General features: G+C 42.5%; 6 protein-coding genes across 9 annotated transcripts in view; 4 read left to right on the plus strand and 2 right to left on the minus strand.

The window, feature by feature from the left end:
• Positions 1 to 8640, plus strand: part of LOC120034310 — a 12971-nt gene extending 4331 nt beyond the window's left edge. The window contains exons 2-9 of the mRNA XM_038980815.1: positions 600 to 798; positions 1004 to 1039; positions 1133 to 1186; positions 1389 to 1622; positions 2808 to 2914; positions 3037 to 3202; positions 3302 to 3380; positions 7995 to 8640. Coding sequence (XP_038836743.1) covers positions 600 to 798; positions 1004 to 1039; positions 1133 to 1186; positions 1389 to 1622; positions 2808 to 2914; positions 3037 to 3202; positions 3302 to 3380; positions 7995 to 8227 — 1108 coding nt within the window. The 3' untranslated portion in view covers positions 8228 to 8640. The remainder of the gene's footprint in view (positions 1 to 599; positions 799 to 1003; positions 1040 to 1132; positions 1187 to 1388; positions 1623 to 2807; positions 2915 to 3036; positions 3203 to 3301; positions 3381 to 7994) is intronic.
• Positions 8641 to 23248: 14608 nt separating this feature from the next.
• Positions 23249 to 27908, plus strand: LOC120033894 (circumsporozoite protein-like). 2 transcript variants are annotated; one of them, XM_038980267.1, is made up of 12 exons: positions 23249 to 23411; positions 23807 to 24008; positions 24144 to 24176; positions 24394 to 24512; positions 24641 to 24749; positions 24869 to 24907; positions 25001 to 25054; positions 25224 to 25457; positions 25609 to 25715; positions 25838 to 26003; positions 26103 to 26181; positions 26740 to 27908. In XM_038980267.1, the coding sequence occupies exons 1-12, from the start codon at positions 23344 to 23346 to the stop codon at positions 27618 to 27620; spliced, it is 2091 nt and encodes a 696-aa protein (XP_038836195.1). In that variant the 5' UTR covers positions 23249 to 23343; the 3' UTR covers positions 27621 to 27908. The 2 variants fall into 2 exon arrangements, with proteins under 2 accessions (XP_038836195.1, XP_038836196.1); XM_038980268.1 differs by lacking the exon at positions 23249 to 23411 and having other exon boundaries at positions 23917 to 24008; positions 24144 to 24288.
• Positions 27909 to 29577: 1669 nt separating this feature from the next.
• Positions 29578 to 33131, plus strand: LOC120033895 (elongin-B-like). 3 transcript variants are annotated; one of them, XM_038980269.1, is made up of 4 exons: positions 29578 to 29682; positions 31119 to 31253; positions 31374 to 31521; positions 31769 to 33131. In XM_038980269.1, the coding sequence occupies exons 1-4, from the start codon at positions 29611 to 29613 to the stop codon at positions 31879 to 31881; spliced, it is 468 nt and encodes a 155-aa protein (XP_038836197.1). In that variant the 5' UTR covers positions 29578 to 29610; the 3' UTR covers positions 31882 to 33131. The 3 variants fall into 3 exon arrangements, with proteins under 3 accessions (XP_038836197.1, XP_038836198.1, XP_038836199.1); XM_038980270.1 differs by having other exon boundaries at positions 29579 to 29682; positions 31413 to 31521; XM_038980271.1 differs by lacking the exon at positions 29578 to 29682 and adding an exon at positions 29695 to 29751.
• Positions 33132 to 36973: 3842 nt separating this feature from the next.
• Positions 36974 to 38435, minus strand: si:dkey-66i24.7. Its single transcript, XM_038980772.1, has 2 exons — positions 38193 to 38435; positions 36974 to 37939 (listed from the first exon to the last, which is right to left on the minus strand). The coding sequence occupies exons 1-2, from the start codon at positions 38281 to 38283 to the stop codon at positions 37338 to 37340; spliced, it is 693 nt and encodes a 230-aa protein (XP_038836700.1). The 5' UTR covers positions 38284 to 38435; the 3' UTR covers positions 36974 to 37337.
• A 279-nt stretch (positions 38436 to 38714) lies between these two features.
• armc5 (armadillo repeat containing 5) lies at positions 38715 to 45990 on the plus strand. Its single transcript, XM_038980795.1, has 8 exons — positions 38715 to 39010; positions 39205 to 39710; positions 39842 to 39877; positions 39932 to 40070; positions 41562 to 42456; positions 42563 to 43533; positions 43635 to 43767; positions 43861 to 45990. Exons 2-8 carry the CDS (start codon positions 39303 to 39305, stop codon positions 45350 to 45352), a joined length of 4074 nt encoding a protein of 1357 aa, XP_038836723.1. The 5' UTR covers positions 38715 to 39010; positions 39205 to 39302; the 3' UTR covers positions 45353 to 45990.
• Positions 45991 to 46347: 357 nt separating this feature from the next.
• On the minus strand, positions 46348 to 48058 carry LOC120034123 (cytochrome c oxidase subunit 6A, mitochondrial). The gene is made up of 4 exons (XM_038980564.1): positions 47939 to 48058; positions 47285 to 47362; positions 46749 to 46891; positions 46348 to 46622 (listed from the first exon to the last, which is right to left on the minus strand). The coding sequence occupies exons 2-4, from the start codon at positions 47358 to 47360 to the stop codon at positions 46533 to 46535; spliced, it is 309 nt and encodes a 102-aa protein (XP_038836492.1). The 5' UTR covers positions 47361 to 47362; positions 47939 to 48058; the 3' UTR covers positions 46348 to 46532.
• Between the last annotated feature and the right edge of the window lie 22165 nt (positions 48059 to 70223).

Here is a 70223-nt window from a genome sequence, read left to right on the forward strand (position 1 = left end):
CACATTTTTAGTCACTTTGAAAACGGAATGGGGGGGGGGGGGGGGGGGAGGCTGTACCTTGGCCTCTATCATCATCTGATTCTAAATGTCATCCTAGGACCTTCCGTCGAATAGGTACTGACGAGAGAACTCTGAATATATTAACCAATATCCAAAGGGAAAACAAATGGACTTGTTGTAGACTTTCGACCTGTGCGTGCCGGTAAGGAGTGATTGGAGGTGCTTTTTTGGTTGCTTGTACATTTTTATTTAGAACTTTTTTGGAAGTACACACTGTACTGCACACAACTGGATTAAATGAAGAAAGTTGCTCAGCAAAACTCTATTTGGTGATCAACTAATGTATATTGACATTACGCTTGTAGAGTTTGAATCTGAGCTTTCTGAGTGTTAGAGGTCTGGTTCAGCTAGCTCTTTCAAATGGTTTGCAGGAGAATTTAGCTAGCTGACGTCAGCTAGTTTGATAATTGTACTTAAACTCTGCACTGTGACAATGCTGTTCTCTTAGAAGTCTGTTGCATAAACCATTCATGGATTTACTCTTCATTTGATAGCTGTAATTGTGATGCCAATTTGACGTATGAATGTTATGGTAACAGATTCCCCAAAAATGATCCTGAAAGACGCAAACAATGGATTATTAATATGAAGTGTAAAGGGTGGAATCCGCAACAAAACCACCGTGTGTGCTCTGTTCACTTTGAAGACAAGTATATTTGCGGGAGGGACATACGTCAACGCCTCACGCCAGACGCAGTCCCAACTATATTCGACTATCCAAAAAACTTTCAAAATAAGGTACTTTTTAATACAACCTCTGACTTTTTCCTCATTCGTTGCTCAACTCGGCCTTGATGTACGACGTAAACTGAGGTTCAATTGGCACATGCTCATTGGTGCTTAGTTGAGCAACACTATTTCTTTGCCAGATGAACAGCGATTATTTACTGGAGTTTTGCTCCAAGTAGGCTTTTTCATATTTTCACCATATTGATCTTTGCAGAGTATTACCTGGGCAGTCAAAGATGTTTCCCCGAAGGTAAGTTATTTACTCACAAGAACACCCAATAGCTTATGCTATATGCCAGTAACTTATGCAAAAAAAATGATAAACGATGCACTTTATTTTCAGGTGGCATGTGAGAACATGGAGTTCGAACTTCTACCCCTCAAGCACATAATAGAGGTAATGAAGGATGTGTAAACATTCAGTCTCTAATACAGGTTTAGGGATATAGCCTCCAAGTTGATCATTGATTCATTGGCCTGTCTTTTTCTAATGCGATTGTGACAGGCAACCTCTGGATTGAAAACCAAGAAAGGTCTGGGGAACATGTTTATACGTGTCATTAAAACAGTACTATACATTGTCTCCCATTCTTACCCAGATCAAAGAAGCATGGGAGTGGCTGGTTATAGACATCAGAGGGCCGCTACCCTTGACATTAAACGGACACCAGTACGTTCTGACCTTGACAGACTTCTACTCCAAATGGGTGGAGGCCTTCCCCCTGAGAGGTTGTAGCTCTACTGAGGTAGCACAGCATGTAGCTGAAGTCATCTCTCACTTTGGCTTCCCTTTTGGAATCCTTGTTCGACTGAAGAAGAACTTTACCAGTAAGGTGAGGTATATTTTGTCACATCATGCTTTTGTAAATATAGTGTATGTGTAACAGGTATGTGGACACCTCTTCAAATTAGTGGATTAGGCTATTTCAGCCACTCCCATTGCTGACAGGTGTATAAAATCGAACACACAGCCATGGCCTTACTGAAGAGGTCAGTGACTTTCAATGTGGCACTGTCATAAGATGCCACCTTTCCAACAAGTCAGTTCGTCAAATTTCTGCCCCGCTAGAGCTGCCCCGGTCAACTGCTAGTGCTGTTATTGTGGAATTACTGTCTTTGGAAGCAACATCCGCACAAGAACTGTTTGTCAGGAGCTTCATGAAATGGGTTGCCATGGCCAAGCAGCCGCAATGCCAAGCGTCGGCTGGAGTGGTGTAAAGCTTGCCGCCATTGGACCCTGAAGCAGTTGAAATGCGCTCTCTGGAGTGACGAGTCACGGTACACCGTCTGAAGAACAAATCTGGTTTTGGCAGATGCTAGGAGAATGCTACCTGCCCCAATGCATAGTGCCAACTGAAGTTTGGTGATGGAGGAGGAATAATGGTCTTGGCCTGTTTTTTATTATCATTTATTTATTATGGTTCTGGCTAGGTCCCTTACTTTCCGAAGGGAAATCTTAATGCTACAGCATACAATGACGTTCTGTACGATTCTGTGCTTCCAACTTCGTGGCAACAGTTTGGGGAAGGCCCTTTCCTGTTTCAGCATGACAATGCCCCCATGCACAAAGCGAGGTCCATGGTTCATACAGAAATGGTTTGTTGAGATCAGTGCGGAAGAACTTGACTGGCCTGCACAGAGCCCTGACCTCAACCCCATCAAACACCTTTGGAACGCAGATTGCGATCCAGGCATAATCGCCCAACATCAGTCCCTGACTTCGATAATGTTCTTGTGGCTGAATGGAAGCAAGTCCCTGCAGAGATGTTCCAACATTAGTCCGAAGCCTTCCCAGGAGAGTGGAAGCTGTTAAAGGAGCAAAGGGGGACCAACTCCATATTAATGCCCATGATTTCGGAAGGAAATGTTCGACGAGCCGGTGTCCACATACTGTTGGTCATGTAGTGTACCTTGCAAAAGTACAACTTTGATGTTGGTTCATATATACAGTAGAGGTCAATAGGTCAGAAGTGGTTCATTAGACAACCATGAGCTGTTTCCATTTATTCATGTTCCAGATCAACGTTGCTTTGAAGAGTCGTCTGAAGCTGAGTGGGTTCTCTCTCTTATACCGTCATCGGCAAGTTGGATCACTGGATCTGACCACACAGACCCTGATCAGCAGGTTTGTGTTTTAGACACATTCCTTTCTATGACTTAACTAGTTAAAAAAGGTGAAATTATATATATATTTTTAAATATGGAGTTTAATTTCATATTTGACCATGGTGGCCTTCACCCCAACAGGATGGTGTCTGATCTTGTGAATGACCATCCGTACAACTGGGATGTCTGCCTCCCTGCAAAGGTGTTCAGCCTGTGTTTCAAGGAGCACCCCAAGACCAAGCAGAGACCTTTCTCTCTGCTGTGCTGCAAAGGACCACAGCCGGTCACCACCCCCAGGGATCTGTCTGTAAGTTTACTCTGTAGTTATAGCTTAACTCTTATCATAATGGATTGCATTTCAATTGAATGGGTGTGTTTCTGCCTGTCCTTTTTATATTTCCTACAGTTCAGTCCTGCAGAGCTCAGAGAGAGTTCCTTTGCAATCCAGTCAAATCAAGAGGGTGGGCATGACACTGATCCGCAAGGTGAGTGCAATTCCTGTACCATAGCAGGGATTTTTCTTCCATTGTAATCCTTTATCGGGTCACCTAAGTCCAAACCGTAAGAAATGTATTTATACAGTACCAGTCAAAAGTTTGGAGACCTACTCATTCAAGGGTTTTTATTTATTTTTATTTCCTACATTGTAGAATAATAGTGAAGACATTAAAATGATATAACACCTATAGAATCATGTAGTAACCAAAGGAGTGTTAAACAAATCAAAATATATGTTCTATTTTAGATTCTTCAAAGTAGCTACACTTTGCCTTTGACAGCTTTGCAGATTTCTGGAATTCTCTCAATCAGCTTTACGAGGAATGCCTTTCCAACTGTCTTGAAGGAGTTACCAGCAAAGCACCCCACAACTTCACACCTCCTCCATGCTTCACAGTGGGAACCACACATGCAGATATCATCCATTCACCTACTCTGCGTCTCACAAAGACACGGCGGTTGGGAAATATAATCTAAAATTTGGACACGTCAGACCAAAGGACAGATTTCCACCGGTCTAATGTCCATTGCTCGTGTTTCTTGGCCCAAGCAAGTCTCTTCTTCTTATTGGTGTCCTTTAGTAGTGGTTTCTTCTAGAGGTCGACCGATTATCATTTTTCAACACCGATACCGATTATTGGAGGACAAAAAAAGCCGATGCCGATTTTATAAAAACATTTTTTTGTATTAAAAAAAAAATATATATATATCATACACACACATGTTTGTAATAATGACAATTGCAATAATACTGAATGAACAATGAACACTTTTATTTTTAACTTAATATTATACATAAATAAAATCAATTTAGTCTCAAATAACATGAGCAGAGCTTGTCTGCATGGTCCCCTGTCAGTCTGCGAAACACAGACCTTATTTGAAGTAGATCAAGACATTCTCTATGGAAGACATGAACGGTCAAATAACGAAGGAACCCCTTTCAAGTTCAGCCGCAAGTTATTACAGGAATTATAACGCGTCGACTATTTCTCTCTAAACCATATACCTTTGACTAATCCGGAAACTATCACCTCGAAAACAAAACGTTTATTCCGTTCCGTATTTTATCTAACGGGTGGCATCCATGAGTCTAAATATTCCTGTTACATTGCACAACCTTCAATGTTATGTCATAATTACGTAAAATTCTGGCAAATTAGTTCGCAAAGAGCCAGGCGGCCCAAACTGTTGCATATACCCTGACTCTGCGTGCAATGAACGCAAGAGAAATGACACAATTTCACCTGGTTAATATTGCCTGCTAACCTGGATTTCTTTTAGCTAAATATGCAGGTTTAAAAATATATACTTGTGTATTGATTTTAAGAAAGGCATTGATGTTTATGGTTAAGTACACATTGGAGCAATGACAGTCATTGATTGATAGTTTTTTATACGATAAGTTTGATGCTAGCTAGCAACTTACCTTAGCTTACTGCATTCGCGTAACAGGCAGGCTCCTCGTGGAGTGCAATGTAATCAGGTGTTAGAGCATTGGACTAGTTAACTGTAAGGTTGCAAGATTGGATCCCCCGAGCTGACAAAGTTAAAAATCTGTCGTTCTGCCTCGTTGAAAATAAGAATGTGTTCTTAATTAACTGACTTGCCTAGTTAAATAAAGATTAAATAAAGGCGCTAAAAAATATATATATAAAAAAATTCTGAATCGGCGCCCAAAAATACTGATTTCCGATTGTTATGAAAACTTGAAATCGGCCCTAATTAATCAGCTGACCTGTAGTTTCTTCACAGCAATTCGACCTTGAAGGCCTGCTTCACGCAGTCTCCTCTGAACAGTTGATGTTGAGATGTGTCTGTTACTTGAACACTGAAGCATTTATTTGGGCTGCAATTTCTGAGGCTGGGAACTCTTAATGAACTTATCCTCTGCAGCAGAGGTAACTCTGGGTCGTCCTTTCCTGTGGCGGTCCTCATGAGAGCCAGTTTCATCATAGAGCTTGATGGTTTTTGCGACTGCACTTGAAGAAACATCCAAAGTACTTGACATTTTCTAGATTGACTGACCATGTCTCAAAGTAATGATGGACTGTCATTTCTCTTTGCTTATTTGAGCTGTTCTTGCCATAATATGGACTTGGTATTTTACAGAATCTTCTGTTTACCACCCCTACAACTGATTGTCTCAAATGCATTAAGAAGGAAATTCCACAAATTTAATGTTAACAAGGCACACCTGTTAATTGAAATGCAATCCAGGTGACTACCTCATGAAGCTGGTTGAGAAAATGCCAAGAGTGCAGAGCTGTCATCAAGGCAAAGGGTGGCTACTTTGAAGAATCTCAAATCTAAAATATATTTTGATTTGTTTAACACTTTTTTTTCGCACTTATTTCATAGTTTTGATGTCTACACTATTACTCTAGAAAGTAGTAAAAATAAAAAAAAACTTGAATGAGTAGGTGTCCAAACTTTTGACTGGTACAATGTGTATATATAATACATTCTAAAGAAATATCTACATTGCCAAGATGGGGCCTTAAAAACATTTTAGTAATAATTTTTTTTAACAGATTTTTTTTGTGATTGAAAAACGCTTTCTGTGTTAACTTAAACGACTCTAAAACCAGATTCAAAGAATGTAGAATATATAATCAATCTATATAAACTCAGCAAATAAAGAAACATCCCTTTTTCAGGACCCTGTCTTTCAAAAAATTTGTAAAATTCTGAAACTTCACAGATATTAAGTGTAAAGGGTTTAAACACTGTTTCCCATGCTTGTTCAGTGAAACATAAACAATTAACAACCCTTCCACAGGTGCATGGTCATTAAGACACAAACAGCTTACAGACAGTAGGCAATTAAGGTCGCAGTTCTGAAATCTTAGGACACTAAAGATGCCTTTCTACTGACTGAAAGACACAAATAAATATGCCCAGGGTCCCTGTTCATCTGCGTGAATTTGCCTTAGGCATGCTGCAAGGAGGCATGAGGACTGTAGATGTGGCCAGGGCAATAAATTGCAATGTCCGTACTGTGAGACGCATAAGACAGCGCTACAGGGAGACAGGACGGACAGCTGATCGTCCTCGCAGTGGCAGGCCACGTGTAACACCTGCACAGGACCGGTACATCCGAACATCACACCTGTGGGATAGGTACAGGATGGCAACAACAACTGCCCGAGTTACACCGGGAACGCACAATCCCTCCATCAGTGCTCAGACTGTCTGCAATAGGTCGAGAGAGGCTGGACTGAGGGCTTGTAGGCCTGTTGTAAGGCAGGTCCTCACCAGACATCACCGGCAACAACGTCGCCTATGGGCACAAACCCACCGTTGCTGGACCAGAAAGGACTGGCTAAAAGTGCTCTTCACTGACAAGTCACTGTTTTGTCTCACCAGGGGCGATGGTCGGATTTGCGTTTATCGTCGAAGGAATGAGCGTTATACCGAGGCCTGTACTCTGGAGCGGGATCGATTTGGAGGTGGAGGGTCCGTCATGGTCTGGGGTCGGTGTGTCACAGCATCATCTGCCTGCAATGAAAACAAGTTCAGTCCATCTCAGCACTGTGCGTTACAGGGAAGACATCTTCCTCCCTTATGTGGTACCCTTCCTGCAGGCTCATCCTGACATGACCCTCCGGCATGACAATGCCACCAGCCATACTGCTCGTTCTGTGTGTGATTTCCTGCAAGACAGGAATGTCAGTGTTCATCCATGGCCAGCGACGAGCCCGGATCTCAATCCCATTGAGCATGTCTGGGACCTGTTGGATTGGAGGGTGAGGGCTGGGGCCGTTCCCCCCAGAAATGTCCGGGAACTTGCAGGTGCCTTGGTGGAAGAGTGGGGTAACATCTCACAGTAAGAACTGGCAAATCTGGTGCAGTCCATGAGGAGGAGATGCACTGCAGTACTTAATGTAGCTGGTGGCCGCACCAGATGCTGACTGTTACTTTTGATTTTTGACCCCCCCCCCCCCCCCCTCCTTATTCAGGGACACATTCCATTTCTGTAAATCACATGTCTGTGGAACTTGTTCAGTTTCTCAGTTGAATCTTATGTTTATACAAATATTTACACATGTTAAGTTTGCTGAAAATAAACTCAGTTGATAGTGAGGACATTTATTTTTTATATTTTTTGAACTACCGGGAGATTTAAAAAATGCCAAAAACAATTAATTTAGCACTGCATTAGCCATGGCTAAATTCTTAGGATTGCAGGAAATTGGTTTATATGCAATAATGTATCTACACTGCCAAGATGTGGTCTTTAAAAATGCCACTAAGCACCTTTTGATCCAGAAAAACCCTGCTATAGTATATGTCACACACTGAGTTGATGATTGAGGGACCAAATTCTTGCTTTGGCAGAATAGGTAGACTGGTATGGTTCCCAGCCAAGGTCGAGTCTGTGCCATTCCCAGCTATCCCTTCAGTTCGCTAGCTACAGTTTTACCTCTTCAGACTTTTCGAAAGATGTTTGATAATAACTTGGTCTCAACATATCTTTTGAATTAAGTGAATACTTAGTGTATTACATAGCGTGTTAACTGTTCTACATTTTATTGTAATTACCTTATGTTATGTTGCAATTTGTTGGTCATATTGTGTTTATGCATTTGTTATTACAGGCATGGTTGGCATTGAATCTGGGAAGGAAACGGCTGGAAAGAGCACAGTTACAAGGGTCTCCTTTTTTAGGAGCAACACCATCAGTAACACTGACTGTAGCACCATCAGTAACACTGACTGTAGCACCATCAGTAACACTGACTGTAGCACCATCAGTAACCCCATCAGTAACACGGACGGTAACCCCAACAGTGAACCATCCTCTGAAGATCAGCATGCCATGGAAACCTGAATAATTTATTGGATGAGCGCTCTATCAGTCATGCTGCCATATTTTTGGGGAGTAGGTTATTTTGGTTTTCTAAGGTGTGATCATTTTGTTGAAAAACACTTTGGTTCAATGTTTGGCTGGTGTACTGTTTCAAGATTGTTAACAAATTGCTTTATTTTGAAATCAAATTGTATTTGTCAAGTGCTGAATTCAACAGCTGTAGGGTGTACTGCGAAATGCTTACTTACGAGCCCTTAACCAACAATGCAGTTAAAAAGTAAGAAAATAAGAAAGGAAACGGTAACAATAAAATAACAACAACCAGGCTCTATACAAGGTGTAACAGTACCGAGTCAATGTGTAGGGTACGAGGTAGTTGAGGTAATATGTAGGGGTAAAAATGACTAGGCAATAAAGGTAGATCATAAACAGTGGCAGCAGTGTGTGTGTGTGTGTGTGTGTTTGAGTGTCAGTGTAGTATGTGTCAATGTGTGGGAAGAGTCCAGTGAGTGCGTAGAGCCAGTGCAAAAAAGGGGGGTCAATGTAAATAGTCGGGGTAGCCATTTGATTAACTGTTCAGCAGTCTTATGGTTTGGGGGTAGAAGCTGTTAAGGAGCTTTTTGGTCCCAGACTAGTCGCTCCGTTCACGCTTGCTGCGTAGTAGCAGAGAGAAGTCTATGACTTGGGTGGCTGAAGTCTTTGACCATTTTTAAGGCCTTCCTCTTACACCGTCTGGTGTAGAGGTCCTGTATAGCAGGGAGCTTGTCCCCAGTGATGTACTGGGCTGTACACACTACCCTCTGTAGCGCCTTGTGGTCGGATGCCATGCAGTTGCCATACCAAGAGCTTATGCAGCCAGTCAAGATGCTCTCAATGGTGCAGCTGTAGAACTTTTTAAAGATCTGAGCACCCATGCCAAGCCTCCTGAGGGGGGAGAGGCGTTATGATGCCATCTTCACAACTGTGAGGTGTTTGGACTGTGATAGGTCCTTAGTGATGTGTACAACGAAGAACTTGAAGCTCTTGACCTGCTCCACTTGATGTGAATGGGGGTGTGCTCAGCCCTCTGTTTCCTGTAGTCCACTATCATCTAATTTTGTCTTGTTGAGGGAGAGGTTGTCCTGGCACCACACTGCCAGGTCTCTGACCTTCCTGAAGGCTGTCTCATCATTGGTGATCAGACCTTACTTGATCTTGATTACAAAGGACATGAAGACAAATGCATTTCTAGCTATTTTAATCATATGTACCATATTAAGGGCTGTTGAGGCCATACTATAATTCCAGTTGGGAGCATGGGTGCTGCCATGCTGGTGGGAGCACAGTCTCTGATGTGTAAATCCATTTGAATTTAATAACTTTTTAACAGCAACCCTTTTTATTTGAACAAAACCTTACATTCGCATACTGAACCATAATATAAACGCAACATACAACAATTTCAAAGATTTTACTGAGTTATAGTTAATATAAGGAAATCAATTTGATTATTTAGGCCCTAATCTATAGATTTCACTTGACTGGGCAGGGGTGCAGCCATGGGTCAGAATGAGTTTTTACCCACAAAAGGCCTTTATTACAGACATACTGTTTACACGTGGTCTCAGTTGTAAAGTTGTAAGGCCGTTGGAAGCAGCTTATGGTAGAGTAATGTACATTCAATTATCTGGCGACCACTCTGGTGGACATTCCTGCAGTCAAGCATGCCAATTGCACGCTCCCTCAACTTGAGACATCTGTGGCATTGTGTTGTATGAGACAATTGCATACAATTCTAGGATCTTTTCAGCTCATGAAAAATGGTACCAACACTTTACATGTTGCGTTTTATATTTTTGTTCAGTATATTTTATAATTTCGTGAAAGAAAAAAATGAAATGGGGTATCTAGTGCAAGCAACTTGTGCTTGTCTTTGACTTTCAGTTTATCCACCAGCTTCAAACAGCTGAAAATACTTTATTTTTTAGTTTATTGAGAAGCTATTTAATGGTACAATGATTCTGTCACAAATGAAAAAAATAAAACTTAGTGTTTCACAATCATTCAACTACTTCTGCAGCTATATTTAAAGGACATTTTCTGAATTACAATGCAAAAATATTACATATAGCTGTGATTACCTTTTAATGTAAATTATTTAACATGTAAACTTCGGGTCGACTTTGATCTCCTTGGCATTCAGGTCCAAAAAGTAACTTTCTTACTACTTATTCCATGATCAAACATGTAGGAAAGTTTTTGTTTAAATCAAAAGGGATGCTTTAAAAAAGTGATCAATTTCAAATAGATTTACCCACTTGCAAATATTTCTCCCATGGCTCTCATCAAAGACTGGAATACGAACCACAGGGAATTTAGTTATTTGTTAAATGCAAAGATACTTGTATGCTTTATAATGTATTTATTATGGGTGTCTCTTGTTATTGTGGAGCATGCAGGTGATTTGAGTTTTAACCAAATGTACAATTTAAGAAATATTCTCAAAACAAAGTTGTCACTACAATTTGTGGACCTATGAAGGCAAGTGCTGTGTGCCCCATTCTGACATATTGCACACACACACACTTCTTTTGGACAGCTGTTAGATGAGGGGTTTTACTAGGATGTATACAGCTACTACCTGAAGTGACTTTTTCGTAGCAGGTTAGGAGAATTGGGTTAAGGTTAGGGTTAGCTAAAATGCTGTCCTAAACTGCTACGAAAAGTCACTTCCGGTTCTAGCTGTACTCCATAAAGTCACAACCGGCTGAGTGTTTTGTGATTCTCGCAGTGCAGCATGGGATAACGGCGGCGTTAGTTCAAACCACTGAGTTATAATGAGAAGCGACCGAGAGAAATAGTGAGTGAAGAAGATAAAAATATATTTATTTAAAACTAGCTTTAGCTTGAGGGGGGGGGGGAAGAAAGGGGGAGATGGAAAAGAGAAGACAAAAGGTAGAAAAGAGGAAGAGAATGGTATTTCAAGGAGAAAGATAGTGAAATTCCACTTAAGAAAACAAATGTTTTTGATAGACAAAATACATCTAAGGCTTAAATTTACTGGGATTGATTCCCCATCTGTATTATGCTTTAATTTTCTTTTTAAACACTTAACAGCTTGATGTGAACAAAATATAGACCAACAATTTAAGCAACATTGAAGTTTATTACCAAAATAAATATAAAACATAACAGAAGGGCAAAGTAAACAATATGCAATGTACAAAATAACACTGTGTATAATGTAAGTGTTTGAGGGGAAACGGATGGTGATGCAGCTAGAGTGTAGGTGGAAAGAGGGTTGAGTTGGTGGATAGATGGGAAGAGAACGTTATGCAATTATTGACGATTTGAAATACATTTCCATTTTTTTCTATTTAATCATTCTTTGTCCGAGGGAAGTTTAAAAACCCTGCAAAAAGCTACAATAAACAAACCCATGCCATGGCCAACACAATAGTTAAAACATGCATGGAATTGTTGAGAGTACTATATTTTTGAGAGTACTTTATAAAGGCAGTGCCTGTCTGCTTGTTATTGAACTGCCCATGTTTTATTTATTTATGTATTGCCTCTAACAGTCCTTTTGTAAGCTCGTTTTGTGTGGGGGAGTAGGTTTACGGATGAAGCTGCTGTGGGTGCCGGTGTTGTCTGGAACATCACTTGGGAAACAAATGGCACAAAGCACTGTCCAGGGCAGTTCAGGACTGGACCAGTCCACCACTACTGGTGCCACAGACATTCGTTGCTACAGACAGCTGGCGCTTCGGTGAATAGCTGCATCTGTGCATGATTGGAAGTGGTCCAACCGGGGCTGTGCGTTTTTTAGTTTTGGCCTGCCCTGCTGTGTTTTGGAGGTAGATGTTATTCATGCTCTTCTTGGTTGTACTGAGGGGCAGCAGGGCAGGTTTTTGCAGGCTGCAAAGGCTCTGTGGCTTGTGGGCATGGGTGAGGGAGCTGAATGCCCTGGAGGAGCACTGCCACGTCCTGAGTTTTCTGCCTGCTGTTGTGCTACTGCACTCAGGTGTTCTGGTTCACTTCATACAGCTGCAGTGTGCTATTGGTCACCACCCGCTGCCTGATCTTCTTGTAGTCCCGCAGAATGAGGATCCACCTTGTCCGAGCCGCCTTCCCCTTCTGAGGACTAGGGTAGATGCCACACAGTCAGGTGAACACGGTCTCTATCACATGGCAGCGTTCAGGCCACTGGGCAGATTAACCCCCGCTTCCCCGAGTGCATCTCCTTGTGATCTCCACTCCAGGGATACAGGTATTGTTTTTTTGTGTCCGGAAGCAATCAATCACCAGCCTGGGTTGGTGAGGGGCAGCATAAACAATCTGGTCCTTGTCACGCTGGCTCAGCTTATTTCCACAAGGATATTATAGTGACAGCTGGCTGGTTTGACTGAGTGGGGCCAGAATAACTATTTGGCTCTACCAGGTACTCCTCCAGCTTGTCATTGTTGGCCATTCCAGTGACGCCATCCTGATCCACAGCCTGTAATTACATAAGTTTTAAGTGTTGTGATAAAATGTAAATCATGTCTTCAACCCGATCAACAACACAACCCCTGAAATGGTTTACTAGCATTTCCATCTACCGCACCAGCAACTTCTGTAGTGTGACCAGGGATGGACTCAAGCATCTCTGCTGTGATGACATCAGATACTATCTCCGGGATGTCAGAGAGCCACAGAGCACCAACAGTTCATCCTCTGTTCCATCCCTGAAGTCCTCATCTTCTTCGAGTGATGTGATGTGCTCTAGCATCTTATTGGCTGCCTCTGCATGCATATTCTGGAGGGGCTGGCCGGTCTGGTTTTACAGGTACTGAATAGCTATGAGCTCTCCGGGAAGGAAATGTATATTTAGAACATTCAAAACTTTACAGAAGGCACAAATAATTTGTTCCACTGGCTGTCCTTTGAGGAGGTAGAGCTGGAAATTGAGTTTATTGGGCACTGGTTCCTATACACAAACTCTTTTAATATAAATATCCACAAAAAAACTCCTCAGTGTAATTAACATTTTAATAGACAAAACTGGGATAAATCTGTTCAGATGAAGATGGAAGGACTCCAGAGATGTGGCGCTTCTGGCACACACATTTTGACATGAGGTAAAGTTGAGAAGAAGTGGGTCGACAGTAGACCGCTGTGAGCCTTTCTGGGTAGGTCTCTAAAAGCTTTCCACACCTGGATTGTGCAACATTTGCCTATTTTATTATTTTCAAAATTCTTCAAGCTCTCAAATTGGTTTTTGAACATTGCTAGACAACCATTTTCAGGTCTTGCCCTAGAATTTCAAGCAGACTTTTAAGTCAACTAACTTGGCCACTCACCGTCTTCTTGGTAAGCAACTCTAGTGTAGATTTGGCCTTGTGTTTTAGGTTATTGTCCTGCTGAAAGGTGAATTCATTTCCCAGTGTCTGGTGGAAAGTAGGCTGAACCAGGTCCTCTAGGATTTTGCCTGTGCTTAGCTCCATTCACTTTATTTTTTACCCTGACCCCCCCCCCCCCCCCCCCCCCAAAGTCCTTTACGATTACAAGCATACCAATAACATGATGCAGCCACCACTATGCTTGAAAATATGGAGAATGGTACTCAATAATTTTCCCCAAACAACATAACACTGTATTCAGGACGAAAGGTTAATTGCTTTGCCAATTTTTTGCAGTATTACTTGAGTGCCTTGTTGCAAACAGGATGCATGTTTTGGAATATTTGTATTCTATACAGGCTTCCTTTTCACTGTCATTAAGGATAGAATTGTGGAGTAACTATGTTGTTGAGCCATCTTCAGTTTTCTCCTATCACAGCCATTAAACTCTGTAACTGTTTTTTAAAATCACCTTTGATCTCATAGTGAAATTCCTGAGCGGTTCCCTTCCTCTCCGGCAACTGAGTTCGGAAGGACGTCTGTATCTTTGTAGCAGTGGAGGCTGCTGAGGGGAGAATGGCTCATAACAATGGCCAGAACGGAGCAAATGGAAGGGTATCAAACACTTGGAAACTTTGTTTGATTCTGCTCCAGTCATTACCACGAGCCCCTTCTCCCCCAATTAAGGTGCCACCAACATCCTGTGCTTTGTAGTGACTGGGTGTATTTATACACTATCCAAAGTGTCAAATCCAAATGTCTGCTTTTAGTATTTTTACCCATCTACCTATTTTTTTATTTCACCTTTAACCAGGTAGGCCAGTTGAGAACAAGTTCTCATTTACAACTGCGACCTGGCCAAGATAAAGCAAAGCAGTGCGACACAAACAACAACACAGAGTTACAAATGGAATAAACAAACATACAGTCAATAACACAATAAAAGTCGATATACAGTGTGTGCAAATGAGGTAAGATTAGGGAGGTAAGGCAATAAATAGGCTCTAGTGGCGAAGTAATTACAATTTTGCAACTAAACACTGGAGTGACAGATTTGCTGAAGATGAATGTGCAAGTAGAGATACTGGGGTGCAAAGGAGCAAAACATAATAATAATAATGAATAACAATATGGGGATGAGGTAGTTGGATGGGCTATTTACAGGTGGAATGATCTGTAAGCTGCTCTGACAGCTGATGCTTAAAGTTAGTGAGGGAGATATGAGTCTCCAGCTTCAGTGATTTTTGCAATTCGTTCCCGTCATGGCAGCAGAGAACTGGAAGGAAAGGCGGCCAAAGGGGGAATTGGCTTTGGGGGAGACCAGTGAAATACACCTGCTGGAGCGTGTGTTACAGGTTGGTGCTGCTATGTTGACCAGTGAGCTGAGAGAAGGCAGGCTTTACCTAGCAAAGACTTATAGATGACCTGGAGCCAGTGGGTTTGGCGACGAATATGAAGCGAAGGCCAGCCAACGAGAGCATACAGGTCGCAGTGGTGGTGTCACACCCTGGCCTTAGTTATCTTTGTTTTCATTATTATTTTAGTTAGGTCAGGGTGTGACATGGGGAATGTATGTGTTTTGGTTTGTCTAGGGGTTTGTACGTTTAATGGGTCAGGACTTGTCTAGGTGTTTGTATGTCTATGGCTGCCTAGATTTGTTCTCAATTAGAGGCAGCTGTGGTTTATTGTCTCTGATTGAGAGCCATATTTAAGGCAGCCATAGGCATTTGGGTTTTGTGGGTAATTGTCTATGTTGAACGTTTGTTGCTTGTCTATGCACTTACGTCGTTAGCTTCACGGTCGTTTGTTGTTTTTGTTTAGTTTGTATTCAGTGTTCGTTTCGTGTTTTTCCCTTCTCTGAATAAAAGAGAATGTATTTTGCACACGCTGCGCCTTGGTCCTCTCTCTCACCCATAGACGATCGTGACAGGTGGGTAGTATATGGGGCTTTGGTGACAAAACGGATGGCACTGTGATAGACTGCATCCAATTTGCTGAGTAGTGTTGGAGGCTATTTTGTAGATGACATCGCCGATGTCAAGGATCGGTAGGATAGTCAGTTTTAATAGGGTATGTTTGACAGCATGAGTAAAGGATGCTTTGTTGTGAAATAGAAAGCCGATTCTAGATTTAATTTTGGATTGGAGCTTAATGTGAGTCTGGAAGGAGAGTTTAGTCTAACCAGACACCTAGAATATGTGGACAACTACAAATACCTAAGTCCGAACCGTCCAGAGTAGTGATGCTGGACGGGCGGGCAGGTGCGGGCAGCGATCGGTTGCAGAGCATGCATTTAGTTTTACTTGCATTTAAGAGCAGTTGGAGGCCACGGAAGGAGAGTTGTATGGCATTGAAGCTCGTCTGGAGGTCAGTTAACACAGTGTCCAAAGAAGGGCCAGAAGTATACAGAATGGTGTCGTCTGCGTAGAGGTGGATCAAAGAATCACCAGCAGCAAGAGCGACATCATTGATGTATACAGAGAAAAGAGTAGGCCTGAGAATTGAACCCTGTGGCACCCCCAGAGACTGCCAGAGGTCTGGACAACAGGCCCTCCGATTTGACACACTGAACTCCGTCTGAGAAGTAGTTGGTGAACCAAGAGAGGCAGTCATTTGAGAAACCAAGGCTGTTGAGTCTGCCGATAAGAATACGGTGATTGACAGAGTCGAAAGATATCATAAGGTGAATGCACCAATTTGTAAGTCGCTCTGGATAAGAGCGTCTGCTAAATGACTTAAATGTAAATGTAAATGAAAGCCTTGGCCAGGTCGACGAATACGGCTGCACAGTATTGTCTCTTATCGATGGCGGTTATGATATCGTTTAGGACCTTGAGCGTGGCTGAGGTGCACCCATGACCAGCTCGGAAACCAGATTGCATAGCGGAGAAGGTACGGTGGGATTCGAAATGGTTGGGGATCTGTTTGTTAACTTGGCTTTCAAAGACCTTAGAAAGACAGGGTAGAATAGATATAGGTCTGTAACAGTTTGGGTCTAGATTGTCTCCCCATTTGAAGAGGGGGATGACCGTGGCAGCTTTCCAATCTTTGGGATCTCAGACGATACGAAAGAGCTTGAACAGGCTAGTAATAGGGGTTGCAACAATTGTGGCGGATAATTTTAGAAAGAGAGGGTCCAGATTGTCTAGCCCAGCTGATTTGTATGGGTCCAGATTTTGCAGCTCTTTCAGAACATCAGCTATCTGGATTTGGGTGAAGGAGAAATGGGGGACCGGGGTAGGGGCAGCCAGGTGGAAAGCATGGCCAGCCGTAGAAAAATGCTTATTGAAATTCTCAATTATCGTGGATTTATCGGTGGTGACAGAGTTTCCTATCCTCAGTGCAGTGGGCAGCTGGGAGGAGGTGCTCTTATTCTCCAAGGACTTTACAGTGTCCCATAACTTTTTGGAGTTTGTGCTACAGGATGCAAATTTCTGTTTGAAAAAGCTAGCCTTTGCTTTCCTAACTGCCGGTGTATATAGGTTCCTAACTTCCCTGAAAAGTTGCATATCGCGGGGGTTTTTCGATGCTAATGTAGTACGCCACATGATGTTTTTGTGTTGGTCGAGGGCAGTCAGGGCTGGAGTGAACCAAGGGCTATATCTGTTCCTGGTTCTAAATTTTTTAGCTTATTTAAGGAAAGGAAAGCACTTTTAAAGAATAACCAGGCATCTACTGACGGAATGAGGTCAATATCCTTCCAGGATACCCGGACCAGGTCGATTAGAAAGGCCTGCTCGCTGAAGTGTTTTAGAGAGCGTTTGACAGTGATGAGGGGTGGTCGTTTGACCGCAGACCCATTACGGACACAGGCAATGAGGCAGTGATCGCTGAGATCCTGGTTGAAGACAGCAGAGGTGTATTTAGAGGGAAGGTTGGTCAGGATGATATCTATGAGGGTGCCCGTGTTTACGGATTTGGGGTTGTACCTGGTAGGTTCATTGATAATTTGTGTGAGATTGAGGGCATCTGGCTTAGATTGTAGGATGGCCGGGGTGTTAAGCATGTCCCAGTTTAGGTCACCTAACAGTATGAACTGAAGATGGATGGGGGGCAATCAATTCACACATGGTGTCCAGGGCACAGCTGGGGGCTGAGGGTGGTCTATAACAAGTGGCAACGGTGAGAGACTTGTTTCTGGAAAGGTGGATTTTTAAAAGTAGAAGCTCAAATTGTTTGGGTACAGACCTGGATAGCATGACAGAACTCTGCAAGGCTATCTCTGCAGTAGATTGCATCTCCGCCTCCTTTGGCAGTTCTATCCTCTGGCCATGTTCTGTTATAATCTCCACCCGGCACAGCCAGAAGAGGACTGGCCACCCCTCATAGCCTGGTTCCTCTCTAGGTTTCTTCCTAGGTTTTGGCCTTTCTAGGGAGTTTTTCCTAGCCACCGTGCTTCTACACCTGCATTGCTTGCTGTTTGGGGTTTTAGGCTGGGTTTCTGTACAGCACTTCGAGATATTAGCTGATGTACGAAGGGCTATATAAAATAAACTTGATTTGATTTGATCTTGTCGGAAAATTTTATAGTTAGGGATGGAAATTTCTGGATTTTTCGTGGCCTTCCTAAGCCAGGATTCAGACACGTCTAGGACATCCGGGTTGGCAGAGTGTGCTAAAGCAGTGAATAAAACAAACTTAGTGAGGAGGCTTCTATTGTTAACATGCATGAAACCCAGGCTTTTACGGTTGCAGAAGTCAACAAATGAGAGCGCCTGGGGAACGGGAGTGGAGCGAGGTGCTGCAGGGCCTGGATTAACCTCTACATCAACAGAGGAGGAGTAGGATAAGGGTACGGCTAAAGGCCATAAGAACTGGTCGTCTAGTGCGTTCGGGAACAGATTAAAAGGAGCAGGTTTCTGGGCACGGAAGAATAGATTCAAGGCATAATGTACAGACAAGGGTATGGTAGGATGTGAATACAGTGGAGGTAAACCTAGGCATTGAGTGACGATGAGAAAGATGTCTCTAGAAACACCATTTAAACCAGGTGAGGTCACCGCATGTGTGTGAGGTGGAACACAAGGGCTAGCTAAGGCATATTGCGCAGGGCTGGAGGCTCTACAGTGAAATAAGACAATCACTAACCAAAACAGCAATGGACAAGGCATATTGATATTAGTGAGAGGCATGCGTAGCCGAGTGATCATAGGGTCCAGTGAGTAGCTAGGCAAGCTGGAGACACAGCGATTCAGACAGCTTGCGGGCCGGGGCTAGCAAGCTATCAGAAGGGCCTTAGGGGGACATAGCCCCCTCGGACAGTTACGTCGGCAGACCAGTCGTGATGAAATGGCATGGCTCCGTGTAGGCAGTAAAAGGGTCCAGGCCAATTGGCAAAATAGGTATTGTAGCCCAAGAAATTGGCTGATGGACTGCTTCAGCTAGCCGGGAGGTGGGCCTAGCTCCAGGCTAACTAGTGCTTGCTTCGGGACAGAGATGTTAGCCAGGAGTAGCCACTCGGATAGCAGCTAACTAGCTGCGATGATCCGGTGTAAAGGTTCAAAGCTTGCGGTAGGAATCCGGAGATGTGGTAGAGGAAAAAATAAATACAAAATCTCCGATATTCTCTAGACAGCTAGCGGGCCGCGGCTAGCAGGCTAGTAGATGGGCCTTCAGGGGACGTCGTGACGGAGGAGCCTGTTGAAACCCCCTCGGGCGGATTACGTCGGTAGACCAGTCGTGATGGATCGGCGGGGCTCCGTGTCGGCAGTAAAAGGGGTCCAGGTCAATTAGCAAAATAGGTATTGTAGCCCAAGGAGTGGTTGATGGACCTCTTCAACTAGCTAGGGAGATGGGCCTAGCACGAGGCTAGCTTCAGGCTAACTGGTGCTTGCTTCGGGACAGAGACGTTAGCTGGGAGTAGCCACTCGGATAGCAGCTAGCTAGCTGCGATGATCCAGGTGAAAATGTTCAGAGCTTGCGGTAGGAATCCGGAGATGTGGTAGAGAAAAAGCAGTCCGATATGCTTTGGGTTGAATCACGCTGTGCAGCCTGGCAGGAGTTGACCGAGCTGAGGTTAGCTGATGACCGCTAGCAATGGCTAACTGCCTCCTAGCTAGTTAGCTGGCTAGCTTCTGTTGGGGGTTCCGTTTCTAAAGTATAGAAAATAGCAGATCCATACCACATTGGGTGAGGAGGGTTGCAGGAGTGTATGTTGAAATTGAGGTTAAAAATATATACGAGGAAAAATATATATACACGGGACATGACAAAGACGTCTGACTGCTACGCCATCTTGGATTGGTGCCCTTCTTTGCGAGGTATTGGAAAACCTCCCTGGTCTTTGTGGTTGAATCTGTTTTTTTTTAAATTCACTGCTCGACTGAGGGACCTTACAATTATCTGTATTATTTTGTGTGGGGTACAGAGAGGTAGTCATTCAAGATTGATATTAAACACTATTATTGAACACAGAATGAGTCTATGCAATTTATTTAGACTTGTTAAGCTGATTTTTACTCCAGAACTTCTTTAGGCTTGCCATAACAAAGGGGTTGAATACTTATTGACTCCAGACATTTCAACTTTTCATTTTTCATTTGTAAACATTTCTAAAAGCATAATTCCACTTTGACATTATGGGGTATTGTGTGTGTGTGTGTGTGTGTGTGTGTGTAGGCCAGTAACATCTCAATTTAATCAATTGTAAATTCAGGCTGTAACACAAAATGTGGAAAAAGTCCAGGGTTGTGAATACTTTCTGAACACTCTGTAGTTTTTCGTCAATGGGAAAATGCGGGACAATGCTGTCCAAGCAAGGGATAGCATCGGCACGTTGGGGCTAGCCTGTGATACAGTATAATAACTAGTACCTTTGCGGTTCAGGAAGATCAGGTGTAGTGCAACAATTGTGACACATGAGGCTGTGTTTCCCATTTGTGAAACTGTGAGGGAAAACCAGGTTGAGGAGGTTACTAGGTCAGGGTTGGGCAGAGGGTCTGGCTAGCTCCCATGATGAATTATTATGATAGGCTTGTTGTTAGTGGGAGAAGGGTTACTTTGGTTTGATTCGGTTTAATTATCGAATCCGCAGTTGGGGAAACAGCACCACTGTTCGCCCCAGTGTCTTTAATATTGTTTAATATTAATATTTAATATTGTCCGGCAGCGTGGTAAAATAAATTGCAGTACATATTCTGCTGTTCTATTGTGCGTACAATGATTTCCGAGGGGGAAAAAACAGTTTGTTTGCATTAACTTTTTTGATGTTGTAATATGCCAAATGGACGTGGTAGTTTCACCAATTTAAGGATTCTAGCTTTTAAAGGAGCAATTTGAAAAACAACAACCGTTTGGCTGCCCCGCCACTTGTTTTGGCAAAATAGTTGAGGGATGGGGCTGGAGAAATTGAACCACTCAAATTCATGAGATCAAACTGATAGTTTTAACCATGTTTTGAAGCTATACAGTGTTTGTGTACAATTACATTGTTAACTAACAATTGATGAAAAACTAACCAGTGAACTAATGTAAAATATACTGTCTGTAAAATGTATATAGGATGTAGAAGCCTAAGTATTGTTGTCCATTAGTTTACACCAATTAGGTGGTAGGGTTAGGGGAAAATATTATATTAAAAAAAAATATACGTACATAAAGTGATGTATATTTACAAAACATTTATATATGGGGGATTGGAAATGGGCCAGACAATTACATTGATAGAAACCACAATCTATCTGCAATATTAAAGATCTTCCCCCCCAAAAAACATTTAGTTAAATAAGTTTTTATGCGCAGTAGAATTTTGAAATGGAAGTTATGGAACTCCCTCACATGCTTCTGTTATGGGGGAAATGTCCACAATAAAACTGACATTAAATGTGTTAGAGCATTGAGCCAGTATCTGAAAGGTTGCTGGATCGAATCCTAGAGCTGACAAGGTAAAAATCTGTTGTTCTGCCCCTGAACAATGCAGTTCCCCGGTAGGCCGTCATTGTAAATAGGAATTTGTTCCTAACTGACTTGCCTAGTTAAATAAATCAAGTAGCCTATTCATTTCTATGCCTATGTAGGCTACTGTAGCCTACCATTTGATACAATAAATATGTTGAAATGATATCACTGGAGTCATTGCAAATCAATTTGTGCCACTTGTGTAGTCTACCTGGAGCTGGCAAACTGATTTAATAAATAGCCTATAACTTCAGTGTATTGTTGTTGTAGCCTTGTATTATTAATGTCCATGTTTGGTTAATGAAATTGGAAGTTATCAATTGTGTGTCATCGTCGCAGTTCTATCGCAATTGCCGATCAGCTGTTATTAGAATGCATTAGATTGAGGGTAATAGTCTGTCAGATTAGGTTACAGATATAAAAAATGTATAAAAACCACTGACTGTTGTTGACAAGCATAGGCCTATTCAATTCATATCCATGTTATTAATATTTGATTCAGTGATTGAAATTATAACCACATCCTCAGTAGCCTATTCCAGAAGGGAAAGTTCCTACATTGAAATCGCCTCCCTATGCATGTTGAATAAATTAGTCTGACAATTTGAACTAAGCAAGCTGCTAAATCGTTCATTTTACATCTTGCCTAGGTTACTGTAGGCGATCTGAAATTAGATGTAGGCATATCAGGGGCTGTAGTCTATCTGCATCTAGCTAACCAAACTAGGACAAAGTTTAATTACAATCATAAACCCTTATTTTAGTTAATAGGTCTAGCCTATGCCTATTGAAATGACTAGTCAATCTCCCAAATAGACCATTTATAACGGTTTTTAGTCTTAACATCTGGCACATAATGTCACAATTGCCAGAAAATTGCCTAAGTTTACAATTATTAATTCATCCAAGTGTTTCTAGCATAGAGATTTCGAGATCCTCTGTCCAACTTTCATCCCTCAAACTCTCCTGTTGGATTTATCTTTAGTTATGCACATGGGTTGTTCAAGCCCTGAATGCTGATTGGCTTAATGTGTCGCATATCAGACCATATACCACAGGTATGACCAAATAATTGTTACTGTTCTAATTGCGTTGGTAACCAGTTTATAATATCAATAAGGGACCTCTGGGGTTTGTGGTATATAGCCGATATACCACGGCTAATTGCTGTATCCAGGCACTCCACGGTGTGAGTGACAAAGAACAGCATTTAGCCATGGTATATTCGCCATATAGCCTACCTCACCTCCCATGGCCGTATTGCTTAATCATAGCAGTCAAATGAGTTCAATCGTCATCCATTGATGGAAAATTATCTGTCGATTTTAATGAGGGCGAATTATACTTTCTCTTGAGATATATTTAAATTCCTTTATTAGTTACTTTAGCAATCAAGAATTTTGATGACAACCCGAATTGTTCTTCTTACGTCGTTACAAATACGTTGATATTCCTTCTTAATTTGCGCGATAATGTGACGCAAATTTTTTGGGGGGCTAAATGTGGCAACTCCCCTTGCTGCAGAAAAAACATGTTGGGCTAGTTTATAGGCCTTGTGTGCGGGTTTTAAATAGTCATTGGTCTAGAAATGTCAGCTGAACCTGGCAACCGTGAATAGTGGCGTTTATGTAGACGTAGATGGTGCATTTTATATTTGCCCATTCTGTGAAGAACATTTGCAATTCACACTCCGACCTGTGAAAGGCAGCAATACGCAACAAAGCGTGTAGTCTGCCAGAAAACTACACGAAGAAGAGCAACAACCCCCCCCCCCGTGTAAAAAACATTAACATCCGGCAGCATCATCATCACCTCTGAGAACGTTTAGCTAGCTAGTTGTGCCTCGTATTTTATATTTGTTCATTTCACACAGAGACAAAAATGCCAACACTGTGTTCAGCATACAACTGCAAAAATCGTGGTCCCAAAGCTGATGTAGGATTTTTTAGGTACGTTTTACCGTCTTACTCGAGACACACGTTAACACTATTAGCCGTGGTATTTTGGCAATATACCACATACCCCAGAGGTGCCTTATTGATATTATAAACTGGTTACCAACGTAATTAGAACAGTAACAATTATTTGGTCATAACTGTGATGCCTATTACGGGGTACGGTGGCTAGCTATTGTTAGCTAAAGTAAAAGTTATAGCTAGCTAGTACAAATAACGTTAGTGTGCAGGAGAAACCCTATGACAAAAAAGCTTAATTAGCTAGATTATATGTTCTGTTGCGATACTGTTCTCTTATAAATATACATAAATCATTTAAGGATTTACTGTTCATCATTTGATACTTTTGTGATACCAATTTGCTGGTGTATTAATGTTTCTGGTAACAGTTTCCCCAAAAATGACCCTGAAAGACGCAAGCGATGGATTATTAATATGAAGTGGAAAGACTGGAATCCGCAACACCACCACCGTGTGTGCTCCATTCACTTTGAAGACAAGTACATTTGCCGGATGGACAAACGTCAACGTCTCACGCCAGACGCAGTCCCGACCATTTTTGACTTCCCAGAGAACTTTCAAAAGAAAAAGGTACGCTGCAACCAAAAATGTATCTAGCGAGATACATCCCAAAGTCAGAACTCACTACACAAATAATACTGTTTATGATAACTAGATGTACAATATTTTAACGTGTGATTTAAATTAAATGTGTTCCTTCTACAGGCATCCATCCACCCACAGAGTAGAAGAGCCAGGGTAAGGCACTGGAAGAGGCTAATAACTCCTTGGCTGTATTTGGCATCACACATTGCACATTAGTGTCCATCTTGGTATTGCATTTGATGTAACTCAGCTAAGTTTTCACTTGGTAAGTGAAGCATTGATATGTAAATGCATAGCTTACACACGGTACGTTTAAAGTACATGCGTCCACGCAATAATAGTGGTCATTATCTTTGTTTTTGGCATGCAGAGTGATGGGTTGCCAGAGAAGTATGCTGCTGCCCCTGCTGTTACAGTGGCTGAACCGGTCACAGCACCAAGCCCCACCATCACATCAGAGACAAGCAAGCTGGCTAAAGACAATACTAAGTAAATAACCTCGTGAAAGTTAAATTAGCTCTTTTTGGAATGCACAACGTCACTGTAGAGCAGTATGGTTTCTACCTGTGTTCTAGTTCTTGCTTTTTCAATTGTCAACTTCTATTTTGACGGATCAGAGCTCCAGAAAAAGTTACCTCTTCAAGTTGGTATATCCATGTAGATGAAGAAATCCAAATGGCTGAATCCCTCCCAGGTTTCTTCCACAGTGATTACTGTCTACCACACGTGAGTGGCTCTAGGTGGTCTGATTGGACTGTTGCTTTGCCAGATATACAGGGATTATGTACTGGGTTTTTGCATTATGTAGACATTTAATAACATTTTCCTCATATTGATCTTTGCAGAGTATTCGCTGGGGATTCAAAGATGATGTTGCCCCTAAGGTAAGTTGTTTGTTCACTGGAATAACCTGTAGCTTATGCTATATACCAATAGCTTATGCTAAGAATTTGATAAACAATGCACTTTATTTTCAGGTGGCATGTGAGAACATGGAGTTCCAACTTCCACCCCTCAAGCACATAATAGAGGTAATGAAGGATGTGTAAACATTCAGTCTCTAATACAGGGTTAGGGATAGAGCCTCCAAGTTGATCATTGATTCATTGGTCTGTTTTTTTCTAATATGTCTCACTCTGGATCGAAAACCAATAAGTGTCATTAAAACAGTACTATACATTGTCTCCCATTCTTACCCAGATCACAGAGGCATGGGAGTGGCTGGGTATGGACATTAGAGGGCCACTGCCCCTAACACCGAACGGACACCAGTACGTTCTGACCTTGACAGACTTCTACTCCAAATGGGTGGAGGCCTTCCCCCTGAGAGGTTGTAGCTCTACTGAGGTAGCACAGCATGTAGCTGAAGTCATCTCTCACTTTGGCTTCCCTTTTGGAATCCTTGTTCGACTAAAGAGGAAGTTTACCAGTAAGGTGAGGCAAAATATATTTTGTCACATACTTACTGTTACACATACCTTGCAACAATCTTGAGGTTGGTTTATATATGCACTAGCGTTTAATAGGTCCAGAGTGGTTCATTAGACAATCGTATGAGGTGTGTTTCCATTTATTCATGTTTTAGATCAACCTTGCCTTAAACAGTCATCTGAAGCTGAGGGGGTTCTCTCTCTTATACCGTCATCGGCAAGTTGGATCACTGGATCTGGCCACACAGACCCTGATCAGCAGGTTTGTGTTTTAGACTCATTCCTTTCTATGACTTAACTAGTTAAAAAAGGTGAAATTATATATATATTTTTAAATATGGAGTTTAATTTCATATTTGACCATGGTGACCTTCACCCCAACAGGATGGTGTCTGATCTTGTGAAGGACCATCCAGACAACTGGGATGTCTGCCTCCCTGCAAAGGTGTTCAGCCTGTGTTTCAAGGAGCACCCCAAGACCAAGCAGAGACCTTTCTCTCTGCTGTGCTGCAAAGGACCACAGCCGGTCACCACCCCCAGGGATCTGTCTGTAAGTTTACTCTGTAGTTATAGCTTAACTCTTATCATAATGGATTGCATTTCAATTGAATGGGTGTGTTTCTGCCTGTCCTTTTTATATTTTCTACAGTTCAGTCCTGCAGAGCTCAGAGAGAGTTCCTTTGCAATTCAGTCAAATCAAGAGGGTGGGCATGACACTGATCCGCAAGGTGAGCGCAATCCCTGTACAATACGACATATCACACACTGTGGTGATGGTTAAAGGGATACTTCAGGGTTTTGGGAACTTCTCCTGCGTCAGATGAACTTCTGGATATCATTTTTATGTCTCTGTGTCCAGTATGAAGGAAGTTAGAGGCAGTTTTGTGAGCCAATGCTAACTAAGTAAAAAAGGAAATTGTAATGTGATTAAAAACAATAACGATGCTGTTTATAAGGAGTACAAGTACTGAATCAATGTGCAGGGGTACAAGGTAGTTGAAGTAATACAATATGTATTATACAGGTAAACACTCTTGGTAAATAGTATGGTCTACAGCTTATCGTGAGGCATAACTCAGGCTAGCAGAACCTCGAGACTTACTTAATATTAGAGATTGCGCACCAGCTGTTAGTTCACTTTCCTAAAGAGGTTTGAGAATAACTTTGTCAACATATCTATTGTTCAAGTGAGTATTTAGTGTGTTAACTGTTCTAAATTGTAATTGTCTTATGTTAATAACATAATTGTAATTTGTTGATCATATTGTGTTTATCTGTTATTACAGACATGGTTGGCATTGAATCTGGAAAGGAAACAGCTGGAAAGAGCACTGTTACGAGGGTCTCCTTTTTAAGGAGCAACACCGAGAGTAACAACAACACTGACGGTAACACATATGGTCACCCGGACAGTCGCACGGACGGTCACCCGGACAGTCGCACGGACGGTAACCCCGAAGGTCGCACGGACGGTAACCCCGAAGGTCGCACGGACGGTAACCCCGAAGGTCGCACGGACGGTAACCCCGACGGTCGCACGGACGGTAACCCCGACGGTCGCACGGACGGTAACCCCGACGGTCGCACGGACGGTAACCCCGACGGTAGCACGGACGGTAACCCCGACGGTAGCACGGACGGTAACCCCGACGGTAGCACGGACGGTAACCCCGACGGTAGCACGGACGGTAACCCCGACGGTAGCACGGACGGTAACCCCGACGGTAGCACGGACGGTAACCCCGACGGTAGCACGGACGGTAACCCCGACGGTAGCACGGACGGTAACCCCGACGGTAGCACGGACGGTAACCCCGACGGTAGCACGGACGGTAACCCCGACGGTCGCACGGACGGTAACCCCGACGGTCGCACGGACGGTAACCCCGACGGTCGCACGGACGGTAACCCCGACGGTCGCACGGACGGTAACCCCGACGGTCGCACGGACGGTAACCCCGACGGTCGCACGGACGGTAACCCCGACGGTCGCACGGGCGGTAACCCCGACGGTCGCACGGGCGGTAACCCCGACGGTCGCACGGGCGGTAACCCCGACGGTAGCACGGGCGGTAACCCCGACGGTAGCACGGGCGGTAACCCCAACAACAACCGTAACACCAACAGTGAGCGATCCTCTGAAGAACATCATGCCATGGAAAACTGAATAATTGATTGGATGAGCGCTCTATCGGGGGTGTAGTTTTTATTTTATCATTTTGATTAGAAACACTTGTGTTTTATGGTTGTGTTTGGCTGGTGTACTGGGTCATGATTGTTACACAGGAGGATGATAGTAGGAGTTTATGAACCAACTGGATCAATTCAAAATCAGTCAAAACATCATGCATAGTAACATAGATGATGGAGTAGTGATAAGCTTATCCTAAAAGCAATTTCTTTATTTTACACTGTAAACTTTTTTTTTTTTTCCAGTAAATGAATCCAAACATGCGTTATTGTAGTACATTATTGTAGTATAGACATTTTCACCTTACATTATTGTAGCATATACTGTAGATATTTTCAATTTACCTGATTTTGGAAAAATCCACTTGAATGCTCCTCCAACTGGTAATTAGTAGTAGGAAATGTATCTATCATCCCTGAGCTCTGACTTCTCCCACATGCTGACCTCTGACGTCACATATTAAGGAAATTACCTCCATAACAGCATTTTCGGCAGTTAAATGCAACACAACATTATTTATAAAAAGCAATCTTGTTATTGTTTTTGAACACTTATTTGTTTACAATCATGATAGCTGTACTTTGTTTATGGTTGACACAGTTTATCGGCGAGTTCAAAGCTTGTGACTGTATTTAACTGGTATTTACGACTTCACAACGGGTAAATACTATCTTCCCCATTTGGTTATGAACGCAGGATTATTGAAGGAATGTTTTTTTATGCCTTGAATAAGAGACTGAACGATCAAAAAATGCATTTGTTTATACAAAGATACTTACATTATGAAGCATGCATTTATTATGGGTCTCTTCATTGTAGAGCATGCCGGTGTTGGTGTTTAACAAAATGTACAATTATGAAATATTCTCAAAACAAAGCTTGAGTTTTCACTTAACTGCACAAGTATCGCTTTCGTGCAGCTGGGGTGTAATTCAGTCCTCAGATTCTGTTGCAAAACGTTTTTTAAACGAAACAGAATTAACCTCCATTTTCCAATAGAATTTAACTGAATATGACCAATAAACTCTTGTTTTGGTTCTTAAATGGTAAACATCTCGACAACTTGTAGTTCTAAAACCCGGTAATGAGTTACCTCTGGTTGGGGAAATAATAGGGGTTTGGAATAAATGCCTAAAATAAGTTCTGAGGAGGTCTTATATATTTTGTAATATGAGATATCAGTCAGTTAACATGACCTTTTATGAATTATGAAGCGTTGTGCTTTATTTTTCATAAATTCACAGAAAGTGACGTAAACTGATGATTATCTCATAGAACAAAACGTTAGATTTCCTAAACCTGTGTTTACCACAGACCTTATCGGCGTTTATTCAAAACCGCCATTAATTTCCCCATAGGCTTTGGCTAACGAACCATGGCGGAGTTCGCAAAGATGGTTACCCCTTCTGCCTGTGGAGTGAGTTAATGCCTACAAAAATACGCCATTACTCGTTCTCTGAATACCCTCCGCTGTGTTATGGGTATGATCAGAGATATTAGAGAAAGGAGATAGAAATCCTATTGGGCAATGAATGAGGCACATATAACGACCCACCCAGCAGACTGTTGACCAATCGCGTTGACGTTGTCTTGCTTCGTCACGAAATCCCTTCCCAAAGTCAGGGTATGAATAGAGAACGTGCCTTTTTTTCTCCAAAGAACGCGATGTCACGATTCCAAAGGTATACATTACAGATAGCAAGTTAATTATCGCACATATCGGAAAATATTTGTAATGTTGTACTTCTTGTTGACAAAATGCATGCTAATGTTGAGTTTTTAGTTAGCAGCCAATTGACTCCCATTCACTCATTGAAGGAGAGCTCTCCTTGTCCAAGAATCGCCCAGAAGGCACCGCGCGGTCCATTGACGTAGCATGGGCAACGTACACAATGGTCGTTAATACGATTTCAATGGAGTTTCCTAGCTCATCAAAAGTATCTCTGGTGTTATACACCACTGTTGGATGAGAGCGTTTTGTGATTCTCGCAGTGCAGCGTGGGATAGCGGAGGCGCAACCGACCGACCGAGAGAAATGGTGAGTGAGGAAGAGATACATCTATTTTAAAACTGTGACTTGACATTCTTATGGCGTTTTGCTACTATGGTAAAGTAAATGTTGACATGTAGAAACCGTTAATTCCCTCCATTAAGACATATGGTGGGAAACAATTGATATGGATTCCTTTTGTTTCGCAGCATATTAAGCTAACGGTAACTAGCAAGTCAACAGTAGCTGTTTAACTGCAATCAGCGTTTTGTTTTAGTCTAACTTGACGAGCTAATTCTTGCTAAACGTTCACTGTCTGACTTGTTAAAAAGAAAGGAAACTAGCTAACTTATCTTAGATCTGTCTCATTTAGCTAGTTATCTAGCCTTGGTGACACTCGAACATACTTTCCATGTCCATAGAAACTAGGTTACGTTAGCTAGCTAGGTAGCTACTGCCCAGAGCTTGCTATTCGTTTGGTGTCAAGCGTACATTACCACACGTCAGTGAAGCATTGAGTGAATGGGCTAGCTAGCTAGCTAACGTTGGCTGGCATCTACTACTGTTAGCTAACTGAACAAGTCATGCAATATTACCTAGCTTTTTTTTTGCTGATTAGTTAGCTACACAAACATTCCATTTGCTATTTAATTAGTTAACCAGCTAACGTTATACAGTTCCCAGCTTGGTAGCTAAAGTCATTTGGACATTTTATATCCAGCATCGTTATGTAGCTAGCTAACAGTTAGCTAGCTACTAGCTTTGGAAGACAATGTTAACCAGTCAATGTTAATGAACTAGCTATTAAGTAACTGGTGGCAAGTATGAGCACATTTTACCTAAAGTCGACCGTGATTTTGTCAGTCAACCGAAATGTAGTATTTTCCTCTTCAAGTTAAGCTTAGTCTTTTCAAACATGGGTGGAACTGGGATTTACAGTTGGTGGTGCGGTCTTAACCAATTTACTTTGCATGATCCCCCAACCTTAAATGATGAAACCCTGTTTCTCCCAAATATTGAAGCCCATAATTTAACTGTACATTACCCACTATCCTCCAGCCCTACATGTTGTCGACATTATTGGGTCCGGCCCAGGCTTGAGGCCTTTAGAAAGATTAGAAAAGATGGCTCTCTAGCACTTCTAATGATGAACATGTGGGGCTGTCACCTGGCAGAAGCCTATGGTGGCAGATTTGGCTGCTGTTTGCTCAGTTTTCCCCTTTACTGAGATGTTAACATCAAACGGGTGCATTGGTTCAAGAAAGGCTTCCGCATATACAAATCATAGGCCATTGACTACTAGACAATGAATGAAATGTCAAGGGCTGCAGCACGTTTCACAGTCCTATTCCAGTGTTTCTTATTGTTCACTGGTCTGTTAGTTAGCTAGCAAACAGAGTAACGGCGTAGTGGTCCCTGGTACTAAAAGTTTGGGAAACTATTATTTTATTATGTCTTATCTCCCTAACTTGCTGTTGTCTTAGGATGTGTTTCTGATGATCCGGCGTCACAAGACGACCATCTTCACTGATGCCAAAGAGTCAACTACGGTCTACGAGCTGAAGCGCATAGTGGAGGGTATCCTAAAGAGGGCACCGGAGGAACAGAGGCTGTACAAGGTATATACAGTGCATACCCCTTGTGGAGGACAACTACAAAGTGGGGGAGTAAGATATGGCCAGGCCAATGAAAGTAATTTATTCTATTTGTATATATAAAATAATTTTCTTCTGATGTAGGAACTCCCCAAGTCTGCTCTGACATCTCTCTTGTATCAGGATGACATGTTGCTGGAGGATAGTAAGACTCTTGGAGACTGTGGCTTCACAAATCAGACAGCCAGACCTCAGGCCCCAGGGACTGTTGGATTAGCTTTCCGTCTCGGTGGTGAGTATACATTTTTCTGTTACGTAGTATCTGACCCATGTTTCAAAACATTCACTCTGTTTTATTCTGATGTTGAGCTGCAAGATATGGCTGTGAAATAGTTTGTTGTTTGATAGTTTAACAGAAACAAATTGCAACTTCCTTGCACCCTTAAGTTTATCCCTCTAATAATGCCTCTTGCTTCCTCTGTTTCCCTTTGATACTCTTTACTCTCTCCTTATCAAACAAATCTCTCCCTCTCTTTCAGATGATGCATTTGAGCAGCTGAGGGTTGAGCCCTTCTCCAGCCCCCCAGAGCTTCCTGACGTCATGAAGCCTCAGGACTCTGGCAGCACAGCCAATGAGCAGGCCGTGCAGTGAAGGAAGGAAGGAAGGAAGCAGGCAGGGAGGGAGGGGCGGGGGATCTGGGAAGTGGTGCTTTGGATTAGGTAGGCCGGCTTTACAGACTGCTTTAGGGTAACATGCGAGTGTACCTGTGAGATCTTTAACTTTGCAGGAAGAACATGAATTCCCTCTCACACAGAGGGGAGTATTTTCATGTTATTCCTGAACTAGGCTCACGCATGTGTAGATTCACTCACAAGATCCCTCAACAAACATTTCTAATTTGTCAGGCCACTGTCAGTAAGGGGGTTGGGAAAAATGCATCATACCTCCTAATTTAATTCATACTAGTCTTTTGGGGAGGGTGTAGCCTTTCTTTTGGCTTTGGGTGGGGATTTGCGAAGGGAGTGGCTATTACATTTTTAGAATGCCCTCTTGCTGATTGCATTGTTTTTCTTTATTCAATATTAATATTACAATTTAGCGTTTTTTAATTACTCCTTGGGGTGGTAGTAAGTATGTGGAGCAACAAAGGGTTTGTTATTAGCTTATCTAGATAACATGCGCATGAATGGATCTGAAATAAACACACAAACATGTTGATGCCATGACATAAAATGTATAGCAGAACACATGTACTTGCACACACGGATGGACACACACAGAACGGTGTGAAGATTTACAATCGTCAGTTTTTATTTCAGTGTAAAGGTATTAAGGTTTCCCACTATCTGGTTTTTGTTTGCTTGTTTCTTTACTTTTGAACCTTTGCACTGGAGTTCCTGTAATTTTTTCTTCTTCTTGATTCTCTATACAAAACTGTACCAATTTGATCCCTATCCCCCAAATTACACTCCCCCAAATTACACCCCCCCCCCCCCCCCCCCCTATTTTTTGGGGCTGAAGTGTAAATGGAAACCTTCAGTGGAAAGAGACAGGAATCACTAATCTTTTGTGATAAACAAGCATGAAGGTACAAATTACTGGTGTTGAATTGAAATGGGTGTAAACGGTCTCAATTAGATTCAACAACCTGACTTTGGGGTGGTTGTCATGCCCTTTAAGATATGATGGAACTGGTTCACCAACAAGCTCTTTTAAAAACAGGACTTTATGAAACAAGCAACACCTGTAATTGTCTTGAGTTGACATAAAAAGAATACATTTTCTTTGTCACCTCCTGTGTGGTATATTGTTAATGGACTCTGTGAAATGCTTTTGTGCCATTCACTTTACTTGGTATTTGTCATTCATATGGTGAAATAAAATCAGTTTGGTGAAATTGCCAGGATTGTATGGTAGTGTTATACTATAGCCAGAAAGAGGTGAGCTCTTGCACTAGCTTAATCTATTAAGATAGCTACAGCAGGAGAATGTGTTTGTAGCAGGCTGGATGAGAGCTAGTCAAATATGTAGCTAGCTCATTTATTTGGATAAAGGGTCAGGTAGGTAACTTTATTAATCTACACGATTTAGGATGAAGTGGATTAGCGAGTTAGCTATAACACAATAATAGCCAATTTATTAGTTACCTTAATATTTGTTAATAAATTACCTTGGTAAAATGTTTAGATGGCTAGCTAGCCTGTAATTTAGTGTGTTGGCTGAACAAGCATGGCCGTTTGCATCAACTATATTTAAATGAATTAACTAAACATCAGTAAATACGGGATTTTAGCATATTTTCGGTGGTCCTCGATCGTTTTGGTGGTCCACTCCTCTTTCGTGATAAAGGTACACATTACTGTCAGAGTCAACAATCTGACTGTTGTGGTTGTCATTCTCTTAAGATATGATGGAAATAGTTTGCCAACATGCTCTTTTAAAAACAGGACAACCACAAAGTCCTTTTGTTGACATACAAACAATACATTTGTCAGCCCCTGTGTGGTATATTGTTATTTCTTTCGTTAATGCACACTATTCTGTGAAATGCTTTTGTGCCATTCACTCTGTCATTCATATGGTGAAATAAAATCCGTTCAGCAGTAAAATTAGGAAATGTTCAGGATTTTATGATAGTGTATTATACTACCGCCAAAAGAGGGTGATGTCTTGCACTTTTTTTTACTGTATTACGCTAGCTACAGCAGAATATATTTCCCAGAGCCTGTAAGGATGGGCATTGGCAGTTGAATCCGAATAAAGGAGTTAATTGAGTTTAGTTTATTCTAATTATTTGAGCTGATAAAGCCAAAACAGTAGGTGGCAGCATGCACCTATAGCATTTTTCTTCGTACCCAGTGGTGTCAAGTACTTAAGTATAAATACTTAAGTTCTACTTAAGTAGTTTTTTGGGGGGTACTGTACTTTACTATTTATATTTTTGGCAACTTTTACTTTGCTACATTCCTAAATCAAAATAATGTACTTTTTACTCCATACATTTTCCCTGACACCCAAAAGTACTCTACATTTTGATAGGAAAATGGTCCAATTCACACACTTATCAAGGGAACATCCCTGGTCATTCCTACTGCTTCTGATCTGGCTGACTCACTAAACACAAATGATTCGTTTGTAAATGTGTTGGAGTGTGCCCCTGGCTATCTGCCAATAAGAATTGTGCGATCTGGTTTTCTTAATATAAGGAAGTTTAAATAATTGATACTTTTACTTATGATACTTAAGTACAATTTAGCAATTCCATTTACTTTTGATACTTAAGTATATTTAAAACCAAATACTTTTGTAGTATTTTACTGGGTGGCTTACACTTTTAGTCATTTTCTATTAAGATATCTTTACTTTTACTTATGCATGACAATTGAGTACTTTTCCACCACCGCAATAGTTCGTACTGCAATAAAATCAAAGAAAGCAGACGACCCCGTACAGTAGATGGCGGCAATATACCAATAGGTGTAGTCTGCCATAAAACTTTAAAGATTCTATTTTTGTTTTTAGCAGGATGGATGAGAGCTAGCTAGCTAGACAGAATAAATATTTAGCTATCTAATTTATTTGCATCTCAGGTGTCGGGTATCTAACTAGCAATCTACACAATAACTGAGGTGGACATAGTGGATTAGCAAGCTACTTAGATATAACGCAATAGCCAATTTATAGTTACCAGTGTCTGTGATAATAAATTACCCTGTATTATACATTTTAGATCGCTAGCTAGCCTGTAATTTAGTGTGTTGGCAGACCAAGTTCTGAACAATCATGACATTATCCATAAACTATTTAAAGGAGTGAATCAGCAAAACAAATAAAATATTAAATACGGTATTCAGGATAACGTTACCGTTTCGGTGGTCCTCTATCAAACCTTTTCCACTGCGCTCAGCACCACGCACACGCATGGATAATAATTATGTTGAGTCGGCTGGTCGAGCTGTGCTCGAAATGATGCAGCGTGAATGGGAGCCTCTTTCTCAAGACGAACTGGAGCAACGATTGGACCGAGCAGTGGAAGAAATTCTGGAAGTTGACCTCCTAGCAAAGGTTCAGGACCAGCCTGGACCAATCTACCTCCTACTGTCTCAGCTGGTGGAAGAACCTCAACAGCAAAACCAAATTCGGTCAACAACAGAACCTACAACACTTCCTCATGTAGAAGAGGAGTCTGAATCTCAACAGTTAACTGATGCTGAGGAAAACGCTGCAGTTCAGGTAGCCTTCAGTAGGCCTACTTTTCTTCATTGTTGTGGCTTAATCTATTTTTCCATCCCCACACTAATGCAGATTTGAGATGACACCATTTGCTTCATTTGCTGTGCACAGATCTGATTTATGTTTCTTTTCATCTCTCAGTACATTACAGATCTCCTCCAGAATTCAAACTCAAGATACAATCAGAGCCGTATGGCAGGACGTGCCCGCTTATCCCTGTCCCTCACCCTCCTCTCCAAGCGCCTCAGCTATCGCTCTGTCTACCAGTTTCCGCCTGAAAAAAGGAAACATTCATAGGATCTTCTTTTCCTTTTGTGAGCGTGTGAACACACTTGAGGACCAACAAATTAGATGGCCGACTGGTATGTAGACTGCTGTTCAATGTGGATCAATTACAAGTGTTATACAAACTTTTTCAGCAGGGACCCCATTTTATCCGCCAGTATTTCTGGGGACCCCATTTTCCCCCCAATAATTTCTTGCCACCCCAAATCAGATGACAACCTTAAAATCAGTCAATTTAGATTTTTACATCAACAAATAACCTTCAATTAATTGCATTAATTTCAAAATGAAAAGGCATCAATACATTTACAATTTTTTGGGGGGGCGACCTCACTGCAGCCCCCCCCCCCCCCCCCCCCCGACGTAGAATATCACTGAATTACAATATCCTGAAATGTTCACCTTCAAACAATTGACACACTATTTACTCCATCACCCGTGTTTGTTTCTGGTCCTTCTCTCCAGGCATTGAGGCTGTTGAAAACCTCCCCCCTCTCCAGCCTGCTGGGGAAAGCCAAGGGCTTAGAAGAGAAGGGCGTCCCCAGGGTCCTGGGAGTCTTGGGGCACACCCGCATCCCCACCCGCCTGCCCATTGGCAAAAAGGATGTGGAGAGCATGGTGCCAGAGGTAAAGAGGATGAAGAAGGAGGCCCATCCCGACTCCTGGCTGAACCTGGAGCTGGTGTGTAACCATACAGGCAGGTTGATCCACTGCAGAATCAGCAAGGGATCAGACCTGGATAGAGCCAGTGCTCTGTGGGACAAACTCAAACAGCTCCCTGAGATGATGCCCCCAGGGACCTGCCTAGTGGCTCGAGTTGGATATCCAGCCTCTGCCCAGATATTAACCCTGTACGTAGTGGGTCGTGGCCCCAGGGGAAATCTTTACAACAGGTCCCTGGAAGCCCATTTTTACCTCCTGGACCAGGCTGTGGCTGACCTGAAAGCCAGGTTTGAAAGGCTCAGGTATTTGGACATGGGGAACTATGAAAGAGCCAAAGCAGTTGTCCTTACTGCTTGCATACTCCACAATGTATTTCTGGACATGGGGGAAGTGGTCAACGGATAGGTTGAGAGGGAGGCAGGGACACAGGAGGGAGAGGGGGAGGGTGATGAGGAGGGTGTGAGGAGAAGGAAGCCATCGCAGATTTGCTGTACAAAGAGTTGGATTCTGGAAGTACATAAAGTGATTTATAATTTTTGTGTTTGTATTGAGATAAACAGCATTTATATTGTATATTTTATTAAAAGGAAGAGTATCACAGCAATATCTTGTATTTTATACATATGTAGGATTATTTGTATCCTATGGCAGATCTATGTACAATGTGCCCTGTGTAGCCTTCTTCTCATTCACAGATATTACAGGGAATTCCTACAGTGAACTCCTTTGTCAAATGGTGTTATTACAGCATAATAAAAACGTATACAATGAAAAATCATGACAACACAAAGTAGCTGAATGGTTGAACGCTTAAGAAACATTTGCATGATGCAGTCTTTCATTCTATGCACAAGCTTCCATATATCACACAACATCCCAAAGTTTTTAGTTCAGTGAGAACTTCTTTGCTCTGGTGTGCTGTACTGCTACTCTGGCAGCTGGAAACTGTTGTTTTGACTGTGAGACAAACTGGAGATTGCACGGGCTAGATTATTGATGGCCTCTATCTTCCTCTCCTCCAGGGCCTTCTGCTGGGCCCACATGTTCATCTTCCTCTCCTGCAGCTCCATGTACAGCTGCAGGACATCCTGGGGGGGCCTGGAAGCAAAGGGCGCAGCTGTCAGGGAGGGTGTAGGGAGGATGGGGGTAAACCGCTTGCTGGCAATAGCCTTGCCCAGCTTGGTCCCGTTGAGTTTGGACCTGCGCTGTGCCTCGATCTCCTCCCGACTCTTCCCCAGAACCTCATGCATGGCCTTGAAGAACTCCCAGTGGACACTCTGGGCCCCCAGTCTCTTGGACCTCTCAGCGTTTTTCCTGTATGTGGCCAACATGTTACGCCACTTTAGATCACACTCATAGGCCTTGACTGTGACATCTGTGCTCCCAGCTGCCCTTAGCTTGGCAGTCACTCTCTCAGCCACTGTCTCCCACAGTTTCTTTTTCTTGCACACTGGCTGGTCAAAATCCTGGTCCATTTCGAGGCGGGTTTGGACAAGTTGCCATGTGGCTTGTAAAGTCCATACAAACTCTGGAGAAGGGAAGTTGATAAATGTGTATATATAAAAACAATATGATACAAATAAATGACATGTTTTGTTAAATGTTGTTTATTAAATTGTCATGTGTTTTCCTCGTAGCCCGTGTGTTTACAGAGACTTGCCCTATTGAGAAACTTTGAAAGCCAATTAAATTTATTCTGATAAATATCAGTGATCAACCACAAACTCATCGAGCTCCTCGCAAATAACGATGAATGCAATCTGATGACAAGTTGCACTGACCTGCTTTCGATTTATCTGGATCCAAACTGGACGCTGTTGGAGTTTCATCTCCTTCAACACTCTCTGTTACAACCGTCTCAATAACATCCATTGTGTTACTCAGTGACAATGAAATTTGCTTGAAGTAGGATATGACAAGCAATTCTAACCAATAATTTAACAACTCTGCTATGGCATGCGATTATTTTTTCCCCCGCATCAACTAAAACGATGAATATAACAACAACCCCATACTTGTTTCCAGCACCTCCCAGTGAGCGTAGCCATTGCATCGTAGAGCAATATGGAAAATGTAGTTTTTACAGTTCTAACGAAACAATATTTATTTTGCTTACTTAACAACAATCACCGGTTGCTATAGATATGGCTTTAAACGAGGAGTTATTTATTAATGTTTTGAGAAATGTTATTTTTCATAGAGAAATATTGCTTAATTCTGATAGTTGTAAAACAGCTGAGACTACAAGGCCCATGATTAAATAGAACGACCCACCCCTTCACACATCCCTCCCCCCGTTTCGTGGCGCCTCCTGTTTATCGTCCAGCTAAATGATGGCGTTAGCGGCTAGCTAAAAACGATTCTTCTTCGTTTGATTGAATTAATTATGTCGGTGGGAATAATTAGTCATTGCAAATACTTTATTACTCTTGAGATGGGACTAAAAACATAGCTTATAGCACTTGTGTTCGCACCATAACGCACCGTGATTGTTTGTTGGGCCTTCTCGCATACAGAGGCCTGTTTTTTTTTTAGGGAGTGGACGAGAGGTTTACAAACTTCAACTCCCAGCAGCATTGCTGAGAAGTGGGGTCAAAGGGTAATTTCTTCCACTTGTCATACCGGTATTTGTAGTATTTTTGTTTTTGGACAAACTTTGGAAATTGATTAAGATGAAAATACACTACAGATAATTTGTTAACCATGTTTAATACTGTATAACTTTATGATGTAGCCTAAGAAAAGTGAAATGTAAAATGCACAAAAATAATGATCCATATTTCTGCCCCTCAGTACCCCTGTCATCATCCATGTCGTCACTTTCTATCTGAAGTGACTTGTTAGTAAGGATAAGCAGAAGAGCAGGTGGGTTGGAGACAATTAGTGGCATCATGGCGTCAAAGTCAGTGCCAGGGATCCAGAAACATGGGACCTGTTTAGGCAACCCCAGAGAAGTGTCCTCAGCCTCCCCAGAGACCTCTCTGACCTGGTGCCTGTCACAGCTCTCTAAACCTGGGAGAGCAGCAGCCGAGGACCACAAGCCAGGCACTGCAGGGCCGGACACCAGTGGACACAGACAGCTGGACAAGAGGGTCAAAGCTGGGCAGTGGCGAGCACTGGTGGCCATCCGCACACAGCACATTAAAGGAGGAAGCAGTGGGATAGCTCGATTCCGAGGCCAGGGTGGACTGCGCACTCTCCTGGACCTGCTAAAGCACCCTGAGTGTTCCAGGAAGACTCTGGATCTGGTTCTCAGCATCCTGGCTAACTGCTGCACTGAGAGACAGACACGAGTTGAGGTGAGAGAGAAGGCTGTAGGACAAATCAGGGCTGCTACACATTTACATTGATTGAATATGAATGTTTAGTATGAAAAGTTGGACCGTGGTGACTTACATTATGATATTTAATGTTTTTCTCCCCTCTAAAGGTTAGGAAGCTTCATGGAATATCTATTGTGGGCAAGTGACTATCACAATACGTTTGAATCATTAATTTCACATGATGGTGAAAATTTCAGAAATGTAAGTTTGCTCTTCCTTTCTTAGTGGGTATTTTGAAGAAGAATGTAGCCATGGAGACGATCCAGAACAGAGCTGCCCGGGCCTTGGGGAACTTGGCCATGGACCCAGAGAGTTCCACACTTATCCACTCTGCCGGTAAGTTAATAAAATAAAATAAATAATTATAATAATATAATTATAATGATTTAGGCTGCCTGTGTCTGTCTGTACATCACTTTCTGATTTTTGTAGTACAGTACCAGTCCAAAGTTTGGACACAGGGTTTCTCTTTATTTGTACTATTATCTACATTGTAGAATAAGAGGGAAGACATCAAAACTATGAAATAACACATATGGAATCACGGAGTAACCAAAAAAGTGTTAAACAAATCTAAATATATTTTGTATTTTTTATTCTTCAAAGTAGCCACCCTTTGCCTTAATGACAGTTTTGCACACTCTTGGCATTCTCTCAACCAGCTACACCTGTCCTGTTGAAAAACAAATTATAGTCCCACTAAGCGCAGACCAGATGGGATGGTGTATTGCTGCAGAATGCTGTGGTAGCCATGCTGGTTAAGTGTGCCTTGAATTCTAAATAAATCACAGACCGTGTCACCAGCAAAGCACCATCACACCCCCTCCTCCATGCTTCACAGTGGGAACCACACATGCGGATATCATCCGTTCACCTACTTTGCGTCTCACAAAGACACGGCGGTTGGAACCAAAAATCTCACATTTGGACTCATCAGGCCAAAGGACAGATTTCCACCGGCCTAATGTCCATTGCTCGTGTTTCTTTGCCCAAGTCTCATCTTATTGGTGTCCTTTAGTAGTGCTTTCTTTGCAGTAATTTGACCATAAAGGCCTGATTCATGCAGTCTCCTCTGAACAGTTAATGTTGATGTGTCTTACTTGTACGCTGAAGCATTTATTTGGGCAGCATTTTCTGAGGCTGGTAACTCCTTAATGAACTTATCCTCTGCAGCAGAGGTAACTCTGGATCTTCCTTTCCTGTGGTGGTCCTCATGAGAGCCAGTTTCATCATAGCGCTTGATGGTTTTTGCGACTGCACTTGAAGAAACTTTTAAAGTTCTTGAAATTATCCGGATTGACTGACCTTCATGTCTTAAAGTTATATTAAAGACTGTCATTTCTCTTTGCTTATTTGAGCTGTTCTTGCTATAATATGGACTTGTTTTTTTTACCAAATAGGGTTATCTTCTGCATACACCCCTATTTTGTCACAACACAACTGATTGGCTCAAACGCATTAAGGAAAGAAATTCCACAAATTAACTTTAACAACGCACATCTGTTAATTGAAATGCATTCCAGGTGACTACCTCATGAAGCTGGTTGAGAGAATGCCAAGTGTGTGCAAAGCAAAGGGTGGCTATTTTGAAGAATCTCAAATATAAAATATATTTTGATTTGTTTAACACTTTTTTGGTTACTACATGATTCCATATGTGTGCTTTCATAGTTTTGATGTCTTCACTATTATTCTACAATGTAGAAAATAGTAAAAATAAAGAAAATCCCTTGAATGAGTAGGTGTCCAAACATTTGACTGGTACTGTATAAGTTGAACATTAGATTTTGTCCCTGAAAAATAATTGGTTTTCTGTTTTCGACACAGGTGGTGTTCCACTCCTGCTCCTCTGCGTCTCTCTCGCATCCGCCCCATCCCCTCCCTCTGATGACCCACTGGAAGCCCCTTCCTCTAAACTAGAGTGTGCTCAGTCGGCTGTCCGTGCCCTCCTCTACCTTGCAGACACCCCCTCAAACCGCCTTTTACTGCTCACCCAGGGTACTCTGACTGCTCTCGCTCCGCTCATTGCTCCAGAGTACCCTCTGGGGCTGAGGAGAGCAGCACTCCGGACCCTCCATGAGCTCACCAGGAGCTGTGGTGTAGAGTGTGCTAGAGAGGTGTCCCGATCTGGGGTTCTAGCTCAGCTAGGTGTCATGGCTTCGGGAGAGGCCGCTAAACCGTTTGAGGAGCTTGCGTTGAAAACCCTGGCCAACATGTGCACTCAAGGCTGCTTACGTCCTCTGGTGGGTTCCCTGGGGGTAATCCAGAAGTTTACAGAGGAGGTCAAGAAGGACGGCCTGAAGTCTGGAGTGTTCCTCAAGGCTCTCTGCTTATGCTGCAAAGAGGCAGTGAACCGGGCCAAAGTGAAGGAGAGCGGCGGTCTGGAGGTGTTGATTGGCTTCCTTGGTGTCCATCGGAGCCACCCCCTCGACCGATTGGTCATTCTGGCTTGTGTTGACTTTGTCTATGACGAAGCTGCCCTGGAACAGTTACAAGAATTGGGAATAGTCCCCTTGCTAGTTGCTCGGTTAGTGGAGCTGGCTAAAGGTGAGGAGCCATCTGCTGGGAAGATGGATGTGAGCCTCACCTCTACCATGTTTGCTTCAGAGCTGCTGTCTACGTCATGTTTCGACTCATTTGACTTCCCTCCCCCAGAGGGGAACAGGAAAGAGGAGATGGGGAAGGAGCATGTCCTTGGGTCATCCAGCTTTCTTAGCCTGAGGTGAGTGAACAGACTCACCTTTGCCCCCCTCTGGGTTTGTGCACCTGTGATTTATTTGAGTTTTGTAAAAATGGTTATCTGACCTGTCCTATTGCTGCTCCTCCAGGTCCTGGTTGGTGTCTGAGGGGTTGATCTCCTCTGAGGGGGATCTTCTTGACTCTCCTGGAGGCACGGAGGGAGATTGGGGGAGTCTTCATATCCCCTCTTCTTCTCCCCAAACCTCTTCCACTAACTGTCATTCCCCTTTAAAATGCTTATCTCCTACCCGCTCACTACCTTCCTCCACTCCCTTATCCGCACCCAAATCTCGGAGTCAATCCACCCCCTCTACCTCAACGAGTTCTCCAGCTCAGGTCCACATGTCATATCCCTCAAAAACTGCTGATCTGTCTCCCTGTGTCCCTCTGCCCTCCTCTACCTCCACCCCCCAAGCCCAGCCCAGCTCCTCTACCTCCACCCCCCAAGCCCAGCCCAGCTCCTCTACCTCCACCCCCCAAGCCCAGCCCAGCTCCTCTACCTCCAACCCCCGAGCCCAGCCCAGCTCCTCTACCTCCACCCCCCGAGCCCAGCCCGGCTCCTCTACCTCTTCTCTCCCTTCCCCCACTATCCCACCCCTCACTTCCGTCTCCCCATCCAAGTTCTCCTCCCCTCCACGGAAATGGCCACGTGTCCCCTCAACCACCCGCTCCAGTGTGGTGCCCCTCGACACCCCTCCCACAGTGTCCCGACCCCAGGCCTACCACCACCCCTACCACCCTGAGCCTTGGGCCCCAGAGTCTCCCATCCTGCTGCTGCTCTCACGCTTCTCTCACGCCACGGACCCCAGCGCTGCTCTGGTCAACTCAGGCATCATCTCTGGCCTACTGTTCTACCTCAGCCAGCATCAGGACCCCAGCGGCAGGTGCTTCCGCATGCTGTGCCGGCTGAGCTGCAACCCCAACTGTCTGCAGGCGCTGGTCAGGACTGGCTCAGTGGCTCTGATCCGCCACCACCTGGTCCAGAGAGGGAGTGACCCTGAGAGTTGGGGAGCTGGAGAGAGGCAGACTGATAGGGTCAAGGCCAAAGTGAAACAGCTTGGTAAGTTTAATTGATGTACTTGGTCATAAAGTTTGGTTTTTAGTTTGTGTATTGGTGCTGCTGTAACATTTGGGTATAATTTCTTGTGCATATGTCTTTAGGTCTTGCTCTGCTTAGTAATCTACGCGTTCAGTGTGAGTCTGGATTTGGTTCTGGAGTCCTGAGCCATGTAATGCTGTCAGGCTCAGAGTCAGACAAGCTGAACTGTGCCCTGTCTCTACCACTAATAAATGGGTAAGTCAAATTGTCTTGTGTGAAATGGCACTGGTGGAATGTTCTGAAATGTATACCAACTGTAATCTGACATCAACTTGTGTGCCCTAACAGTAACAAGGCTCTCTTGAAGAAACTTCTTCTCGACAACGGTGGTCTACTCTTGGCTCTGGAGCCCCTTGGATGTAATGAGGACGAGGAAGAGGAAGACCATCACACCAGTGAATGCCGACGACTCCTCTCAGATTGTCTCAACTCACCGCAACATGTCTCCGCCCCCCAGCTCCACTCTCTATATTTCTCCCTGCTGATTGGATGCCTCTCTAGTCTGATGGGTTGCCCCAAAACAGTACTGGCTAAAAGAAGGTGCAGGGTACTCAGTCCTATCAAACCCCTGTCAGTCTCACAAACCGGTAAAGCTTCACCCCCTCCCTTAAAAAAGCCTCGTCTGGTCAATATCTGTCCTTACAATGACTCAACCTTTGACCTCCTCTTCCTGCTGGACGATGGGAGCCAGGTGTCAGCCAATAGGGAAGCAGTGGCTGGGGCGGAGGGAACCGAGGTGGTGGGGTCAGAGTACTTCAGGGCCCTGTTGAGGGGGGGCTTTGGAGAAGCTCAAGGGAGAACTGGGGAGGCCATCCCCATCAGGGATGTGAGCCAAGGCATGCTGCTACCTGTACTGCACTATCTGCATGGCTGTCGCCTGAACAAGGACGGAGAGACTGCAGAGGAACAGGGGGATGAGATGGAGAGAGAAGGCAGAGGAGAGTGTCAGATTTTGGGATCCTTGGCCTCTGAAGGACTGGGTGTCTGGAGAGATGGGGCAGAAGAACCCTCACCAGAGGCACAGGGCTTCCAGAAGACCCCCCTAGCTGAGACGATGATGGGGGCCTGTAGGTTTTTGGTGACAGAGTTGCAGAGGGAGGTGGAGGATCTGTGTGTGTCTTTGCTGTCCTGCTCTGCCAAGAATGCTGGTCGAATTGCAGACGTTGGCAAAAAGCCTCCATCTAACATGGACCAATATGGGTCAGAGGGAGAGTCTGCTGATGAGAGCCTGGCAAACCGCACATCTGGACTAGAGTTGAGTGGTTCTGAGGGCCAGACAGACTCCTTGGCCCCCACAGTGACAGCAGGCCAGGCTGAGTCACTACATGGCTCTGGACTCCAACCCTGTCAGCAGACAGAGGGTAGACGGCACTCTGCCCCTGGACCAGGCCAGAAGGGCAATAGTGGACCAAAGACAACCTCAGGACTGGAGACTTGTGTCAATCCACTGAAATCAAGTTCTGCCTCAAAGTGCTGCAAAAGACGTTTTAAACTGCGGAGTGTTTCAAACACACAGAAGGTTGCGGATTCTGTACAGGACTCTAAAGTTGGTCCTGGGAGATGGACCCTCCTACCACAGGTGTATTGGTTTTCCCAGCGGTACAGCTATCCTGGACTGGGCAGGGCCTGCCTGTCCCTACTACTGGGCTCTCAGGGCTCCTCCCAGCCCCGCCCTTCTTCCCTGGCTGCAGACTGCCTGCGCAGACTGGCCAGAGAGGCAGACTGTACAGAGACTCTGAAACGTGACCTAGTGAGTCTGGCCACCATGGCACTGAGCTGAGAGGGGGAGGGCTAGGAGGAAAGAGGGGTGTTGGTTGGTGATGGAGGTGAAGAGAGGATCAAATAGGAGATTATTAGGGATGGTATGAGATCATGTGATTGTCTCTCCAATGACACTGAAGTTAACGTTTGTCATTGTGAAAATGTATTTTATTTTCAAAAGTCTTTACAACATGATTAGCCTTCCTTCCTTGTGAATATCTGTCTTCGTCTCACAACAAATAACCTTTATATTCCAATATTGGTGTTTACAAAGTAATTGAAGTTTGAATTATTTTCTTCAGAATAGTACATTTATATTTAAAGAAGTCATGGGGCAATGTAAAGGGATGGGTTCTCAGACAATGAATCATGAGGAAATCAATTTTATCTCATGGTGCACTGTAAATTAAGTTGTAATATGCTAAATACTTTTGTTGCATGTAATGGTAACTTTTTTTTATATTTTCAGTTTGATTTTGAAATATACACAGATGTCCTGTATTGACTTGGATGAGTCTAATAATCAGGGTGGGACTGGGTGTTGTATATGCTGTAAATAAAGAGAACTTTAAGAGGAGCTGCAAGGTGAAGATAACAGACATCAGCTTTCACTCATGTGAATCCACGCTTCTCAATAAAGCTGTTTACATGTCTTTCTCTTTTGTCCTGTCTGAAAAGGCCTACTGTATCTAAAGGACAAGACAGATCAACACGAATGTTGGCCATGCGCACTAGATCACCTGCTCTGTGCTCAGATGAACAGTGGTGATTCAACATGTAGAATTGTCGGGAAATGAACAGAAAATGACAGCTGATGTTCTGTGGTCACAGGCAAGAGCAAGGCCACACCCACTACGCACAGCCAACGTCTGTGTTGGTCTGTCTTGTCCTCAATGTATGTTTGGTGTTCAGAACTGAAATATACTTGTATGTTTACATACTAGTTCCATTCATCTTACACATATAATAACATCAGACAGTTGGAGGTAAACAAATGAGAAGCCACTCAGTGTGTGTGATACAGTAAAACTAGTATATTTTTTATTTCTATCTGACTGGGAGCACCATAGTCAGTAGTGTTGCTAATTGGCCCCTTGGTCAGTAGCATAATGCCAGGTTCATTAGAGCTATAGATTAGAGCTATTCAGCATGTAGCAATCAGGGAAGGTGGATGATCAGCATAGAGTTAGGAGGGTTCCTTAGTGGCGGGTGCCCTCATAACCCTCAGGAAGAGCATTTTCATGAGGGTTGTGGAAGAGAGAGTGGTTGCCATCACCCCAGGGCCATTTCTGAAAGAGAAATTTGTTTCATCATTCAGGATAGATTGGAGAAAACTAGACCTATGTTCAGAAAGACATCCCACTACTACTACCAATCCTAACATGTAGATGATATCAGAGTGCCTCCGGTATCACCTTGGTGCGGATGCGAAGGTGTGAGTAGGCCACAAACTCAGGGGGTTCATGGGAGTGCTGCTGCATCTTCATGTAGGCGTTGGCGATGCAGACGGCCACACCAGGTAGGGCCAACACAAACGACAGGATCTTCCAGGTCCTAGCTGTGGAGTTCAAACCAGTTCCGCTAGATCAGACTCAACGGTTCTGTGTGACCCTGAGTTATCAAGGCTTGGGTAGATCACAACACCAGCATAACTAAGTAACAGAGCAGCTCCAAAACACTGATGATCCAGTTCAGATTTCAGTGACTCGGCCTTGGTTCCTTGTCTCAGGCACTGACATGCAGGACAGAAGCGCCTCAATTACAATATGATACATTTGTAAGTCACCTGACAGGCCTAAATACAGAGCACAAACATTTAATGAATGTAAGAGGAAGACTGCCAACTTTCCACAAACCTCCACAAACCCAGAAGCCCAACTCAACACAAAAGGTGCAGGCAGTAGAGCAGACAGAATATAACAATATGAGGAGTTAAGTACGTTACACACACCTGATCCTCCCTCATGGCCTGCGTGTGATGCAGCAGCTAATACCCTGCGGGCCGCCATCGATGCAGGAGACGCCATTCCTGTGGAGTACAGACAGACAACTTTTAAACCAATGGACAGAGGATAGAACTGGGAATTAGTTTCCATGTTTGTGTAGACGGAGAGGCAGTAGGCTATGTTCAGATGTGTACATTTATTCCTTTTAGAAAAGTGCTATTATATTTATAGGTCATTTATTACACCCTATAGACAAGATGAAATAATCCAGGTCTAGGCCCACACGTTATCTATGTCAAAGGTTTGTATTGTGGCTCCTCTACCCCAGCAATGGCACACACAGTAAGTAGGTCAAGCTAAAGCTCTCAATAAACCTTCATAGATAAGATACCCCATTAAAATGGCTCACAATACATGTTAACTGGCAGTAAATGTCTAACCTAGTCATTTTCAAATGAAGTCAAATACATTTCATAAATATTGGGTTTTAAATACCTAAATGAAAAGAGAAGTAAAGTTAAAAACAGTCAGAAGCCATGCCATAGGCCTGTTGATATTACTGGTGATCTGAAATGGGAAACACTTGGGAAGAAAAAATTAAACAAATACCATAAAATCTATAAAAACTTTCTGTTCTTTATCCAAAAAGTTTAACTCACCTTTAATTTTGTTGGTCAGTCTTTTGTCCCTTTCTCTTTCTGCACCTTTGTGTATGTTTGTCCTTCAGCCTGGACTGAACAGAACTGTGAGACTCCTCCCCGTTGCAACCTGTCTGTCTGCCAAGAAATATCAAGTTTATATTTGGTCAAGTGCAAAAGGCAGGCCGGAAGATCTGTGATAGAGAGGAAGAAGGAATGGAATGGGTGTTTGACATTGTCTGTTGTGTTTTTGTCTCTTTGTAAACTGCATATGAGGTGTGTGTGTGTGTGTGTGTGTGTGTGTGTGTGTGTGTGTGTGTGTGTGTGTGTGTGTGTGTGTGTGTGTGTGTGTGTGTGTGTGTGTGTGTGTGTGTGTGTGTGTGTGTGTGTGTGTGTGTGTGTGTGTGTGTGTGTGTGTGTGTGTGTGTGTGCATGTCAGATAATAGTGTCCGTGGTGTAGGCCTACCGTATTGAAGCTGACAGAACCATAGGTTTAATGCTGCACATTTGGGTTTGAAATTAAATAATGAATATTGACATTCAAAGACGAGATAGCAAATAGGTCTAGAAGTGTAGTATTACTTCACTATAGATAAATATCATATCAGAACAATAGAGGTGCGTGGGTAAGAAAAGCCATATTACAACCTATGTGTTGTAATAATTGCGTTGTTTGCTCTATAACCTGTTAGTTCATGTGCCTTGCGGCCTTGATATATAGACCTAAAGGCCGAGACAATAAGAAGACACAGTGGCAGAATACATTCAACTACAGCTTTGTTTCATCACAAAACCGACAAGCAACCTCTGTCCAGTGAAGTCCACAGTGAAGTCCACAAAGCATATTGCATGTAACAAACAGTTACATGACCTACAGCAGGGTCAAGCAAGTTACTGTTTCCGACATTTTCGGACCACTAAACAACTATGGATTTAGAAGCACTGTGAGTTACCGCAAGTCGCAAAGAAAACAGAAACTGCCTCCACTATTCCAGCACCATTTCAACTTCAACATTTCAACATCATCAAATCACCTATGCTTAGTCTAATACAGTGACAACTAAAAGATACCAAAAACATTTACTCTAATCTACGTAAGCAAAATATGATGTGGCTGTTGATGTTTCTGATTTCTGTGTGCGTGGGTGCTCGTTCGTGCAAGAGGAATAAACATGTTGACTCACCCTACTTGGAGAGAAATGCCAATGCCATCCTCCTCTCTTTCATGTTGACGAAACGATCTATCACTTTGTCATACAGTACACAAATGTATTGTTGTTGTCTTAGTTTACCTGGCTAAAATGCTTGCTCGCTAGCCTAACTTCCTTTCATGGACCATGTTAGCTAGTTACATCTAGCTACATATTGAATGTCCATCCTCTCAGGCCTGGGGCACAATGTATGAATGAATGGTTGGATCAGAATCGGAGTAATAATCATTGGCCAGTACGGAGAATTAAGTAAAACCACAAGTCTAAATCCCTATCTCCATACATGGCTAATTTAGGAAAGGGACAATTTTAGCTAGCTAGCTAGCCACAGGAGGACAACAACGCAATGAGATGCAACAATTCAAGTTGTTTCTGCCGATGACTTATGCTCTCCATACGATTTGATAGGAGTCACACCAAATCCAAGTTGGCTTCCCTTGATACTTTTTTTTGGTGCGCTAGGAACATTCACAGTTGAGCTCACTCAGTTTAGCTCAATGCTGATTGGCTATTATTTTATACTTTTTTCATCATGGGAGGTCAAATGCTCGCTGGCTTCCTTTGCATTCAATACTACAGGTGGCTACAATGTCATACTCTTTTGGAACTACACATACAGTGACAGAGGGGTGCTGTTTCACTTGCTCGTATGCTTTCTCCGGTGAGATAAAGTACAGTCGTGCCCAAAAGTTTTGAGAATGACACAAATATTAATTTTCACAAAGTCTGCTGCCTCAGTGTCTTTAGATATTTTTGTCAGATGTTACTATGGAATACTGAAGTATAATTACAAGCATTTCATAAGTGTCAAAGGCTTTTATTGACAATTACATGAAGTTGATGCAAAGAGTCAATATTTGCAGTGTTGACCCTTCTTTTTCAAGACCTCTGCAATCTGCCCTGGCATGCTGTCAATTAACTTCTGGGCCACATCCTGACTGATGGCAGCACATTCTTGCATAATCAATGCTTGGAGTTTGTCAGAATTTGTGGGTTTTTGTTTGACCACAAGTTCTCAATGGGATTAAGGTCTGGGGAGTTTCCTGGCCATGGACCCAAATATCAATGTTTTGTTCCCCGAGCCACTTAGTTATCACTTTTGCCTTATGGCAAGGTGCTCCATCATGCTGGAAAAGGCATTGTTCGTCACCAAACTGTTCCTGGATGGTTGGGAGAAGTTGCTCTCGGAGGATGTGTTGGTACCATTCTTTATTCATGGCTGTGTTCTTAGGCAAAATTGTGAGTGAGCCCACTCCCTTGGCTGAGAAGCAACCCCACACATGAATGGTCTCAGGATGCTTTACTGTTGGCATGACACAGGACGGATGGTATCGCTCACCTTGTCTTCTCCGGACAAGCTTTTTTCCGGATGCCACAAACAATCGGAAAGGGGATTCATCAGAGAAAATTACTTTACCCCAGTCCTCAGCAGTCCAATCCCTGTACCCTTTGCAGAATATCTCCTTGAAGTTCTTTATGATCCGATAAATGGTTGATTTAGGTGCAATCTTACTGGCAGCAATATCCTTGCCTGTGAAGCCCTTTTTGTGCAAAGCAATGATGACGGCACGTGTTTCCTTGTAGGTAACCATGGTTGACAGAGGAAGAACAATGATTCCAAGCACCACCCTCCTTTTGAAGCTTCCAGTCTGTTATTCGAACTCAATCAGCATGACAGAGGGATCTCCAGCCTTGTCTTCGTCAACACTCACACCTGTGTTAACGAGAGAATCACTGACATGATGTCAGCTGGTCCTTTTGTGGCAGGGCTGTTTTTGGGGGATTCAGTTAATTTGTATGGCAAAGAGGGACTTTGCAATTAATTGCAATTCATCTGATCACTCTTCATAACATTCTGGAGTATATGCAAATTGCCATCATACAAACTGAGGCAGCAGACTTTGTGAAAACTAATATTTGTGTCATTCTCTAAACTTTTGGCCACGACTGTACATTCAGCCTCTTGTGATTTGAAGGAAAAGGATTAAACACAAAATATATATTCTTTTATATGTTTTTAAAATATTTTTTCTTGGTGAATTTTGTGGGGAAGCCTGGCCTCTCTTGGCATCCATGAATGCACGCCACTGATAGTGAACCAACAAACCAACTCAATGTTGTTGTTTTTACGGTCTGGGTACAGTCTTTTTACTGACCACCAGATGGGGCATTGTGTGCCTATGGCAGGATATCCAATTGACAAAGATTTTTACCCTCCTGTTTGGTGTTTCTCTAACTTGCCTAGATGCCTATTACTTCTCCCTCAACATCCATATGTGATCCTAGAGAAAATTATGCCTTACTGTATTTTCCCAAATATTTTTTTACCTACTTCCAGTCGGCTATTAGTTCCCTGAAATCAGTTCAACTCCTCTTCAGCCTACAAGACTGTCTTTTTGTGTGTTATTGATGTGTGTGTAACCTTGTGAGTTTCCTCTCTGTCTCTGTGTTTGATGTGTGTGTAACCATGTGAGTTTCTTCTGTGTGTGATGTGTGTAACCATGTCCGTTTCATCTGTGTGTGATGTGTGTAACCATGTGAGTTTCCTCTGTGTCTGTGTGTGATGTGTGTAACCATGTGAGTTTCCTCTGTGTCTGTGTGTGATGTGTGTAACCATGTCCGTTTCCTCTGTGTCTGTGTGTGATGTGTGTAACCATGTGAGTTTCCTCTGTGTCTGTGTGTGATGTGTGTAACCATGTCCGTTTCCTCTGTGTCTGTGTGTGATGTGTGTAACCATGTGAGTTTCCTCTGTGTCTGTGTGTATATGATGTGTGTAACCATGTGAGTTTCCTCTGTGTCTGTGTGTATATGATGTGTGTAACCATGTGAGTTTCCTCTGTGTCTGTGTGTATATGATGTGTGTAACCATGTGAGTTTCCTCTGTGTCTGTGTGTATATGATGTGTGTAACCATGTGAGTTTCCTCTGTGTCTGTGTGTGAGCCAGCCTGTCCTTTTATAAGTGTGAATCCTTTATTTTCACACTATTTGTTGCGTGTTCCCGTCTCTGTCTGAGGAGCTTCCAGCTCCAATGCAAACAGCAGTGAGAGCCAGGCGTGAAGTCAGCCTGTCAGGGTTAGGGTTAGCCAGTCATGCAGGCAAGCAGTCTGGCCGTCTGGCCCTGTGTTATTGTAGGCACATGTTATGTTTTACTGTGCGCGTGCATATGCACTCATCAAGGCTCACATTGAAACACACACATTCACAAGTGTGTACACACACACACACACACACACACACACACACACACACACACACACACACACACACACACACACACACACACACACACACACACACACACACACACACACACACACACACACACACACACACACACACACTTGTTCGAATTGTTCACTCAAGCACACAATCAGTCTCACACATTCCCATGTTTCCACTCTTTCCAGCTCTCTCTTACCACATACACCTGTTTATGTGAACCTGGCACACACCACTGCGTTGAGACACCTAGACTCAACAATGTTCAAGTGTACACACACACACACACACACACACACTCACACACACATGCAAAGCTCGCACACTTTGACTGTATGCCTTCAAAATGCCAAGCTAAAGATTGAGATGGCGTGAGCGGTTAGTGCCACCCTGGCATAGCGTTGACAATAAGTTGAGAGCATGTGCCCTGTTAGACGATGTCGAATCAGGCCATGCCAGCTCCAGAGGGGCTCCTGGGTCTGATATAGACCGTTCAGTTCTCCTCCCCCAATAAAGTCACTTCACGCTTACACCAGACAAAAAGAACTCAAGCAAATTCTTTCTAGTTATTTTCTTTCTTTGTCTTGGTTTAGTCACAGAAATGACATGGTTAGCCATGGTCACATCCATGTTGTCTGTATCAGATGTATTGTGAGGCGTGATCCATTGTTGTTTAAAGTCATTTTGTAGTGGTACAGCGTTCCAAACATTACAACATGGGTCTTGAAAACATAGTATACTGAGCATTTGATGAGGGCGCCTCGAACAGCTAGTCCGTCAATTCCTGTCTGTATTTTTATGACCCTGAACTGAATTTAAACATTGTTCTGCATCACTGTCTTGGACAGTACAAGGGCTCATTTGTATTTTTCACACACTGTCTGGTGGGTAGCAAATGAGGTTGAGACTAGGCAAATCATGATCAAAAGTAGAAACGTTTAAAATCAAGACCTGTGACTATTACGTCGTTGGAAAGCTTTTCAACTCTGCCGATTGCACGAAGGCTTGAATATTTCCTTTAGAGGTTTTGACTGTCGTTCAGTACGAAGAGAGGGAAGAGGTGAGGGATGGAAGATAAAGAAGCTCTGTAAGGACACACCTTAATGTGAAATTCTATGAAAGTGGAAATTGCAAACAGCATAGACAGGGTAGATATACTGCCTTGGATGTGGAGAGATAGAGATGCAGGGAGAAAGTGAATATTGAGAGTTAGAGGACATGTGGAAACAGCTATCAGGGGAATGAGATGGGCAGTAGAGATGTGGAGATAATGACGCAGAAGGGTCAGAGAGAGGATGCTTAGGAGTGGGTGTAAAGTGGGAGGGGTCTGGTCAAGACACAGGGCAAAAGGTTCAGAGGTTTCATTCCCTGTGGGGACAGTCAATCTCTCACTATGTTCACTAATACAAACACGTGCACCCAACAGTACTGCGTTTACTTATACACTGAACAAAAATATAAACGCAACATGCAACAATTTCAAAGATTTGACAGAGTTACAGGTCATATAAGGAAATCAGTCAATTTAAATAAATTCATTACGCCCTAATTTATGGATTTCACATGACTGGGAATACAGATATACATCTGTTGGTCACAGATACCCTAAAAAAAAGGGAGGGGCGTGGATCAGTCAGTATCTGGTGTGACCACCATTTGCCTCATGCAGCGCGACACATTTTCTTTGCATAGAGTTGATCAGGCTGTTGATTGGGGCCTGTGGAATGTTGTCCCACTCCTCTTCAATGGTTGTGCGAAGTTGCTGGATATTGGCGGGAACTGGAACTGTCAATCCAGAGCATCCCAAACATGCTCAATGGGTGACATGTCTGGTGAGTATGCAGACCATGGAAGAACTGGGACATTTTCAGCTTCCAGGAATTGTGTACAGATGCTTGTAGCATGGGGCTGTGCATTGTCATGCTGAAACATGAGGTGATGGCGGCGGATGAATGTCACAACAATGGGCCTCAGGATCTCGTCACGCTATTTCGCTACATTCAAATTGCCATTGATAAAATGCAATTGTGTTCGTTATCCGTAGCTTATGCCTACCCATACCATAACCCCAGCGCCACCATGGGGCACTCAGTTCACAGCGTTGACATCAGCAAACCGCTCGCCCACATGACGCCATACACGCTGTCTACCATCTGCCCGGTACTGTTTAAACCGGGATTTATCTGTGAAGAGCACACTTCTCCATTGTGCCAGTGACCATCAAAGGTGAGCGTTTGCCCACTGAAGTCAGTTACGACAACGAACTGCAGTCAGGTCAAGACCCTGGTGAGGACAACAAGCACGTAGAGGAACTTCCCTGAGATGGTTTCTGACATTTTGTGCAGAAATTCTTCGGTTGTGCAAACACACAGTTTCATCAACTGTTCGCGTGGCTGGTCTCAGACCATCCCGCAGGTGAAGAAGCCTGGATGTGGAGGTCCTGGACTGGCGTGGTTACACGTGGTTTGCGGTTGTGAGGCCGGTTGGATGTACTGCTAAATTTCTCTCTATGGTAGAGAAATTAACATTAAATTATCTGGCAACAGCTCTGGTGGACATTCCTGCAGTTAGCATGTCAATTGCACACTCCTTCAAAACTTGAGACATCTGTTGCATTGTGTTGTGTGACAAAACTGCACATTTTAGAGTGGTCTTTAATTGTCCCCAGCACAAGGTGCACCTCTGTTATGATCATGCTTTTTAATCATCTTCTTGATATGCCACACTTGTGAGGTGGATGAATAATTTTGGAAAAGGAGAAATGCTTACTTACAGAGATATAAACATATTTGGCACAAAATTTGAGCAAAATAAGGTTTTTGTGCATATTGAAAAATTCTGGGGGACTTTTAATTCAGCTCATGAAACATGTTTCCGATGCTACATGTTGCATTCATATTTTTGTTCAGTGTAATTCAATACACAAAATAAGGACAATGCACTACCAGCTGATGCAAAAGGATGCAAGTTTCAAGTTTTATTCGTCACGAGTACAGTGAAATGCTTAACTTGCAAGCTCTTCCCAACAGTGCAGTAGTCAATATCAAAATAGTATATACAAAAAACATGAGAAATAATAAAGAAAGAAAAATGCATAGAGTTGCTAAAGCATAGACACGTATCCCTCAGACTATCTCCCTCTGTTTTCTAAGTGGCTGGACAGAGACCCTGCCTGTCTGTTTTGGTGGGGTAACCCTGGCTGTAGACACTAAAACAAACCTTTAATACTGAGAATACACCATCAATATTGTCACTGTCTGACTCAGTCAGCAGGGGATTTGGAATGGAGACGGAGACGGGGAGCGATGTGAGGGCTTTATAGTGGAATCTTCCATATGCCGTCACTGAGAGTCAACAAGGGAAATGGAGGTGTCTGTGGACAGAAAGGCGGTTAAGTGTCTATTGTATGATCTTTTTCCACATTGAGTGGATTCATCTGACAGAGCTTGATAATCTTGATAACTGAACGTCAGGAGCAAGACTAAAATTCATTTATGGTCTTAAAATCAAGTATGGTGGACTTCAGTTCGGTCTTAAGGTGTCAAATGATTTAATATACTCTGTTATTGTAACCAGTGGTTAAATATCTGGGAAACAGTGGAAGGGTTGAGTTCGACCATCATTGGACTGATTGGACTGATCATTTTATGGAAATGTAGGGGCTGAAAGGTGTTCATTATGAGATGACTTTAGCATGCCAAGTTGCCAACAGACTCATCTAAATGCAACAGTATATAGGCTAACCCCCTTGGCCCTTGTCGCAATACGTAATTGATTACCACTGCGCACAAACTGGTTGAATCAATGTTGTTTCAACATAATTTGTCAACTTATTGTGACATGGAATCTACGTGGAAATATATGGATTTGTTGTTTTTATGTCATTATGGTGACCAAATTTCAACATAGGCAAACCTTGTATAAAATATGTTGAATTTGTACCTTTAAAAAATGGAATATTCAACGTTACAGTGTTCACACCCCTTGACTTATTCCACATTTTGTTGTGTTACAGCCTTCATTCAAAATTGATTACATGTATTTTACTACACACAATACCCCATAATGACAAAGTGAAAACATGCTTTGAGGAAGTTTTGAAAACATGGTAAAAAATGAAATACAGGAATATAACATTTACATAACTGTTCACACCTCTGAGTCAATACTTTGTAGAGCAACTTTGGCAGCGATTACAGCTTTGAGTCTTTCTGGGTAAGTCTCTGAGAGTGTTCCACACCTGGATTGTGCAACATTTGTCCATTATTCTTTTCAAAATTCTTTAAGCTTTGTCAAATTAGTTGTTGATCATTGCTAGACAACCATTTTCAGGTCTTGCCATAGATTTTCAGATAGATTTCAGACAGAACTGTAACTCGGCCACTCAGAAACATTCACTGTCTTCTTGGTAAGCAACTCCAGTGTTAATTTGGCCTTGTGTTTTAGGTCATTGTCCTGCTGAAAGGAGAATTCATCTTCCAGTGTCTGGTGGAAAGTAGACTGAACCAGGTTTTCCTCTAGTATTTTTTGCCTGTGCTTAGCTCCATTTTGTTAAAAGATTTTATCCTAAAAAGCTCCCCAGTCCTTATCAATTACAAGCATACCCATAACATGATGCAGCCACCACTATGCTTGAAAATATGGAGAGTGGTACTCAGTGATGTGTTGTGTTGGATTTGCCTCAAACAAAACAATTTGTATTCAGGACAAAAAGTTAATTGCTTTGCCACATTTTTAAAAGTATTACTTTAATGCCTTGTTGCAAACAGGATGCAGGTTTTGGAATATGTGTATTCTGTACAGGTTTCCTTATTTTCACTATGTAATTTAGGATAGTATTGTGGAGTAACTACAATGTTGTTGATCCATCCTCCGTTTTCTCTTATTACAGCCATTAAACTCTGTAACGTTTTTTTTTAAATCACCTTTGATCTCATAGAGAAATTCCTGAGCAGTTCCCTTCCTGTCCTGCAACTGAGTTAAGAAGGATGCCTGTATCTTTATAGAGACAAAGGGATATTCAATGTCTGCTTTTTTACCAATAGGTGCCCTTCTTTGTGAGGCATTGGGAAACCTCCCTTGTTTTAGTGGTTGAATCTGTTTGAAATTCACTACTCGACTGAGGGACCATACTGATAATTGTTTGTGTGGGGTACAGAGATGAGGCAGTCATTCAAAAATCATGTTAAACACTATTACTACACACACAGTGAGTCCATGCAACTTAGTACGTAACTTGTTAAGCAGATTTTTTCTCCTGAACTTATTTAGGCTTGCCATAACAATGAGGTTGAATACCTATTGACTCAATACTTTTCAGCTGTTCATTTTTAATAGATTTGGGACAATTTTGAAAAACATAATTCCACTTTGACATTATGGGGTATTATGTGTAGGCCAGTGACAAAAAATCTCAATATAATACATTTTACATTCAGGCGTTAACACAACAAAATGTAGAAAAAGACAAGGGGTATGAATACTTTCTGAAGAAACTGTCAGAAAAACAAAACAATAGGCTTGGCAGCACCTCCTACTGGAGATTTGATCCATTTACAGTTACCCTTTGGTCTCCCATCACAAGGTTTTAAGTAAGCCCTACTTAGCTACGAAATGTATCCCCAACTGTTACCAATGTGCTATCGTGAGAACGATTGTTAAGAAATCTCCACTTAAAATCTTCACTATCGAAGTCATTCCAAAGTGTAGGTTTAACAGAGCAAATGAAATGTGACCATACTTGATCAATCATTACTGATGCTATTTAGGCCTGCAAAGTAATCAACAGCAATTGTTTCAATTCAACCCATAATTTAAAAAAAATACAATAGGCCTATGGTTTCAAGCTCTGGTTGATTTAAAATGTAATGATATTTAGTTATATTGAATTGTGTCTGGTTGTCAACGCAACCAAATATCAACATTTGAAGGAGATCCAAACGTCTCCAGCTCAACCAAAAATCAAATTTAAAGAATAGGACAAAATCAAATCAAACTTTATTTAAAGTGCATTTAAAGTTTGATTTGATTTTGTCCTATTCTATAACTTTGATTTTTGGTTGAGATGGAGACGTGAATCCAACATATCAGTTATTAATTTGTAGACAAACTGGAATTAAAGCCAGACTGAGTCAGTGGCACAGATGGAACTATCCAATCAGAAGAGAAATCTAAAATATAGATTTTTATTTGTGTTGACAACCAAACACAATTCAATATCACTTTTGAAATACAATACATAGCCTATTAACTTAGCCCAAGTTAGCAAATGATATGTTGGATTCATGTCTTCAACTCAACCAAAAATAAAAGTTATAGAATGGGATAAGCCAGTAGCTCAGATGGAACTATCCAAGCAGTACATACGTCTCCTTTAAATGTTGATATTTGGTTGTGTTGTCAACCAAATTTACTTTTGTCATTTCGTAAATAGCCTCAAGTTAAAGCTATTTTACAAACAAATGTATCATTCAACCTTAAAATTAGAAATAGATCCATGGCCACATTTTGAGGTTACTGTAACTATACATTTCTTCTTATGTAATCATATAAACCATGCATGATCAAGATAGCATGCATAGGTCATCACAGGTCTGTGGAGATCTTCACAATTGCTGTAATAATCTGTGCAGAATCTCGAACGGCATTGATCACTTGCACCATGTAATTTTAATGTAATCTCAACTGCAATCCAGGTCATTTGGTTGTGCTATTAGATGAAACACAGTGATATCACATTCATCTGTTCTATAAATAAATATCTGACATTTGAACTTTGCTGTGCTTTTAAATGATTGAAAGTGCAGTGATAGACATTTGGGTGACAACTAAACCAACTCAGACATTGTTTTTCCATTGGAATTTGGTTGTGCTTTTAGACGTTTGAAAGCATAGTAATAACACAATGCAAATCCAACTAACTTTTGTCTGTTTTTTTGAGTGGGTGAATATAGGTTGTAACTTCATTGGTCAATGTCTCAACCAAATATTACCCAATTATCAATGTTGAAATGACGTAGTGTGCCCAGTGGGTTATCTCAGTCTGAATAAGAGGCAGTAATTATTACAGTGTTAATGGAGCTGTCCATTACTGTGTGCCTGGCCATCTACAGGAAACTGTAGATCACTCAACTGGGCCGGCAGCTAGACTCTCGGCCATTCTCTCTCACTGGGAGCTTGGCAGAGTCATGATGTTTTGACAGGCCGGCCCGTCTGTATGTGACCCTCTCCCTCTCCTCTCTGTTTCATCAGTCTGGATTCTATAGGACTGTTTAAACAGCCCCACTCACCACCTCCACCTCCTGGCACCCCTGCTCCTGCTGCCCCCGGTCTGCATTTTTAAGCCAATTTCCTGCAATTCTGAGAATTTCTCCATGGAGCCGAGATGCATTTTTGCAGTTTCAAAGTACATTTCCTGCATTTCTACACATTTTGCCATGGAGTTGAAAGATATAGATGCAGTTTTTTAAGCAATTCTACCACAAGAGGTTCGTGGCACCTTAATTGGGGAGGACGGCCTCGTGGTAATGGCTGGAGCGTAATGAGTGGAATGGTATCAAATACATCAAACACATGGTTTCTATGTGTTTGATGCCATTCCATTTGCTGCGTTCCAACCATTATGTGCTGTCCTCCCCTCAGCAGCCTCCACTGGATTATACATATTCTGCCATGTAGCTGAGAGAACATTTAGCAGTTTAAAGATAAATTCCTGCAATTCTATGCATTTAGCCATGGTTGGTTCTTTTGCTCAAATTTATTAACAACATAAATATTGTTAAATGCATTGTTTTTGGAATTTTCTATTCCCCTGAATGTTTCACTTTTATATTGGTGATTGTTAGTTCTCAAAGAATATTTAATAAAAAAATATATAGGTCTATTATTTTTTCTACATATTTGATATTTGGTTTCAGTTGTTTGAGTTTACACTGAAATAATTGTAAGTTTTTTTTTTACAGAGGGTTCTACATGGAACCCAAAAGGGTTCTATGGGGACAGCCGAAGAACCATTTTTGACCCCTTTTTTTGTAAGATTATAGGTAATAGGTAATAGCGCAGCTATTGTTGGATTTCATACTCCCCCTGTACATATCCCTGCTGCTGGTCAGTTTTTTGTCTTTGATTTGTGTGTCCTGGAGGATCCAGCTCGGGCATCCTGAGTCACGTATCTACACAAAAGCTTCCCTTGCATCTCTCTGTTCCACTACTGTTGTCAAGGTTTTTATATCCATTACTACTGCAGTGATTGATTTTGACTGCAAATATTGACTGTTTGAGTTGTCCATCTGTGAGAGGGTGCATGGTGGTCTGTCAGAGGGATATTTTATTACAGATTTGTCATCAGACACAACCACCACCTGTTGGTTCAGCCACATCCTCTGGTATGTCCGTTGCACCTGCACAGCTAGGGAGGTGAGCATGCTTTTCAGACCTTTCTGTGGTTCTTTGTGTTCTCTTAACTCAGTTTTGATATGCTACACAGAGTTGAACACTAATATTGAGAACCCCCAGCTGTGGCCAGAGCAACTTACGAGACTGAAGCAGCATAATGCCCGAAGAGCATAAAACCACGTAGGCCTAACACTCTGGAACCTCAGGGCTAAACTGCGGTAAGCAATTAAAAAAATACAAATAATTATGTCATGTGTCCAGCACCATATTTGTCTGGGTATGAAACATGTGTCTGAAGAGATGGGTTATTGACATTCAGAGGACGAATGAGGACCTGGGACAGATGTAGTGGGCACAGGTTATCTCAGACAGACACACACACTAATAATGGCATTTACCTCAATCCTAAGAGATGAAAAACATGATTGAAAATAATTTGAATGCACACACCTACGCACACCTAACAGGCATGTGAGAACCTGTCAGAAACTAAGAATTGACTGATTGTTATGTATGTATGCCAGTGCTGCGGTGGCACACTGTCTTGCGACGTCTCAGTGTATGTGCATGCATCAGTGTAGGTGTATGTATTCATTGTGTGTTGTGTTTGCAGGAACTACCTGTTCAGCCCGCTCCTCCTTACCAACTATGAGGTTGTCTCCATGGTATGGTGTGTTTTTCCTGTCTCTGTTTCAGTCTGTGTGTTCAGTGAGGCACGGTATTTTCAGTTTGACTGACCACACATAAATAGCTGTCCAGATGTCTGTCCACACATTGCATACCCTGTTCTTCTCACTTCCTCAAAGAGCCAACACTGTCTATACCACCTCTTTCTGCCCTCTCTCTTCCCTCTCTCTTCCCTCTCTTTTCCCTCTCTTTTCCCTCTTTCTGCCTCTCTTCCTTCCCTCTTTCTGCCTCTCTTTCTTCCCTCTTTCTTCCCTCTTTCGGCTTTTCTCTTTCCTCTTCTCTGCCTATTTCTTCCCTCTTTCTGCCTCTCTTTCTTCACACTTTCTTCCCTCTTTCTTCACACTTTCTTCCCTCTTTCTGCCTCTCTCTTTCTTCTCTCTTTCTTCCCTCTTTCTGCCTCTCTTTTCTCTGAAAATAACCAGTGTTCTTTGGATCCTCTCATCAATGTATTGTGTTGACATTAATTGTGCAGTGCACTGACCACACAGAAGCTGTGGGTTTGGACAATGTCTTCAAAAAGGTCCCCATGAGTGAAATGACCAGAAAATATACATGCAGAGGTCAAACGTGGGTGAGGGAGTAATTTTAATCATTTATGTCTATGAAGTTAGGGTTTCTATTCTGAGCAGCACTATGAGAAACAATATGCAGGTGTGCTTTCAGTTCTATTTAATCATGAAAATAACCAGAGATCTTTGAATTCCACTCGTTAAATTATTGTATATTGTGTAAGGTTTTGGATATCAGCGTGGTGCCATATGGACTATTTTAATGTTTTATATCATCATATATTCGGCAGTCATGGAGGTGTAGGTGGACAGTGTGTGTTAGTGGTAGCAGCCCTCACACAGCACAGAGGAAGTGTAGAAGGCCGTAGATCATGTGTGAGTCAATGAGGAACCACAATCCCATGCATGAACCAATGCCTCTTGTTTACGAACTGAGGTGAAAACTAAGAGAGATGGTCAGTACAAACAGCGTAATAAAAGGTTTTAGACAGGTTATTTTGAAGGAACATTTTTACAACGTCCCTCTGTAGAAAAATTATGGAAAAATCCTTTTCATCTTTTAAGAGAGAAGGTGGCATTGAGGAATATTTCAACCTGGTTGCACAGGTTTCCACATTAAACATTTATACCAACATGCTTTTCACTGAGCCTTACAGTGCCTGGCAGAAACAAACTACTCTAGAATGATGTCATATTTATCCTGCAATTTACTGGGCCTTTTTCTGGGCTGTTTGTGTAAATTTCAGACATTCTGTTTGCGTGTTCTCATTCTTTTCCCTTTCCCTTACATTTTAGGAGGCGTACAGTCACACCTGTTTAGTAAAAACAAGACAGTCGTTAATGAACCCAGCGGGTCTTGTTTGGAACACAGAGCAGGTTGAGTTTGTTCCACCTGACTGTGAAAGCTCTCTACCACTCTTCATCATCGTCATCTCTCTCCCCAGAGCAACAGCCCCATCCATTTATATTACACCTGTCAGTGGACTGGACTGTTGTGTATAGAGGTTTTGTGTTAGTTTGCCCAAGTGTATGTTTTCTACATATACTGTATATGTATTCCCATGTGGCACAGCAGGGGTGGAAAAAGTACCCAATTGTCATACTTGAGTAAAAGTAAAGATAGTTTAATAGAAAATGACTGAAGTAAAAGTGTCACCCAGTAAAATACTACTTGAGTAAAAGTCTAAAAGTGTTTTGTTTTAAATATACTTAAGTATCACAGGTAAATGTAATTGCTCAAATATATTTAAGTATCAAAATGAAAAGTATAAATCTTTTAAAATTCCTTATGTAAAACAAACCAGACTGCACCATTTTCTAAGATTTGTTTAATTGACGGATAGCCAGGGGCACGCTCCAACACTCAGACATCATTTACAAATTAAGCATGTGTTTAGTGAATCCTCCAGATCAGAGGCAGTAGGAATGACCAGGGAGGTTCTCTGTTTAGTGAGTCTGCCAGATCAGAGGCAGTAGGGATGACCAGGGATGTTCTCTGTTTAGTGAGTCTGCCAGATCAGAGGCAGTAGGGATGACCAGGGATGTTCTCTGTTTAGTGAGTCCTCCAGATCAGAGGCAGTAGGGATGACCAGGGATGTTCTCTGTTTAGTGAGTCTGCCAGTTCAGAGGCAGTAGGGATGACCAGGGATGTTCTCTGTTTAGTGAGTCCTCCAGTTCAGAGGCAGTAGGGATGACCAGGGATGTTCTCTTGATAAGTTTGTGAATTAGACAATTTTTCTGTCCTGCTAACCATTCAAAATGTAACTAGTACTTTTGAGTGTCAGGGAAAATGTATGGAGTAAAAAGTACATAATTTTCTTTAGGAATGTATTGAAGTAAAAGTAGTAAAAAATGTAAATAGTAAAGTACAGACCCCAAAAAACGACATAAGTAGTAGTTTAAAGTATTTTTACTTAAGTACATTACTCCACTGTGGCTCAGTTGGTAGAGCATGGCGCTTGCAACGCCACAGTTATGGGTTCAAATCCCACGGGGAACCTGCATGAAGATGATGGTACTCACTACTGTAAGTTGCTCTGGATAACTGCATCTGCTAAATAATAAAGTTTGAAATATGTGTGTGTTCTATGTGTGCCTGTTCCAGCCCTCTCTCTGTAAACAGTGCAGTATGTGGAGATGACATCAGACACTCTGAGTGTGTGTTCTCTGGGCAGGATCTTCTTTGGCTCTCATCACTGACAAGAATTTGCTTTTTGTCTGTCTGTGTCCATCTAATGTGTCTCCACCAGTGGAGGCTGGTGGGAGGAGCTATAGGAGGATGGGCTCATTGTAATGGCTGGAATGGAATAAATGGAACGGTAGCAAACACATCAAACATATGGAAACCACATTTGACTCCAATCCATTGATTCTATTCCAGCTATTACAATCAGACTGTCCTCCTATAGCTCCTCCCACCAACCTCCACTGGTCTCCACTAACCCGAGGTAGACCTAAAACAGCTTCCCTTTGCCCTTGGCTTGACAGGAACATAATAACAATATCACTCAAAAAACCATTATACTCAAACATTTGCTTGACTGCATATAAATTCAGACATGAGCTCAATGCATGAGAAGAATTTGGGGGGGGGGGGGGGGGGGGACAAGTAACCAGGTTGTCTGTTTATTGGTTTTGATTGGATTGCAACTTGAATGTTATCAGTCTTCTACATTTTCTTAGGATCGTCTTGCTGCCTCCAGCCAGAATAGTGATTCATGCACTGTTTTGTCACTGTAAATTGCCGCTGTGAGCTCATGCTGGGCTGGCGTGACCGTGAGGCTCTGACAGGGGTTAGGAGGGGTCTGAAGGGGCCACTAAGTCTAAGGAGGGGTGGGGAGGGGGTAGGAGGGGTCTGAAGGGGTCACTAAGTCTAAGGAGGGGTGGGGAGTGGGTAGGAGGGTCTGAAGGGGTTATTAGAGGCAGAGGATGTGAGTTAAAGAGGGGAGGGGTTACAGAGTAGAACTGAACAACAGGGACAAAGGCCTGGTGTTTACATGTTCTCTTGGAGAAGGATTTCAGCTTATTGGGTGTTTCTGTTTCTGGGTGTATGGTCTATGTACTTGTTTAAGTATATGTGTTTTGATAAATATAATAAGTTCTCATTCAGAAATGTTATAAATATGATGTCATTATGTAATAGGGTTATGTAATAATATCATACAGCCAGTCCAATGTAGTGGATTTCCAAGGCTAGCCACCTTGAATGTATACACATTCCCATCCTTGCCCTCTGTAAAACACACATAGACTTGCCTAGTTAAATAAAGGTTACATAAACAATTCTTATTTTAAAAACACTGTCATACTGAAAATGCCCTTCTGTCCTACTGCCCCATCTAAACCAGACTTCCTCAACTGAAGGCACACAATCCAAATTTAGCACGCGGGTGGTTTTATTTGCCCCCCCCAAGTTTTCTGAGCAACATTATGCATTTCATTTTTTATTGTTAGACATAAAAGACTATAAAAACACCAGAAAATCAGCTCCAAGTGATTCCCATGCATAATAGAGAGACACGTGATCGTATACAAATGTATGCAAGGTTTGAAATTATGTTTTAGTCAAATATATCTGCTTGGGCTTCTTGCAGTTTACAAATGATTTGTAATTATGTTCCAGCCCCCCGACTATCTGCTCAAGAAAAAATCTGTCCACGGCTGAATCTAGTTGATGATCCCTGATCTAAACCATGATCTCACACTTATCACCTCTTTGAAGCATTTTCTTATCCCGCTCATCACACACAAATCACATTGCCATGTTAATATACTGGCTGGCAGCCCTCCAGCTGATCAGCAGCCTGATGTGGACTGTCTTTGGATGGGCAGCGGAGGGCCTGACTGCCTGTCCAGAGAGAGAGGGAGAAATGGGGCAGGTGCTTCGGTGCAGCAACGGCCAATTGCAGGGTAGAGGGCAGGGCTGGTCAGGGGGAGGGTATCAAAACCAGAATCGTATTTAAGGCGTGGGCAAACACTGGAGGTGTCTACTTGTGCTGTTCCTCTGTCCAGCCGGCCAGTTTCTCTCTCTCTCTCCTTGTCTGTCTGTCTGTCTGCCTGTTTTTCTCTCTGCCGGACCAGGTCTCCTCCACCATGCTGGTAAAAGCGCTCCTTCAGACCTCGCTGGTCCTATGGCTGGCACAGCACACACTACAAGGAGGTAAGAGACATAACCAAGACTATCTGTTTGGAGGATAGAATGGCTGATGGAAGAGGGATGAGAGGAATGTGGAAGAGGGATGTGAGGGAATATGAGAGAAAGTGAGAACGTTGTCTGAAGGATGTAGATCACAGGTGAGAGAAGAGAGAGATAAGAAGTAAGGCCCACATTTGTGTGAGGATTGGGAAGGCCAGAAAGAGAGATTAAGACATATCACCATCATTTCTTAAATTGTAGAGTTGGCACATCAGAAATTGTATTTTTAATTAATAGTTAGAATTAATGTTGAAGTAGTTTCAAGACTGTCTTTGTAGCACATTATTATAATAGCGTTCAGACACATTACGTTGTGTTGTGAAACACTGTACAGTAGGTGTCAGCACAGGACTGCTTGTTACCACCTAAAATCTTCACTGGTGCTTGCTTAGTGCACAGCAGTGTAAATTGGATTTAAATGTTTAAATGTTAATTATTTATTAGTTTATAGTAGTTTCCGAAGATATTGTATGGTTCTGTAAATTATGGATTTGCTTGTTTCTCAACTTAGATTTAAAAAATAAGAATATTTAACAATTGTAGTTTTATTACTTAAATGGTTATGCATGTATAATATTCATATTATATTCATATAAAACGTGAACTATTTTTGTTGTTGTTGGATGTGTTGCATTGTGGTCCACATTTAGTTACCTATTACGCACAACTTGCAACTTCTATAAAAAACTTGCCAATTTGAATTGTCCAAATTAAATTGAAATAACATTTGAATTATAAAATATGTTTAATATAACATTAATTCCCTAGTTGTGAAATTCCTTTGACACATGTAGTCAAATTCTCTTCAAAAAAAATAAGCTCTAAAATTCACAGAGAAAATCAGAAAATAATTGCCAGCATAATTGCTTTAATTGAATAGTTGGGGATAAAATAAAAACAATTTACAATTGTATGGAACATTTGAACAATTCAGAGTAACTACTTTGTTTTAACCCTGACAACATGCATTTCATGTTTCTGGTGACTTTATCTGAGAGGTCTGGAAGGCCTGTCAACATACAGATGTAGGATCTTTATTTGAGTCAGCTTGCTACAGCAGGAAAATAATCCTGCAACAACAGGAAATGTGAATTATTATGTCGATTATAATTATTTGATATTTTCCTGGGAAAATCAAGTCTGAAATTTCAAAGTGAAAATTACAAACCTCAAATACACTACAAGTTTCACATTTCATGCATTGCAGGACATTTCTCCTGCAACATGGGGATCCAATTAAGATCCTACAGCTGAGTGACAGATAGCTGTAGACATGTTGTTAAACTATCTGGAATCAACTTGGGTATCATGCTCAGATATCTTTGCAAAACCGCCCAACTGTCAGTTATGTGTCAAATTTCCAATGACCGTGTCAGATCAGGGAAAAAATGGGCCTACGTGGTCCTTGCTGCCTGGACCTCAGTGAAATGGACCTGCTCCAAGTCTGGTGACCCCGCTAAGCCTCTGTAGTTTCATCTCGTCTGATTGCTTTGAATCAAAGCATGGGAAGGTGAGGTGGCAGCAGCGGTCCAAATTTGACAACCTGTTGTGAAAGAAGCCTTTACAACCTGCACACAGTCCCTCCTTTTTGTCTGTCTCTCCATTCCATCAATGGAGATGTCTGTTTCTCTTCCCTCAAGCTGCCCAGTTGGAGCTGAGTTTGCATGGGATGGGAGTGAGATGTACACTACTCATCATCCGATGACATCATTTAATATTTAATCAGCTGTAGTGTTTCAAATGCTTATGTTATGGACGGTGGAACACTGGCACCGGCCAACAGGAAACGATGAAGGCCTTCATCTCTCTCCAAACCACAGCATAGCAGCATAGCATACTTCATAGAGTGATTTGCAATTCTGTTTTTCGTCTCTATTAGGAGTGAAACCTCAAAGTGGCAGTATGGGGAAAATGCTACCCAGAGGTAAGTGCAATTATTAGTCTCTGTATGTCTGTCTGTCTCCCCCACCCCCACCCCCACATCTCTCTCTCTCTCTCTCTCTCCCTCTCTCTCTCTCTCTCTCTCTCTCTCTCTCCTCTCTCCTCTCTCCTCTCTGTGGGTGCAGGGATGAGAGGTGTGAAAGCTGGAGGTCGTGGAACTTCCACCAACATTTCTGAGCCCCTAACAGATTCTGTCTTATCTCAGGACTGCACTCAATTGACCCGTCTTTAACATGGTCTAAACTAATTTGCTCAACTAAATATAGCTCCAGATTAAGTTGTCTGGCATTTTTAGAATTAATTAAAAACTGAAAGTGGTGCAATCATCAATGAGAAATCTGACTTAGATTCTGTATTGCAATGCTCATCCTCCTTATTAATGATTTAATATAGCCTCATATGATACAACGTTTAGAGTTTTTTCCCACCATAGAGAAACATGCTCTGCTATGGTGCTCACTGATCACTGATGTCTCATATCTCCCTGTGGTGTCTTGTTGTGGTCTTCCAGGGGCTGGTGCTCTTGGGATACAGGGAGGCTACGGAGCCAAGCCCGCCAAAACCGGAGGAGCTGGGGGTAATATTGATTGATTGCCATATTTATATTTTTAGTGCTGCCAATCATCATTCATAATTTAATTTATGTACCATCATGACCTGTCTTTCTAATGAATCACAGGTGGTCGTTATCCAGGGGGGGCTCAGCAGCTTGGAGGAGGTGAGTTTCTCAAAGATAGAGCTAAACCACGTACACTGAGTCTACTGTACCAAACATTAGGAACCCCCCGCCCTCAGAACAGCCTCAATTCGCCTGGACATGGACTCTACAAAGTGTTCAAAGCGTTCCACAGGGATGCTGGCCCATGTTGACTCCAATGTTTCCCACAGTTTTGTCAAGTTGGCTGGATGTCCTTTGGGTGGTGGACCATTCCTGATACACACGGGAAATTGTTGAGCGTGAAAAACCCAGCAGCGTTGCAGTTCTTGACACAAATCGGTGTGCCTGGCACCTACTACCATACCCTGTTCAAAGGCACTTCAATCTTTTGTCTTGCCCATTCACCCTCTGAAAGGCACACATACACAATCCATGTCTCAAGGCTTAAAAATCATTATTTAACCTGAGGCCCCTTCATCTACACTGATTGAAGTGACTTGAACAAGTGACATCAATAAGGGATCCTAGACTGACCAGGTGAATCCAGGTAAAGGCTGTGTCAGGTGTTCTTAATGTTTTGTATTCTCAGTGTAAGTATTCTCTGTTTGATTCAGCCTCTGTTTAATGTGTTATTTGTGTGTATCAATATGTGACATGTCTCCACTGTCTTTCTCAAAGGGGGATACAGAGGCCCAGGAGGGGCCGGGGGTAGGGGAGGATATGGTAACGGAGGCCAGGGAGGCTATGGTAATGTCTACTACTTTACTTAACAAACAGTCTCTGAACAAGGCTTGTTAAGATGAAATCCACAATGGTTATATGCCAAAAATGTCGAACTCTTGCAGCAGTTTTCCTTGTTGATTTAAATATTAATTCATTTATTTTAATAAATGTCTACATAATATGACTTCTTCCCATTTGTCTGATTGTAGGTGCTGGTCTGGGAGCAGGAAATGGCCAAGGAATGGGGACGGGAGCCGGACTGGGCTCACAGGGTGGGAAACCACGTGGAGGTGGAGGTGAGTGAGACATTCAGGAAAAGAGAGGTTTTATTACAAAGTTTGTACTAACAATGCTGAGTAAACATCATCTGTCTGTTTGTCTGTGTTTGTCAGGATACGGTGGTAATGGCTATGGCACACAGCCAGGTACGTGTTTGTTCTGTTACCTGGTATTTGTTTGTATAGAACACACAATATTTAAGATCCTCAAGTCCGTCTCCTCTGTCTCTGTCTGTTGGATCTAATCATAGTTAAGTTGAATTTGTGCCATTGTCTGTGAGTGCAGATTGGTTCTCATCTAATAAACCAGAATGTGACCTTGGAATAAAATAATAAAAACTCCAGCGGTGGAGATTTAAGCTTTCTGTTTGTGGTTATGTGGTTCAATGACATGATGTAAAGAGTTATGTGTTGCATGTCCTTTGACCTTGCTACTTGTCTTGTTGCTAGGTTACGGGGCTGGAACTGGAGCCAGAGGCTATCCACGACC

The sequence above is a fragment of the Salvelinus namaycush genome, chromosome 41 (assembly GCF_016432855.1).
Source record: "Salvelinus namaycush isolate Seneca chromosome 41, SaNama_1.0, whole genome shotgun sequence".
Taxonomy (NCBI): Eukaryota; Metazoa; Chordata; class Actinopteri; order Salmoniformes; family Salmonidae; genus Salvelinus; species Salvelinus namaycush.

Bases quoted from the DNA above. Each gene is read 5' to 3' on its own strand.
- LOC120033894 (XM_038980267.1), top strand. From the start codon at position 23,344: ATGCCAACACTGTGTTCAGCATACAACTGCAAAAATCGTGGTCCCAAA. The intron at 24,513-24,640 runs GTAAATAACCTC...TTGACGGATCAG, and splicing joins CTGGCTAAAGACAATACTAA to AGCTCCAGAAAAAGTTACCT. The intron at 24,908-25,000 runs GTAAGTTGTTTG...CTTTATTTTCAG, and splicing joins AAGATGATGTTGCCCCTAAG to GTGGCATGTGAGAACATGGA.
- LOC120033895 (XM_038980269.1), top strand. From the start codon at position 29,611: ATGAGAGCGTTTTGTGATTCTCGCAGTGCAGCGTGGGATAGCGGAGGC. The intron at 29,683-31,118 runs GTGAGTGAGGAA...CTGTTGTCTTAG, and splicing joins CCGACCGACCGAGAGAAATG to GATGTGTTTCTGATGATCCG. The intron at 31,254-31,373 runs GTATATACAGTG...CTTCTGATGTAG, and splicing joins AGGAACAGAGGCTGTACAAG to GAACTCCCCAAGTCTGCTCT.
- si:dkey-66i24.7 (XM_038980772.1), bottom strand. From the start codon at position 38,283: ATGGATGTTATTGAGACGGTTGTAACAGAGAGTGTTGAAGGAGATGAA. The intron at 37,940-38,192 runs GTCAGTGCAACT...TCCCTTCTCCAG, and splicing joins TCCAGATAAATCGAAAGCAG to AGTTTGTATGGACTTTACAA.
- armc5 (XM_038980795.1), top strand. From the start codon at position 39,303: ATGGCGTCAAAGTCAGTGCCAGGGATCCAGAAACATGGGACCTGTTTA. The intron at 39,711-39,841 runs GTGAGAGAGAAG...TCCCCTCTAAAG, and splicing joins AGAGACAGACACGAGTTGAG to GTTAGGAAGCTTCATGGAAT. The intron at 39,878-39,931 runs TGACTATCACAA...TGAAAATTTCAG, and splicing joins GAATATCTATTGTGGGCAAG to AAATGTAAGTTTGCTCTTCC.
- LOC120034123 (XM_038980564.1), bottom strand. From the start codon at position 47,360: ATGGCGTCTCCTGCATCGATGGCGGCCCGCAGGGTATTAGCTGCTGCA. The intron at 46,892-47,284 runs GTGTGTGTAACG...TGAACTCCACAG, and splicing joins AGGCCATGAGGGAGGATCAG to CTAGGACCTGGAAGATCCTG. The intron at 46,623-46,748 runs GTGATACCGGAG...TTTCTCTTTCAG, and splicing joins ACCTTCGCATCCGCACCAAG to AAATGGCCCTGGGGTGATGG.